This window comes from Xenopus tropicalis, chromosome 2, assembly GCF_000004195.4.
Source record: "Xenopus tropicalis strain Nigerian chromosome 2, UCB_Xtro_10.0, whole genome shotgun sequence".
Taxonomy (NCBI): Eukaryota; Metazoa; Chordata; class Amphibia; order Anura; family Pipidae; genus Xenopus; species Xenopus tropicalis.
In genome coordinates, this window is record NC_030678.2 from 155053144 (window position 1) to 155114091 (window position 60948).

General features: G+C 38.2%; 2 protein-coding genes across 2 annotated transcripts in view; both read left to right on the plus strand.

Annotated features, from left to right (window-relative positions):
* The window catches only part of urad (ureidoimidazoline (2-oxo-4-hydroxy-4-carboxy-5-) decarboxylase), a 15747-nt gene extending 8496 nt beyond the window's left edge, over positions 1-7251 (plus strand). The window contains exon 2 of the mRNA XM_012957933.2: positions 5027-7251. Within this exon, the coding sequence (XP_012813387.1) occupies positions 5027-5379 (353 nt within the window). The 3' untranslated portion in view covers positions 5380-7251. The remainder of the gene's footprint in view (positions 1-5026) is intronic.
* A 29663-nt stretch (positions 7252-36914) lies between these two features.
* cdx2 (caudal type homeobox 2) lies at positions 36915-44438 on the plus strand. The gene is made up of 3 exons (NM_203878.1): positions 36915-37497; positions 41482-41630; positions 42530-44438. The coding sequence occupies exons 1-3, from the start codon at positions 37071-37073 to the stop codon at positions 42710-42712; spliced, it is 759 nt and encodes a 252-aa protein (NP_989209.1). The 5' UTR covers positions 36915-37070; the 3' UTR covers positions 42713-44438.
* The last annotated feature ends 16510 nt before the right edge of the window (positions 44439-60948 follow it).

Sequence of the window (60948 nt, forward strand, 5' to 3'; positions counted from 1 at the left end):
CCATAACATGGGAAGAAATATTCAGTAATTATTTGAATACAGGAATTTTTTGCCTAGTACTGAGGAGCTCAATAGCAAGTGGAATCCGTCCTTCGGCCAGAGTCTGCCCCGTGTCATTTCTGCATTTCAAAGCATAGTCTTCAGTATCTCAGACTGCTCGCAGCAATTTGTAGCTACATACATCCTGCTTATCTTGATCGCCCTGCAGTGAGTGCAGCCCTGAGCATGTCAATGAGCCAGATAATAACATAGAAGCCGTCATTTCCATTTCCTCCTTATACGGCCCCTTTCAGGCTTTTACATAGTTTTACCAAATACTTTGTTTAACAGACATTCCAATTAATTCTGTATGCACATGCACTTATATGTAAATAATTTCATGCTATAAGTATAGATATGATGGTCATGTATATATGGTGGGGTTTGCTATACCAGGAAGTGATAAAGGAAGAACATTCTAGGAGGCCACAAACTTGTGATCTATATGGTACTTTGGGCTATTATTATTACTATTATTTATATATTGCCATAGGAACCCACTGTAGGGTTTATCAGGAATGGTTACAATGAGTTCAATCTGTTAAATCTCAGTTGCCCTTATTGCTGTTGTTTCAGGCTGGAGGGTCCAGGGCTCACTGGGCCAGCACCTCAAATGCCTACCCTGGTGGCAAACTCCCCCATCACTATCTTCTCCCTACGCCTCACTGCATACCTTCCATCTCACTTAAAACCTACTCCTTCCAGCTCTCTTGCAGCCTAGGCAAAGTAAATACTGGGGCCTCAGATCCCAGACAGCGGCACTGGATAGGAGCAGCCCATGAGAGCCAGGGCCCACCAAGTTTTCTCCCAGTGCTCCACAGGCCCAGCCTGACCCTGGTGAGGACCCCAACAAGGTGGCAGCTATATGAAGACATTGTTGTATAGTCTGTCATAGATCAAGAAATACATAAAGCAACCAAAAGACATTTTCCACCTATCTACCCCAAGTGACCTTTGGTTTGCATTCAAAATATTTGGATAATCACCATACCTCTAGATTTAGGAAGGCCTGTAGATATAAAGTGTAATTCTTGAAAACTCTTACTTTTCAGGGTTTTTTTTACCCTTTACCTATATTTTTTTGCATTTATTTTTGCAGTGGCTGAATTCCCCTTTTCCTTTGAATGGTTTCAGCATTGTATTGTATGCAAGGGAGTAGTAAAGCAAGGTCTGCGAAGGGTGATTTACCATAGCGACAGGAACAGTAATAAAAAACAGGTCAATCAAGAATGCAATTGGGTAAAGGAAAAGGATCTAAAGCAGTAATGACTAACCTGCTGTGCTGAACTTGCTGCTGATCTATGAATGGGCTGTCTGAGGCTTCCTTCATCTATGAGAACCCTTTGGTTCGGGCCATTTGGTCTACTTCAGGGGTTTGATGCGGTGCTGGGTAGGGAATCATGTCCCTGAAGCAAGCAGACCCCCATTTAATTATGTCACTAAGTAAAGGCTTCCATCAGAAGGTCGCCTAGATGAAACTCACCTGCTGCTGATCAACTTAAGCTGGCCATACACAGATCCAGTTGTTTTGCAAGGTCTCCAAACGAGTGGATCTTTCCACCAATATGCCTACCATTGGCTAGATATTGGTCTGGTGGGCCCATGTGAGGGACCCATACTCAGGCCGATAATCTGCTAAATCAGACTGTTGGCACCTTTTATTGCACCATGTATGACCACCCTTAAACTCAACAGATGCCACTTTTCTACTACCAATAAAGGAGATATACTGTATGCTGGGGGACCTGGAGGTTCATGTCAATGAGAAGCTCCTCGAATAACACTAAATGTGTCAAACAGGGGTGTTAAAAACAGATTAGAGGATGCAGACCCTGAGCCTGCAGGGGGCCCAGGAGATATAGGGGTTCAGTTCAACACTAGTTTATAAGCAAAGTCATGAAAAATGTCTTATTACTAAAGAGGGGCCCAAAAATGATTTTCCTGTGAGACCCAGTAACTTCTGGTTACACCACTACGGGTGAATATCTTATAATGTTCTCACCAAGAATGAATATTCTGAGCATACAGTAGCCTGCGCACCTATACTAACTATACTGGGTAATAGCCAGCCTACACTGCTGGATCCAAGAAACTCTATAGAAATAAATATATCCTATAATAGCACACAGCTCAGCCAGGGTCAAGAAAATGCCATGCTGGCTTGTATTATTATCTTCTATTAATTCTGAAGTGACATTATATACATGAAATACTTTATACACGATACACTGGTTAGTAAATTATTCGCCAGTTGTGAAATGAAATATTTAACCATTTAAGTCTGTGTTTAAAGGAACATAAACTATAATGATAACTTCCTTTTGGTGACAGCTCCTGCTGAGCTGTGAAAGTGCAAATCCCGACCGTTTCCTTTAACAGATATATTTCACTGTCCCACAATAGCTACATTTCCAGGGCCCACACCGGAGTAGCATTGAGCGGCTCTGTAGGTTGGAACACATCAAAGCCTCGGACTGCTCAGCTTGAAAAGCTTGGAGATATCCTAAACATCTTATCTTGTCACTGCTTGGGGGAAGCCATAAATTCCACAAACCTATTACATTATTCTCCTGGATACCCAACCTAGCCACCAAATGATTTTATTACCGTGTCATCACATTCTCCCTGACAAAGGCCTATAAACCTGGCTTAGGAGACAACACTCCATGGACTGCAAGGTTTCTTTCTTGCTATTCTTTTTTTTTCAGTTGTTGTAGTTAAAAGTTTCTGGCACACAGAGCTTGCAAAATCTCCAGAAATAAGGGCAACTCATTAAATGTAGATACCGACACTCAGGGTGGGCAGCAGTCTGAACTATGTGCTTACTATTTCTATTAAAGCATATACCCCCAGACTGAATACTTATTCAATAGATGTATATCATATTAAGTGAACTATTAAAAAATCTTAACAAACTGGAACATGTATATCAGTAAATATGGCCCTTTTACATATTTTCCCTTGAGCCACCATTTTGTGATGGTCAGCATGCTCCCTTACAGATCACATGACCAGAAATAATGCAGCTCTGACTGTAACAGGAAGTAGTTTGGGATATTGCCCCCTAAAACTACCACTTTGTTGCTGCCAATGAGAATTGCAATTTGGGGCAGTCAGAACACAAACTATGTGCATGTCAGAGCCCTCTATACCAATATAGTATATATATATATATATATATATATATATATATATATATATATATATATATATATATATATATATATATATATATATATATCAAGTATCATATATATAGTGACTCTATACCAATATAGAACTGTAGCAATTGTATTTAAATCATTGAATCAATCTGTCTGTGTAAATTACCACAGATAAATTATCCAAATTGCACAATAGTGTGAAAATACGTTGTGATTTGAACAAAACAGGTTGTTGTAATCACTGCAATTGACACTGCCCACAGTTGCAGGCTATTTTAGTCAAAATAACCCCTGTCTTTGCTGAGGAACAAATCATTTTGCTGCTATTGTCCAACTGTATCTTCTTTTATTTTCCAACATAAAGAAATTAAGTTGAAAATAGATCATCTTTAAGGCAACATTGCTTACCTGGACTGTTTAAACAAAAAACAATAAAAAAATAACAATAACAACAAATTTCCTGCTCATTGACGAAAATGGATGCTATTTTGATGTAATTTTTGTTCCAATATTGACAACTTCTTTAATTTGATAAAACACTCAGCAGAAACTTTATTTGCCCAACATGCAGTGCATTCTCTGTTGGAAAGTTTGGTTTTATTTACCAGTTTTCTAATAAGGTCCATAGTTATTATTATTAGTACATATCTATAAATGCATGCTTTGCTGTACAATAGATGGGTGTATACATCGAGCATACTCATTACAAATAAGTGATAACTGGTATCAGAGGTAAAAAGGCCCTGCCCATTAGAGCTTTATTTAAGTAATGAATATGTTGGGATATGTGATTTATGAGAGTTTTAATAAACCTCTTTATTGTGTTGCTTTATGGCAGAAAATACAGAATAATGGCAATATTGTTTCTAAAGTTGTATGCAAAAGGGGTTGCAAGGGAGCATATATGGCTCTGCAGTATCTTGTGTACCCCAGTGTCCCCTAAACTGCACATCTGAATAACACACATGCTAGGGGGGTTTCCAGGGGACATACGTGTGCCCCCAACCACAGGCAGCACAGTATTCAGATAGATTCAGTGCATGGTGCTCTCATTGTAGGAGCACAAAAAACTGAGCCAAGGCGTGAGGCAACAGTGCATAAATCAGGGTGCAACAAGTAAGAATCATGGAGAATTTATTACTGCGAGTACAGAATTTGAAATCTTTGTCTTGTGTCTCTTGTTTATTTAGCACTTAGGAGCAGATTTATTAAAGTGTGAAACAACTATTCGTTCCTATGGGATTTTGTCTTGATAAATACTCTTTGAAAAAACCTATAGGAATGAATAGAAAGTGGGTCATTTTTTTTTCTTTTGGTTTCACATTTTAATAAATGTGCCCCTTAATCTTGCCATGTGTTCTATCAACATTAGTGATGAGCGAATCTGTCCCCGATTTGCAAATCTTTTCAAAGATTCGTGAAATGGCGAAAAATGTGCAAAATGCCGAAAAAAAATTGTCCACATGTAAAAGAAATCACACGCCGAAAAAAGTTGCATTCATCATTTCTTTGACGCATCATCGATGCACGTGACTTTTTTTAAGCGTAGACAATTTTTCTTTATGCGAGCGACAATTTTTGATGCAGGCAAAATTTTTTCACCTGTTCTGTGAAAAAAATCTGCCAGTGACAAAACACAGAAATTCACCACAAATCCATGTCTGGCAAAGTATTTCGCCCGTCACTAATCAACATATTTAAGTAGTAGTATGTAAAAAAATTCTACACACATACAATTTACAGTAAAATATGTCAAATGTGATTTGTTTCTTCTTTACCTATAATGTCCAACAACTTAAAAATGTATCATTTGATTGCAACAGGAAAAGAAGGAATATTAAGATGCCACCCTGACTTAGCTGGGAGAGACCTTATGAGAGGAACACTCACTGACGAGTCTCAGACTGAGCAAGCTCAAGCAGGACTTACAGCGCTGACTCCCAAAGAGAGAGAAACATTAAACCTTCTCAATTCACAATACAAGGCAAAATTTGGATTCCCCTTTGTCATATGTGCCAAAATGTCCGACAAAAACAAAATAATGCGGGAATTGGCTTCTCGTCTTCAGAACGAGCAGTCGCAGGAGCTACAAATAGGCATCGCCGAAGTCAAAAAGATTTGTCATCTGAGAGTAAATGATTTGTTCCTTAATGTAAAATTACCCACCAAACTATAAATACTGAAACAGTATTAGACTTGTAGAAATTAGATTTGCAGCCAAATCTTGGTTTATTAAAAAATAAATACACTGTTTGAATTTTTTTTGAAAATATTGACATTTCTTTAATGTTTCATTGCAACCAAGAGATGTTAACATATTTTTTTATGTCTAGTGGTTTATCTTTCAATCGTTGTTTTATTACTTAATGGAAATGACATAGATAATAATAATTTACGGACGGTAAAGAACACATCAGAGATAGTCTTAAAATTTGTGTTAACAAAATTAAAGTTGAATCCTCTTTTTAAATGGATTAAATTCAATTTTCACGATTAAATAAGAGCAAAACATGTAACTAAAATTTCAATTTAAACTTTTGAGATTAATTCAAAGATTGGCAGACTTTTTCTTTACGTTTTTGACTATTTTCAAATTAGAAAATATCTCAAAACCAACTTATCACAAAATGATGTTACATTAATGTTTATAATAAATTGAAACCAAAATATAAGGAAAAATACATTTAGAAAATGGCTAAATGATTAGAATTACATGGAAGAAACATAAGGAAGATTGTTTTCAGCAGTGATGAGTGAATCTGTCGCGCAGCATAAAAAACCGACACGCGCGTCAAAAAAATGATGTGGCTTGTATCTGATTATAAAAAACACAGAAAGGAAATAAAAGAATAAAAATTGATTTAAAAGTGGTTTGGATAATCTATTTTATTACCAGTAGAGGAAAGCTGTCAAATATTTATCTAATTTATCTAATTGTATCTAATAAAAGTGACATGTTAGTGGTAATCCAAATTACCCATGTGATTGTTACAGAAAACTCTGTATTTTTCTGTATACAGGTATGGGACCTATTATCCAGAATGCTCGAGAACTGGGGTTTTCTGGATAAATTATCTTTCTGTAATTCAGATCTCCATGCCTTAAGTCTACTAAACATTAAATAAACCCAATAGGACTGTTCTGCCTCCAATTAGGATTAACAATATCTTAGTTGGGATCATGTATAAAGTACTGATTTATTATTACAGAGAAAAAGGAAATCATTTTTAAAAATTAGAATTATTTACTTATAATGGAGTCTATGGGAGATGACCTTTCCGTAATTCGGAGCTTGCAGGATAATGGGTTTCCAGATAACAGATCCCATACCTATACTGGGTATCAAAAAATAATGTAGTTTATAAGATATTTCAAAACAAGTTCATAACCAAAATAATATGTAATAATGAGAAAATGAATATTTGAAATAGAATTGTGCTGTTCTGTCACAATAATATAATATCTGTGTGTATATGTTTCTGTGTATATGTGTGTTCATGTTGTAAAAATATGAGGCTATCATTGATTTAAATTGTACAAACAGAAACGCGTTTAGTCCACGAATATCATTTTATTTTAATTGTAAATTCACATATATCCATTAAAAGTTGTTTCTTATATTTTTTTTCCTAGAAGCCTATACATTGACTTTTACCCTATAATTAAAACTAAAAAAAATATATGTGTGTGTATAGATATTAGATGTTTAGATGTTGTTTGGTGTCTGTATTATTTGACTTTTTTTTTTTTAAACATTGTTTATAGATTGTATTTTTTTTTAAATAAAATCAAGTAATACAGACAGACACACACAATATAAAAAACAAAAACACTCCATGTTTGTGTCCAATATAGAAATATCTTTGGAAAGGGAACTAACAAAATAATCCCAAAAGTCCAATTCCACCCGTTGCATTTTTTGTATAGGGTATTAGAGGATATTTCATTGTAAGAAACAGAATTAAATTTAATGTGCAAATTTAAACAATGTAACCCAGACTGGAATCCAGCAATAACTGGAATTTAAAATAAATATTAGTCAAACCTTGGGGATTATGTCTCTTTCTGCAGTCGAGGCCCGGCATGAAGTTGCATTGTGTAAAACTGCTGGTGGTCTCCGTTAAGTTGGGCAGCAAATGCGGTCCCAGCCACATATATAGCCCATAATGGCTGGAAGCAAGGGGAAATATACAATGGAGAGGTGCCGATGCTTCACACTGGTGCTTGTTTTCTTTTTGGCTCCCTGATTACAATATTTGCTGTGTTCGAGTGAGCACAATTGTTGAAATGAGCCGTGTTGGGTTTCCAATGTGCTTTTTATGGCACCATGATGTTTATCCACCTCAAGTTATTTATTTGTTTTTATTGCTGTCCTTTAGTTGCAAACACACATACACTGAGATTAACCAGCCCTAAATAACGCCTGTTTAACTCATTTCTCCAAAATATTGGGAGGAAACGTGATCATTTGATGAACATAATTGTATAAACTTTGCTTAGTGATGCATAGCTGAGACCATACAAAAGATGTATAGGAGAAGAAGAATTAAAATTATTATATCTATAATGTATTATAGCACCGAGAGGGTTATTTATCAAAATTCGTACATTTTATTTTTAATTTGAAATGTTACCAACATGGAAAGTTTGCTTGTTTATTAAAAAATTGGAACCAAAAAAACTCAATAGAATAAGATTGTGGGAAAAAAAACTTGAATACATCAAATTCATATTTTACTTATCATTTTGGATCAGTCTACAAACTCTTATAAAATTTAGAAAAATTAAAAAAAAAATTTTTGCTTAGGACAGGCCCCATTGACTTCTACATGAACTTCTATTCATGAAATTCTAGTTTTGGAAGCCCTAATTTGAATTCATACGTTTTAATGCAACAACATTTCAAATCAAGGCAAAAATTCTAATTTGAACGTTGGAGAATGAGCCCCTAATATATTGTCTTATAGACTATTGTTGCTAAAGCTATCTCTTAGGACCTTAAGAATATTTTTTCCTCTTTTTCATTGTCTTTGTTCTGGATTCCCCCCATCCAATGCTAATTTATATTCAACATTGTTGATTGTCAGCGGTTGCCTAGGGCTCCTGGCTGGCTTGGCCCGGCACTGATAATGGTTACTGAATTAGTACAAGGCTTAATGCAGCCAAAACCAATGCCATTTCACTGACCTATGCTTGAAGAGGGGTTAAACACCAAGCCGTAGTTATGTCCTTCTGTTTTTCCAACCCCCGGCCCCACTCCAGCCAATCCAGCCACTCCTCCTCACAGTTTTCCCCTTCATGCCAATTCAAGTCCACTTCAACATGCTGTGACTGCAGATCATTCACCCAGTCCAAAGCTTACTTTCCTCTCTGTTTTCCAGTTTTCCCATTCTAAAAACCATTACATGTATTGTCTAATCTCCCCACTCCTCCACTTCTAGGTCACCTGTTTGACACTTTTTTCACTTATTTATAAAATATAGGCAGGCAACAGGATGACTCCTTTTAGCCATAAATTGCTCCCTAGCATCATAATTCTAAAACTACCAACAACCACCAAACATTCTGATCCTATTTCAAGTATAATTTCAGTAAATGAAAGGGTTCTGTACACTATACTGTCACCTTAATGGAATCTGTGTGCTTATTAACATAGTTGATATAAGAAAGCAACTACAACCATGGGGCTGTACCATAGGGCCCACATAGCTTAGAATATAATAGATAAGCTGTGCAGAATACAGTAGGTTTAGTGCTTACGTAGTGATAAACAGACATCAAAGGTCATTTTTGGTTCAATACACACCTAAAGCATGAAAAATGCTCTTGTACAACATAGGATTGTTGTTACCAATACATATTTCTCTGCAGATGCCAGGCACATTCAACATCTGCATTTTCCAAAGAAATCCTGTAAAATCAGTAAGGCCGTTACCAATACGAAATAATACAGCATTATATACTCATAAGACCAGAGCTGTCTAAGATTTCCCATGCAGTGAGCCATTTATAAAACTATGATATCATACAAAATAGTGTATAGAGGTCGTGTGCATGCTGAATTCTTAAAAGCTCCAGCCCTGTCATATACCATATCTACATTTTTACTACAAACTTCTACCTGGTTTGGCCATCACCACTCATTCCCTCTACAATACTGATAGTAGCTTAGTGATAGGAAAAGTGATAGGCACAAATACACAGTAAGAAATAGTTCATAAATGTACATTTACAACAGCCAATAAACATGCTCTGACGACGAAAGGCAGCAATGGCGCAGGGGAAAAGTTTTGCGATAAGGTGAAAATTCAGAGGTTATGTTCATTGGACCTACTGGCAATATTTTGCTTTGACTGTGTGAGGTTAACTATTTCTGCAATAATCACACGAGTAATCAGATGATGAGATGTAATACCCCCAATAGCTTCTTTATAGTGCCTCACTATCAGTTAGCAATGGTGTCATAAAAACATACACCGCAATTAAGATTCATTTAACTGTAAAAAAAGGTCAATAATTCAAACGAGCTGATTATTATTGAACTCCTTCTATTATATATTTATATTTGTTTATTGAAGCTGATAATTGCACTTTCACTTTAAGGAAGCTTTTGCATATGAATATGGTGGATAATAAAGATGTGACCGTGCTTGTAGTGCTGGCATTATAAACACTCATGTACAGTATATGTAGCATGTAGCAGTACTGTCACTAGCGTGCCCTACTTGCGCATGTTGCCCGACTAGAACGCCTTGTCCCTTTACACTACCTACAGATGCTGCCTTTTAGGGCCAAGGTCAGTCACCCCTCTGTGAGCTACCTGAAGTTTCTGGGAGAGACTATAAACATGAGCATGCCCTAGGCACCCATAGTTACAGTGACTGAAAACCATTTAAAGTCCTGTGGAAGAGGAACACATCACTGGTCCAATGCAGTCCTTGCCTGATGGAATTTTTAAAGTTGCCTTGGACAGATTTTGGTCAGACAGGCTGTCTTTGTGGCCCCATAAACAGAAAACAAATATCAGGTTGTGTGTGGATTGTCTATATCAGTGATGTCCAACTTATTACATGTAGTGGCCTGATTATTTTCTCATATAGTATGGCCAAGGGCCAGATTAAATTAAAATATCATATAGTGAAGTCTACAGAGCCCTCAAGCAGACTGGTGCCATAAAAATCCTTTGGAGAGCCTCATCCATCCTGCAGGCCTCTAGTTGAACAACTCTTGTCTATATTATCCGGATTGCTAAAACGGCCTACTGACTAATTAATCAACACTGCAACTTTTAACTCTAAAGGCCATCTATTGCTCAGCTGCTATGTCTATCATTTAGGGTGAAGACACACAGAGCTACTAGTAGCAGCTACTTGTTCACGGCTACTAAACTCCAGAAAATACCCTGCCATAGACAATACTGAGAACTGCCTCTGCTAAAACACACATAGAGACAATTATCAGTAAATGATCAGCATTGTCTATTTTAGTAGATGTGACAAGTAGCTGCTACTAGTAGCTCCATGTGTCTTCACCCTTATAGCCATTCACATATTTTCTCTTGGCTCCCAGTTATCTACCTTACACTCTTATTCTTGAACAAGTTGTTTTGGGGGCGAGTGCCCAACTGAGCATTATGTTTATGAACCCAAAGAAATGCTCCATAATATTGTGTAGAGCAGTGATTGGAGAAGAAGCATTGACAATAAACTGTGGAGAGCTAGAATGACACCTAAAATCACATCTGTTTGATCTCTGCTGTGCAATAAGAGGTCCCATTGTCCTGTGAAGTTGTTACCAAGGTGCAAGTGACTGAACAGAGTGATGGATTGGCCGAATTGAGTATGCCAAAGCTAACAGTATTGTTTTCCTTACAGCAGACCTTCCAGCTTCCTGTCTCCTATACAATGCCACATTATGTTGGCCGAAGGGCTGCAGTTTGGTTGCTTGTCTTGGTTGCCAACATGCCCTATCACCTAAGCACATGTATGATACCAACTTATTTATATTCCCCTATGGAAATATAACATGAAAGACATGAACCTAAAGTCTGCCTGTTTTCATAGAAAGGAACTGAAGAGATGTTTACATAGGTAGGAATATCCATAGCAAACTGAAAGTACAGAAGAAAACAAGAACTGTAAGTTTTTGTTCCTTGTGCGCCTCCAGGCTCAATGGGCAGGACTAGAGCACAAAAAGACATGCAGGTTTCTGCATGTTGTGTTCTTTTCCTAAATGGTCCCCAGGGCAACAGGCCAGATGCACAGGCCATGGGACACTATGAGCTGAAATGGCTTGTTCTGAACTGGAAGGTTTTGCATAAGCACTAAGAGTCAAAGGGAGGGGGTCATTAAGGGCTGGGTGCAAAGTGCAAAAAGAGGCACACTCTACCATTTTTTTTTTCTTTGGTCCTTGCCCTGCACTTAGATGAATTGTCAAAGCCCTCAATGTTCCAAGATAAAGCACAGATACCTGCATCCCCCCATTAGTACCCCCCAATTATTACCTGTAGTCATAAGGCCCAGGAGAGTGATCATAAGTATCCCCCCTGCGGCACCCCACCTATGCCCAAACTTGCATGCCGTGCAGACACACAACATAGGGATTGCTAAAAAGCTCAGACCACACTGAAGCCTGTGATATGGTACTAAGTGCAGACCGCAGCCAGACTCTGGCACAAGTTCTCTTTAAATGAGAATGACAAATGACTTAGCTAATTTTTCCCCTTGCAGATTTGGGACCCAGTCTGGCTATGTTATGCATACCCTCTCTTTTCTAGTACTCCTACCCTATTCTTAAAGAACACAGACAAAAGTATTCAGAAGCAACAAAATAAAAGTTGCCATGTGTCTCACAAAAAAATGATGCCTTGTAACTTCCACACTACATTATTTGTTCTCCTCACTTCCATTATCCTCTTTCACACCTGTACTCTCTATTTATAGACATTTCTCCTCTTTCACACTAAAGTCCTCCTTCCCCTTTCTTACACTTTATTCTCTCGGCTCCTCTTGAATTGCATGTTTTCTCCTCCTCCCATGTCAACTGTCTATTCCCTCCCCCACTTTTTCTCACCCTCTCTCTAGTCTTCCCTCCATGGCCAAAATAAAGTTCCAAAGGTCTCCATAAAGGTCCCAAAGGTCTCTATTAAAAAACTGTGCTGTTTCTTATACTTTGAGGGTGGTCCTCTGTTGGTTTGCGAGATCCCAGGCAGAAGGTGATGTGTTTGTATGGGAAGACTAATTAAAGACATTTTCTACACGGATTTCTTACATTCCATCCCAGTGCCAGTGCTAAAGTAGGTTAAATACAGTTATATAAAATACCTCCTAGAACACCTTGCAGGATAAATGTCAGTATAAATCCCAGAATGCATGGCAAGATAAATATAGTGGCAATTCTTTATATATATATATATATATATAATGCCCCCAGAACAAGCCATAAACCATAAAAATATAGTGGCAGCATAACTGCAGTGCCAATTTCATATAACATACCCATAAATACAATGCTGAAGAAATAGATTGCCAATTTTTATACATCCCAGTACACATGAAAAGTCTCTTTTTGTCCTCCCCAAAAAGAGAACACAGGGCTTATTTGCTTGATGGGAGACATTTAGCCATTTTTTCCATTATGGAGCACAGAGACCTGTGGCTTTCACAACGAATACAGTGCTGCCTGCCTAGGGCAGCACTTTATTCATAAGGAGCGGAAGGGTGAAACACCTGCTCTATAGTCTGGCCTGTGCTTCCTTATCCTGTGCTCTGCACCTTGCACTGGATTTTTTTCCTGGTGTGAAGTGCAGAGTCAGACTGGTCTTGGCCCCTCATGTGTCAAATGTTATTATGGCTATAATCACTCTAATGAAAAACTATGTTGGTGGGCTCTCCAAACAAAAATGTCATCTTCCTGCTCTATTTGTTGGATAACAGAATCAAATTCCTGTGTTTATCCCGACAAGGTTACAAACTCTGATGCTCTGGTGGGTGACAGAATGACATAGAAGTGAATAAATTCCCTATAATTTAGGAACCACGTCTTGGAGAATCAGATATTCCCAATAGGTCACAGGATCTCATATTTTGTTAGACAACAAACCACACAAAGGAAGTGTTTGTAACTAGAGAGTGGGAACCCACATAAACTACAACCTGAATAGTCAGTTCCTAGAAAACATATGTGTGCAACTCTTTATATACCGCTATAAACAAATAAAGGTGATATATAGCATTACTAAAATGTCTTTGGTGGATTATTATGGAATTCTGCTGTAATAGTAAATGTCAGAGTTTAATCATTCGCAAAATACTCCAGCAGTGTAAGTCCATTTGTTTTACTTATAGATATATATTGCTTACACTTCCTTCTAAGCAGATTATATACCTTATTATATACCGATATTAATTCAAGAACCAATTCTTGTCTCATTGGGATATAACATTTAGTGATATGATCTTTGCTCTGAAAAGATGTTCCCTTGGTTTCACTGGAAAAATATCTTGTCTTCTCTTGTATAACTAGCTTCATTCCCACCCATTATTCACTGGCCACTATGCATTCTGGCTTATGACTGGCATACCCAGACAGTCTTATGTAAAGCTGTAAATGATCTCCAGATTGCCAAGGCCATAGAAGCCTTCTATATTTTCAACCTCTTTGGCATTTGATACTGTTGACCGCTCTCTTCTAATGTAAATTCTTCACTCCACAATCCTCAGTCAAGCTGAATTTTGGTTGGCTTCTCTTTCTGTTGTACCAACAAATTCTCTACATCAGTTCCTGTCATTGTCCTGTCAAGGTTCTGTGTTCAGACCTCCGCAGATTGCCCAGACTGGCATGCCAGAAAGGCTGCTGTAAGATGCCATAGACAATTACTGTTTATTAGGCTGGTGAATGGCTGTTTGGACCTCTGTGTATTTAAAATGCCAGGGCCTATTCTGGATCCCAGTTCAGGCCTGGAACTTATCTGTACTCTTTCTGCGGGAGATCTCATGAATTAATTTGTCTTGACAAGGGATATATGGATATACTACAACCCCCCTTACTAATACCTGAACTCTAGACCTGGTTCTCTAACTGCCCCTTAATCACCTCCTCCTAAATGAATCAATGCCTCAGTGCCACCTTTTCAAACCAAATCAGGTTCTGCTACAAATTTTTATGATTACAATGGATAGTGTGCTTTAACTGGGGTATTATTTTACTCTTACCTTTCCTTCTCTAATCATATTTCTATCCCATTTAGCCAACTAAATTCTAGGCCAAGGTTTGGATCATAATGGGTGCCTATGCAGGCCCATTGGGAAAAAGTTGTATCAAGACATCAATGCACCAATGTGTTCCGAGCCAAATGTATTTTCAAACCTGCCTGATTGATATCTGCCTGATTTCCCCCCCAAAACTTTTTTCATGCTTGTGTTGCTCCCCAGTTTTTTTTTATATTTAAATGTCGCTCACAAGTAAAAAAGGTTGGGTCCCCTGCTTTAGACTCTAGGGGTCTAAAAAGTTAGCAGTCAAGTTATGTAAGCTCTAACAAGCAGAGCCTTCCATATCCCCTGGTATTAATGCCTTTCATATATGCACCCTTCCATTGTTCAGAGCTGGAAAATATGCTGATGATTTATAAATATGTGTTAGTTTGTAAAATATAATAGAACTTATTTTTTACAAATAAACAAATGTTTATAAATCCTGCGGGTGATTTCTTAATACAGCATCAAAATTGTGCAGGCCACCTAGGATATCATGTGGACATGCTGATCCCCTAAGGACCATAGAAGGGCAATATTAACTGTTGTTCCCTTCACACTGTCAGTATAAAGGTAAGGGCACATGGGGCGATTCCATGCACCTGCTGACCCGAGCATTTTACAGCTTGTTGGGATGGTGGCAAAACACTTGTAATCAGCCTCCAGAAATATCAGTTGAATTTACCTGCACCCATGGGCGCATTGTTGGGTTAGGTGTTTATCCCTTGAAGTGCACCCATGGGTGTCAGAACCATAAGAATAAAAGAGGGCAGATTAGTGCATTTTGCCACCTGCTTACCAAAATGGAAAACACCTGGTCAACAAACCAAGGGGATATCACCCCAAGTTGTGCTGCCCTAAATCATCCTGGTGACAGTAACATATTTTCTAACGATTTAACATTTAGGTTGGACATAAAGATGGGGTAGTATACAAAATATGCAATGTACACAATTTGCACATATTCAGGCCAAACCCACCTGTCACTGACGGTGCCAGGAAGTTTCCATTCACCTAAATGACAGCACAGAGGGGAATGGAGTGTTTCTCCACCGGTGACGTGTGCTGTTGGCCTTGGATTATCTTGTTTGCCTTATTCTTGGGGGGAGTGTGCGAGTCAGGTGCCTTGGGCATAGTATGCTAATTTGGCTTTGATCTCAACAACAAAAGAGGACGAAACTATCAAAACAATAAATAAAAGGTCCTTGCCCAGCACAATGCATGTATGGGCTAAAGCAACACCAAAGCCTTGTAAGTAATGTTTGTGAAAGTGTTGGAATACAGGGTTGTTTTACATGGTCGCAGTTACGGTGCCTTTGGCTGTAGCCCTGCAGGCCACCTTCACTGGGCATATACTTACTGCTATGATGCCACCACTGGGGAAGAAGAAATAAGATGCGGGGAAAGGCATATGGTATGGCATCTGTTATCTGGAAACCCATTCTCTAGAAAGCTCCAAATTATGGGAAGGCCATTTCCCATAGTCTTCATTTTAATCAAATAAATCAGAATTTAAAAGATACTTCCTTTTTCTCTGTAATAATAAAACAGTACCTGTACTTGATCCCAACTAAGATATAATTACCCCTTATTGGGGCAGAACAGTCCTATTGGGTTTATTTAATGGTTAAATGATTCCCTTTTCTCTGTAATAATAAAACAGTACCTGCACTTGATCCCAACTAAGATATAATTACCCCTTATTGGGGGCAGAACAGTCCTATTGGGTTTATTTAATGGTTAAATGATTCCCTTTTCTCTGTAATAATAAAACAGTACCTGTACTTGATCCCAACTAAGATATAATTACCCCTTATTGGGGGCAGAACAGCCCTATTGGGTTTATTTCATGGTTAAATGATTCCCTTTTCTCTGTAATAATAAAACAGTACCTGTACTTGATCCCAACTAAGATATAATTACCCCTTATTGGGGGCAGAACAGCCCTATTGGGTTTATTTAATGGTTAAATGATTCCCTTTTCTCTGTAATAATAAAACAGTACCTGTACTTGATCCCAACTAAGATATAATTACCCCTTATTGGGGGCAGAACAGCCCTATTGGGTTTATTTAATGGTTAAATGATTCCCTTTTCTCTGTAATAATAAAACAGTACCTGTACTTGTCCCAACTAAGATATAATTACCCCTTATTGGGGGCAGAACAGCCCTATTGGGTTTATTTAATGGTTAAATGATTCCCTTTTCTCTGTAATAATAAAACAGTACCTGTACTTGATCCCAACTAAGATATAATTACCCCTTATTGGGGAAGAACAGCCCTATTGGGTTTATTTCATGGTTAAATGATTCCCTTTTCTCTGTAATAATAAAACAGTACCTGTACTTGATCTTAATTAAGATATAATGAATCCTTATTGCAGGCAAAATTAGTCTATTGGATAACAGGTCCCATACTGTATATCAGTCATCCCCAACCAGTGGCTCAGGGGCAACATGTTACTCACCAACCCCTTGGATGTAGCTCCCAGGGGCCTCAAAACAGGTGCTAATTTTTGAATTCCTGGCATAAAGTCAAGCTTTAGCTGCATAAAAAACATGTGCACTGCCAAACAGAGCCTCCTGTAGGCTGCCAGTCCATGCAGGTACTACCAATAGCCAATCACAGCCTATAATTGGCAACCCCAGGAAATGTTTGCATGTTTGTGTTGCTCCCCAATTTTTTTCTGACATTTGAAAGTGGCTCACGGATTAAAAAGGTTGGGGACCCCTGCTGTATATCTTTACCTGCAGCTGTGTTAAACAGTCCTAGAATTACATGCAGCACTTGTTACAGGACAAAGGGCTATGGCAGGTGGCAGGGGTCATGGTCTGGTACAACTGGTACATACCACTCATTTACCTAAAAGATTAAACATTTTTCCTGCTGTTTGAAAAAGGGATGTTGAACAGTCCCCCCGTCACTGGTTGGCCCACAACTAAAATCTCTCCACAGCTGCTCTATCATCAGAATTATATTTATAATGAGTTGCTCCTTGTAGCATAATCCCAGAAGGCCAGAATCTATGAACTGAGGCCAGGATTCTATAAGTAGAAATATATTGGGTATATATGAAATTTTCCTATGCTAGACCGTGGCTTTGTTGATAAATATATGCCCCAATGTGTGAATTCTGTCAGTAGTAGCATTTGCCCACAATAGATGTTGGCATTGAGGATATTATACAGCGGCACAAACATGACAGATGTGCCATTAGGTCTGAGGAAGTTGCCACACGTACAGTACAGTTAGCATAATGGGAAAGCAGTTGAGCCCTTTTGTCTGCCGGGTAGGGAGGAAGAGGAACGCTGTTTGCATGAAGCAGTTTCCTACAATACACCCTGCAGCAATAATGTATGCATCTGTTTGGTGGGAGGATTACAGCTGCTACATTCTGAGGGATAGTCGGACAAAATATTAATTAGAAAGAGGTAAACAACAGATATAGAAATATGCACAAAACACTAACATTTTTTGAAAAGAAGCTCAACATTCAGAGCTAGGCAACCAGATATTAGTTCCACTGCCAAGTGAGCTGAATAAATGTAGAAAAGGAATGAGCACTACACATGCTTGGGTGGGAGGTGTTCTGGACCCATTTAGGAGGCCCAATGAAGAAGTAGAAGTGCTTTTTGGCATTCGCTCCCCCTTTTCCCTTAACCCACCCCTCCTTTACATCTCTTGAACTCTCCATCACTTAAAGACTGGAATTACTGTTTTAATTTCTGTTTTAAAAAGGAAATTCTAGTCTGAAAGTTATCATGGGTGGCTTTTTGCTTCTCTGGTTCTGGTTATCAGATTTTTAACAGTGGAGCACAATTTGGACCATATTGGTGGGGCCCTCGTAGACTGGGTCTTGCTGGCTAGCAGGCAATGGGAGTTCTTGGGCTGAGTGGGCAAATAGAGTCTGCCTCTCCTCTCTTCTGCTGACTGCTGTTGGCTGCTTCTGTAATGCTATCTTCTTCTGCTGGCCCCCAGTATTTCATGGCACAATATAGCCCCCAAGCCTTCTATGACACACTATGGCCCCCATGCTTTTTATGGTGCATTTCATGACAGACACAGTGACATCACTCAATATCAAGCTGCACAAAGACGTCAGAGATGCCCACATCAGCATATTTCCCAGCTCTGACTGGAGAATGGGTACCCATTGGCCTGTGGCCTACATACTGCTGGAGTGCTAGTATGCACTATACGAAGCCAATTAACCATTGACAATGTTTCAGATTATAATGTCTTTAATCAGTCCCAACATATTTAACACAGTATTTCACACATTTGGTTCAAGTAAAGCTGCCTTGTTGATGCATCTCTATACCTGCTACTTTATCTGCTCATTGGACAATATTATAGCCAGTAGCACAGCAGGTAACTGAAAGAGAATTCACACCAAGCAACACATTCAAAGGAATTCACAGCCTTATTTTATTGAGAACGAAAAAAAATAAACACAGGAAAAACAATATAACTCACCTGCTATGTTTCTCCCATAACATGGGTTCTTTCAAGTGTGGAACGTGTTAAGCAAGCTAGGTTGCCTCGCATGATCTCCAGCTTGTTGCCTTACCCAAATATCTCTCGGCTGGACATTTTGTAAGTGATTTCATGTGGCATGTTCACACTGGTCACTCTGTTGCAGTCAGAGAGTAGTAGTGCCACTTGGCAATGCCATGAACATTGGGCCCCCAGTCTGAGGTTGGAAATGTTATATAGATTATTAACAGTAGATATACACAATACAGAAAGTCCCTGGCACTTGTATATACATTTTCAATACCAAAGGGACATTGACTTTTTTTTTGCCCTTTCTGATATTCTGTTATTTGTATTGATATACTGTAGTTAGAGACCTACACATGATATATAAGGGCTTATTTATGTGTCAGGATCCATTAGATCCCCAACCTATTATTCCCATGATCCACATTCAAATAGAAAAAGTGTTAGGGAGCAACAGAAGCATGAAAAAAGTTACTGAGGTACCAAATAATAGTTATGATTGGTTATTTAGTAGCCCCTATGTGGACTGGCAGCCTACAGAAAAATCTGTTTGGTGTTACACTGGGTTTTAATGCAACCAAAACTTGCCTCCAATCAGGAATTCAAAAATAAGCACCTGCTTTGAGGCCACAGGGAGCAACATCCAAGGGGTTGGGGAGCAACATGTTGCCCCTGAGCCACTGGTTGGGGATCATTGGATTAGATTATCTATTCTACGTGGTCCTTCTTCTTCAGAATATTTTACCTGTACAGTAGGTATGTGGATAAAATATTGGCCAACCAGACCACTGGGAGGAAACCATACAGGTGCCAATAAGCTTTTAACTTGGTCTCAAACAAACGTGGAATTAATAGTGGCAGATTTATGATTTATGATCTGGTAATTGTGTTTTACCCTATTGCTATCTACACATATTTTTTTAAATCCATGTAATTATGTTAAGTAGATCCAAATATTTGCCTCTAGGTATGTTTTACCAGTGTGCAACTCACATGTCCACCTTTAATCCTGTAGCCCCATGCAAGTGACCAGAAATAGTCTGATATAATATTCCAACATACATTATTGGCACTACCAGCTCTAGAAACTTCAGCAATGTGACGATGTTCCCACTGACAAGATATGTCAGGCCACATGGATAGTTCAGTAAATGTTGTTCTACCCCAGACAAAGCTGCCTGCCAGTGAGTACAAATACACTGTGCTTATAGGTCCTTAGAAGCACAAATATGACTAAAATACACTTGTCCTGATAATGGAAAACCAGAGCTACAGGACTAAACACAGAGAAATGGATCATCATGCACCAGTCATTACAGTGACAAATAGTGACAAACAGCATTCCAGAAATGGTAACCAGCAATGATCAATGGATGGTAGACTTCAGAATTCCTGGTTAGCAACATGCTTTGCCAAGGAGCATTAAAAGCGCAAAGTGCCCCATCACACATATTTATCATACAGATATTTACACTCCACACAATCACACACACTAGGGTCAGTTTCCTCAGATAACCTACTGGCATGTTTTTGGTCTGTGGCTGAAAACTGGACGGGCAGCTCTTCTGAAAGCAAAGGTAGTACAGCTCCATGTCAGTGGATAAATTATTTGGTGGTTCCATAATTTTGTCAGACCCTTTTATTTTTAATGGATAGAGAAAGGCCTGGAATATCCCGTACTCTTTCAATTTAGGGGTGGTATATAAATGACATTGTCCACTATGTAGCCACCTTCTTCTTTCAAGACCAATATAGGCGGTATGGGCTTTTGTACCAGCCCAAGGCAACTACAGCCCTTTAGCAGGGAAGATCTGTGCCCCCAAAGATGCCCCAGTAGCCCCCCATCTTCTTTTCTGCTTTTTCACTTCACATCCCCTGGGCTGCTATCACTTACCTGAGCTTAGGGACCCACTCACAATATACTGTAAATATAGAATATAAATGGCACAATATACTGTATATATAGAATAGAAATGGCACACTATACTGTATATATAGAATAGAAATGGCACAATATACTGTATATATAGAATAGAAATGGCACAATATACTGTATATATAGAATAGAAATGGCACAATATACTGTATATATAGAATAGAAATGGCACACTATACTGTATATATAGAATAGAAATGGCACACTATACTGTATATATAGAATATAAATGGCACACTATACTGTATATATAGAATATAAATGGCACAATATAAGGCTGATTAGTAAATACTACAGATTATTAGTACATGGCAGCTCTAAAACCAGTGCAATTAGCATGACAAAAGCACAGTATATACTGGGTGTAAATGCTTACAATATAAAGTCTTCTGTGCTCAGCACAAGTGAAAGCATCGCAGCTTGGACATGCCCAAATGCAAGGTCCCAAAACGGCGAATGGAGGGTGCAAAGTGAAGGCAAGTTAGAGCGAGGTTGGGGGTCAGTGCTTGTTTGCTGTACAGTTATGGGATCCGTAATCCAGAAACCCATTATCCAGGAAGTTTTATATTACAGGAAGCCATCTCCAATAGACTCAATTTAGCAACTAATTCTAATTTTTTTTAAAAACAATTTGGGGGTTGGAAAAAAACAGTACCTTGTACCTGATCCCAGCTAAAATATAATGAATCCTTATTGGAGCCAAAACAATCCTATTGGGTTTAACTAATACATAAGTGTTTTTTTAGTATAAGGTGTGGAAATCTTCTTCTTCTTTCAAGACCAATATAGGCGGTATCCCATAATATATCCATAATGCAGAACTGAAGCCTAGAAAGATTGTTTATTATACGCGATGAGCCAAATGTATTTTTAGTATAGTGTCAGTATTTTTACTACATATTGTTTCACTCTGAGCGAATTATTTGCCCATGAACATAGGAGATGGCCGTCCAATAATTTGGAGCTTTCTGGATAATGGGTTTCTGGATAACAGATCCCATACCTGTACCATGTGCACAGTGTTTCATACATGTATTGGTCAAAGGTCGGTAGTGCATCAGACACGGAACAAACATTACTATACAAAAGGGGTAATAAGTTCATGAGACTCAAAGCAAATATTTGGAAACGAGTTGCTTCCCTAGAGATCTCATACCTAATCCTCATTAAATTTTAAAACCAGACAGCTAGTAATTATTTGCATAGGCTTCTCTCCTAAAGCCAAATGAGTTGAGTTGTCCGGCAGTCATCCTGCAAACTCTACCAGTCGCTATTCCAAGCGCGAGAAGGACATTCCCAGGTGTATTGCTGTCTCTCTATGTGGAAAAGCCTGGATTTAGATTGTTAAAGGTAAGATTATACATTCTGTGAGATTGTAATGTCCATGTCAAATTCATTGAATTCATATGTAGTCTATTTGCTGCTCATTGTAATTGCCGATGGAATTCCTGATACCTGAGTCCTTACTGTATCATCAGGTATGGTCATTAACAAAGGAGCTGGTTATATGGTGGTGTTATAATAGGGTATATTAAATGTATACCTTGATGCTTTTTCTAGTGTTGGTTAATGTTTATGTCCTAGACATAGTAATCCTCTTTTTGAGTACAGGTTTGCTAATACTGCCATTGGCTACATGGTCTAGCTCTGTTAAAATGCTAATACTTTGTGTGGCTACAGGTTGGCCTAGCTCTATACACCCCCAGGAATATTGTGGAGTTTAAAAGAGAACTAAAACAGAACTAAAGAAATGGTCTAGCAATGCTGCACATTATGTTTTGGGCTTTTGTACCAGCCCAAGGCAACCACAGCCCTTTAGCAGGGAAGATCTGTGCCCACAAAGATGCCCCAGTAGCCCCCCATCTTCTTTTCTGCTTTTTCACTGAACATACTCTGTGCTGCTGTCACTTACCTGAGCTTAGGGACCCACTCACACTATACTGTATATATAGAATATAAATGGCACAATATACTGTATATATAGAATATAAATGGCACAATATACTGTATATATAGAATATAAATGGCACACTATACTGTATATATAGAATATAAATGTCACACTATACTGTATATATAGAATAGAAATGGCACACTATACTGTATATATAGAATATAAATGGCACACTATACTGTATATATAGAATATAAATGTCACACTATACTGTATATATAGAATATAAATGGCATACTATACTGTATATACAGTATAGAATGTAAATGGCACACTATACTGTATATATAGAATATAAATGGCACACTATACTGTATATATAGAATATAAATGGCACAATATACTGTATATATAGAATATAAATGGCACACTATACTGTATATATAGAATATAAATGGCACACTATACTGTATATATAGAATATAAATGGCACGCTATACTGTATATATAGAATATAAATGGCACGCTATACTGTATATATAGAATATAAATGGCACAATATACTGTATATATAGAATATAAATGGCATACTATACTGTATATACAGTATAGAATATAAATGGCACACTATACTGTATATATAGAATATAAATGGCACACTATACTGTATATATAGAATATAAATGGCACACTATACTGTATATATAGAATATAAATGGCACGCTATACTGTATATATAGAATATAAATGGCACGCTATACTGTATATATAGAATATAAATGGCACGCTATACTGTATATATAGAATATAAATGGCACACTATACTGTATATATAGAATATAAATGGCACACTATACTGTATATATAGAATATAAATGGCACGCTATACTGTATATATAGAATATAAATGGCACAATATACTGTATATATAGAATATAAATGGCACACTATACTGTATATATAGAATATAAATGGCACGCTATACTGTATATATAGAATATAAATGGCACGCTATACTGTATATATAGAATATAAATGGCACACTATACTGTATATATAGAATATAAATGGCACACTATACTGTATATATAGAATATAAATGGCACAATATACTGTATATATAGAATATAAATGGCACACTATACTGTATATATAGAATATAAATGGCACACTATACTGTATATATAGAATATAAATGGCACAATATACTGTATATAGAATATAAATGTCACACTATCCTGTATATATAGAATATAAATGGCACACTATACTGTATATATAGAATATAAATGGCACAATATACTGTATATAGAATATAAATGTCACACTATCCTGTATATATAGAATATAAATGGCACACTATACTGTATATATAGAATATAAATGGCACACTATACTGTATACATAGAATATAAATGGCACAATATACTGTATATAGAATATAAATGTCACACTATCCTGTATATATAGAATATAAATGGCACGCTATACTGTATATATAGAATATAAATGGCACACTATACTGTATATATAGAATATAAATGGCACACTATACTGTATATATAGAATATAAATGGCACGCTATACTGTATATATAGAATATAAATGGCACAATATACTGTATATATAGAATATAAATGGCACACTATACTGTATATATAGAATATAAATGGCACGCTATACTGTATATATAGAATATAAATGGCACGCTATACTGTATATATAGAATATAAATGGCACACTATACTGTATATATAGAATATAAATGGCACACTATACTGTATATATAGAATATAAATGGCACAATATACTGTATATATAGAATATAAATGGCACACTATACTGTATATATAGAATATAAATGGCACACTATACTGTATATATAGAATATAAATGGCACAATATACTGTATATAGAATATAAATGTCACACTATCCTGTATATATAGAATATAAATGGCACACTATACTGTATATATAGAATATAAATGGCACAATATACTGTATATAGAATATAAATGTCACACTATCCTGTATATATAGAATATAAATGGCACACTATACTGTATATATAGAATATAAATGGCACACTATACTGTATACATAGAATATAAATGGCACAATATACTGTATATAGAATATAAATGTCACACTATCCTGTATATATAGAATATAAATGGCACAATATACTGTATATATAGAATATAAATGGCACACTATACTGTATATATAGAATATAAATGGCACGCTATACTGTATATATAGAATATAAATGGCACACTATACTGTATATATAGAATATAAATGGCACAATATACTGTATATATAGAATAGAAATGGCACACTATACTGTATATATAGAATATAAATGGCACAATATACTGTATATATAGAATATAAATGGCACACTATACTGTATATATAGAATATAAATGGCACACTATGCTGTATATATAGAATATAAATGGCACACTATACTGTATATATAGAATATAAATGGCACAATATACTGTATATATAGAATATAAATGGCACACTATACTGTATATATAGAATATAAATGGCACAATATAAGGCTGATTAGTAAATAATACAGATTATTAGTACATGGCAGCTCTAAAACCAGTGCAATTAGCATGACAAAAGCACAGTATATACTGGGTGTAAATGCTTACAATATAAAGTCTTCTGTGCTCAGCACAAGTGAAAGCATCGCAGCTTGGACATGCCCAAATGCAAGATCCCAAAACAGCGGATGGAGGGTGCAAAGTGAAGGCAAGTTAGAGCGAGGTTGGGGGTCTGTGCTTGTTTGCTGTACAGTTATGGGATCTGTAATCCAGAAACCCGTTATCCAAGTTTTATATTACAGAAAGCCATCTCCAACAGACTCAATTTAGCAAATAATTCTAATTTTTTTTAAAACAATTTGGGGGTTGGAAAAAAACAGTACCTTGTACCTGATCCCAGCTAAAATATAATGAATCCTTATTGGAGCCAAAACAATCCTATTGGGTTTAACTAATACATAAATGTTTTTTTAGTATAAGGTGTGGAGATCCAAATTACAGAAAGATCCTTTATCCAGAAAACCCCAGGTCTTGAGCATTCTGTATTACAGGTCTCATACCTGTACTTGACATTCTTGGACAACCAGGTTGGACGCCATGTAGACTTGGTAGACATGGAACCACCAGCTAGAGGTGCCCGAACAGTCCCCAAGGTAGACAACCTGGTATATGAGTTATCTCTTACTGATGGAGAACTGTCAGCTTTCATGTTGGCCATACTGTAATTGACCTACTTGCTAATATACTAATAAACAGGCAGATCGTCATGCAAATGGAGGTGCTAATGTGCTTGAGCTCTGCTGATGCTAAATTCCACTTTGTCTTTTTATAGCTTTTCTTGAGACCCCAGCTGACAATCAAAGCATAGGAATGTAATAAACTTTACAGCAAGCACAGACACTATCATGTGCTCACACCTCATTTTCAACATTGTGTTAATTTTGTGTTACTTTCTCTGACATCATAATGGTTTCAGATATAGGGCCTACTAATATGGCACAATACAGGGAATGAGCACTATACAGACAGCGCAATGTTATTATTATTATATAGAGTGATACAGTTACAGGACAGAACTCCAGAAGAAAAAAAAAAGAAGCCCAGTTATGCCCAATACTAGGGCATCTGTCACTGCAAACATTGGATGTATTTCAGCCAAAAATTGCATGCTTGAATGTTTCAGGTTAAATCTGCCCTATGTGCACAGTGACAGCTCAAAACTATTGAAGTTAGCACTACTGAAACACTTTTGAAGTATTGAAACATTATTGAACACTATTAAAACACTATTGAAACACTACTGACGTTAGCAATTGCCTATGGTACAGGTGGTATTGCCAGGGGTGGAACTACCAGGGTTGCAGGTGATTGCACCCAGGACCACCACACACTGGCGCCCATTTGAATTAGCCACAAAAAATGCATCCGTAGGGGGAGTGAGGGCCTAGCTGCACAACCTGCACCCAGAATTTTTGCACCAGAAGAAAAAAATCCTTACATGACATTAGCCTAAACCTGGCCATATGTTATAAGATCTGCTCATTTGGAAACGAGTGGATCTTTCCCCGATATGCCCACCTGAGTTGGTCCTAGGGATCACAATAATGGGGACACAGGTTGTCAGGGTGAGGACCACATAAATAAGCCAATGGGGTCCTTGATTAAATGGAAATCAAACCAGTCGGTTGGGTAGGCCCATTGTAGGGCCACATACACATGCTGCTAATCAGTCTGAAGGGGAGATCAGCCTATGTATGGCCACCTTAAGGTGCGCAGTCCCACAATGCCCCTACATTTGAGCTCTGGGAGTAATAACACAATCATTTCAGCCTGTTCTGCAAGCACCACACTGTCATTTCTCTGTATACAACCAGGATTGTGGCCATCACAAACAGTCTGACTGCATTCCAGGAGATCATTGAGAACATGTGTAGCAACCAAAAACTTCCTTTTGAGATGAATAATGTCTGGGAAGTCAGAAGAGTAGTTAGTGAGTCAAAAGCCTCTCACAGCACAGAAATGCATGCAGTACAATCATGTCTCCTAGATTCTTGGGGGAGGGGTATTCACAAGGCTACACAATGCAGCCCCGGGCCAATTGCTTGGTCTGCTTCTTTTTGAAGTACACTAGCAAGCTTTACATAACAAATGACAGTATTCCTTTCATGTGTGCCTTGTTTACAGATTAGCCATCAGGCACATGTCCAGTGGCCACTGGGTTCTGCAGGACCCACCCAATATGTAAGCTAGACACTGAGCTCCTACTCACTACCTGTAGGAGGTATGCAGGAATAGGGACTAACAAGCAGGTGGAAGCCCCCCCACCGCCACTATACAAAAATCCAGCACAAGGTGCAGATACCAACTGGCTCTGCCATAGAATAAGTATATTTAAACAATGTGCAAGTTAGTCAAACAATATGCATAATCCTAAAGTTAAGAGTGTTTGTTGACCATATCTATTTGTTTTTAATAACATGCTTTAATCGTTATGTGAGGTTGTGGGGCAATTTCCATGGAAAAAAGAAATTTGAAAATATAGTAATTTTCATGTCAGTGCTGGAAAATTTACAACCTAAGACACTTAAAGGGTAATGTGTTCAGTGTTGTTGGAGATCATGAAGCACCATTTTTGGCTGAAAACATATAGCCCTTATGTAAGCCCCCATTTCCAACTGCAGCAATAAGGCTCTTTTGTCCCCCCTTTGCCCCCATACCAGGGCTTCTCATTGCTGATTGCTGACCAGGAACATTGCAAGCCAGTACTGGATTGTTTTCCAGTGAACATGTGAACTTATTTACTGCACCAGATATTCTGGATATTATAGAAAAGTCACTGGAACAATGGTATTGTTATCTGTAAGCTGATTTTGAGCTAACAGGGGCCCAGCCAAATTTTGTTTCAAAAGGGGTTGCCTGAACCACAAGCACTTAGGGTGAAGACACACGGAGCTACTAGTAGCAACTACTTCTTCACAGCTACACATTTATCTGCCATAGAGCATTTATCTGCAATAGAGTATTTAAGCTTAACAGGCCTTTCAAGGCTGTGCTCTTTTGCTAAGTTCTAAACTTTTGTTATATGTTATATGGGTCTAGGCAACTGTCTGCAAGGTCAGACTTGGCTGGCGGGATACTGGGAAAAACCCAGTGGGCCCTGGACCCTCATGGGCCCCGCTGACCCAGACCCGATCCTCACCTCCCACTGTCCCCCTTCCTCAATTGTATAATGTATGCATTTGGGAAGAGGCTGGCATTAGGTAAGCATGTAGTCTGAGGCCCCTGAGGGGGTGTGGGGGCCCCGGGGTAGCAGCCCCAGTGAGCTTCACACACCCCAGTCCGACCCTGACTCTTGGTTTCTGTCTGTATGCACTGCCTATTTACTGCACTGCTTCAGTATAGACATGATAGTTGTGTTTAATTAGTCAGTCTAGGGCAGCAACTGCAACAGTTACTGGATGTTGTAGGTGGCTGCACCTTTCCAGAAAAGCAGTTAATTGCTGCAATTTGTCCCCCTGCAGCTGGGCTTAGGCATGTATAGGCTGGAAGCTGAAAGTGCCATAAAGTGACAACATATCCCGTCATTTAAGCAATAGCATTTCCTTTCATTGGGTCCCAGTGATAGTAGAGGCCCAGGGCAAACGCCCTTGTAAGTGAGCCTAAAAATGTAATACAGCTATAGGAGAGCAGGCAGGCATCAACTGGCCACCAGGGTACCTCCTGGGCATCTAACTGGTTGGCCACTGCTTATTCTTTACCCATGTATTAGGCATTGGCAGTAACTGGGGCCTTCCCTTCTTATCATTCCCATACAGATCAGTTCATTCAAACATGGAAATATCTGACTAATAAGAGAGCAGGCTATATATTAATAGCCTTGGTCTTTAGCCACCCCTCCCCCATTATAGATTTCACATAAATCTCTTTTTGTAAATGTGTGGCTTACTCATTTACCACTGTTTTATAAAGGGGAAGTTTTCCACCTTTCTCCTGGGAGGCTATACCCCCCCCCAGTATCATGGTGGCCCTCACTGCTGTATAATGCATACTGGCATTGTCAAATATTATAATTATTATTAACATTTATTTATAAAGCGCCAACATATTCCGCAGCGCTGTACATTAAGTGGGTTTCAAACATTGGACATACAGAGTAACATATAAAGCAATCAATAACCGATATAAGAGGTGAAGAGGGCCCTGCCCAAAAGAGCTTACAATCTACAAGGAGAAAGGGTTGAGACACAAGGTGTGGGATACAGCTGAAATGCCCATGCTATCAACCAATCCAATCACTCTTGATCAACTGGTGGCCAAAGAGCACATAGAGCCAAGTTTATTAAAAGCAGCAAACAAAACGTTTTTTCCTTATGGCAAACTAATGGTAGGGTGAAGGGTCAAAAGCTGCCATGGGCCTAAGTGGGCTCATCCCATTGGTCCCAGTAAAGACCCACAGGGACATGGCCTAACCAGCAGATGTTGTATTATGTATGTATTATCCATTACACTTTTAGATCCATTTTTATCAGTTGTTTCTATAAAATATATTGATACTTATTGATGTATAATACAGAATTACTTAACAGTAAGGACCAGAAGGAAGTTCTGAATGGAACCTCCCACACTTGTTCCGTTGCAGTAAATACTGGTACATGAAGGCCAAGCCACAATCATCTCACTGTCTGGAATCCGGCACAAACAGCCCCATTTGTTTTACCCTGACAAATATTGGAAAGCAATTTAACAGTCCATGAGCAGGCGTGTTTGCTAACAGCTCTGCTGCCATTTAGGGGGTCAATACCGACCATTATGTACATTTCCTTAAATACTGATATGTTTAAAATAAATGTGTATTTTTGGATCAATACCGATTCTAGCAATCTATGGATTATTCTCTCTAAACACAGACAAAGAAATTAGATTTTTGTTTGGTCTTTTTTTTTTATCTAAATTCCATTTTTTTTTAATCATATATGTATATAGACATGTAGGTACTACTATGTATGTAGGCATGTAGGTACTACTATGTATATAGGCATGTAGGTACTACTATGTATGTAGGCATGTAGGTACTACTATGTATATAGGCATGTAGGTACTACTATGTATGTAGGCATGTAGGTACTACTATGTATGTAGGCATGTAGGTACTACTATGTATGTAGGCATGTAGGTACTACTATGTATGTAGGCATGTAGGTACTACTATGTATGTAGGCATGTAGGTACTACTATGTATGTAGGCATGTAGGTACTACTATGTATGTAGGCATGTAGGTACTACTATGTATGTAGGCATGTAGGTACTACTATGTATGTAGGCATGTAGGTACTACTATGTATGTAGGCATGTAGGTACTACTATGTATGTAGGCATGTAGGTACTACTATGTATATAGGCATGTAGGTACTACTATGTATGATAGGCATGTAGGTACTACTATGTATGAAGGCATGTAGGTACTACTATGTATGTAGGCATGTAGGTACTACTATGTATGTAGGCATGTAGGTACTACTATGTATGTAGGCATGTAGGTACTACTATGTATGTAGGCATGTAGGTACTACTATGTAGTAGGCATGTAGGTACTACTATGTATGTAGGCATGTAGGTACTACTATGTATGTAGGCATGTAGGTACTACTATGTATGTAGGCATGTAGGTACTACTATGTATGTAGGCATGTAGGTACTACTATGTATGTAGGCATGTAGGTACTACTATGTATGTAGGCATGTAGTACTACTATGTATGTAGGCATGTAGGTACTACTATGTATGTAGGCATGTAGGGTACTACTATATGTAGGCATGGACTACTATGTATAGGCATGTAGGTACTACTATGTATGTAGGCATGTAGGTACTACTATGTATGTAGGCATGTAGGTACTACTATGTATGTAGGCATGTAGGTACTACTATGTATGTAGGCATGTAGGTACTACTATGTATGTAGGCATGTAGGTACTACTATGTATGTAGGCATGTAGGTACTACTATGTATGTAGGCATGTAGGTACTACTATGTATGTAGGCATGTAGGTACTACTATGTATACAGGCATGTAGGTACTACTATGTATGTAGGCATGTAGGTACTACTATGTATGTAGGCATGTAGGTACTACTATGTATGTAGGCATGTAGGTACTACTATGTATGTAGGCATGTAGGTACTACTATGTATGTAGGCATGTAGGTACTACATATAACATACAGGACATTAGTTTAATAAAGGCCACAGGCAGAGTGGAACTTTGATTTGACATCATATATTTAATCTCTAATAATACACAAGCTCTAATGACTGGTACGGCATCAGTGACATCACAAAGCTCCTTTTATCATTGATGATGTCACTAAGCACCATTTGTAATAGAACAGTTTTCTCTGGGCATTCAAATTAAAATTTTCAGGTTAACTTTTAGTATGTTGTAGAATGGCCTATGCTTCGCAACCTTTTAAATGGTCATCATTTTTAATTTTTGTTTCGCTCTTGAATTATTTGCCTTGTTTTTCTTACTCCTTCCAGCTTTCAAATGTGGGTCACTGACCCCAGCAGCCAAATCACTATTGCTCTGTGAGGCTACAGTTTTATCATTATTGTTACTTTGTATTACTTATCTTTCTATTTTAGGCACTCCTTTATTCATATGATTCATATTCCTGGCTCTTTTTTTGAAGCCACTGCCTGGTTGTTATGCTAAATTGGACCCAAGCAACCAGATAACTGGACCTGGAGAGTTGCTGAGAAAAGCTAAATAATGAAAAAAATGAAAAAAAAATGCAAATAATAAAATTGGCTCGTTGATGCGGTGCTTGGTCCAACTGCCCATATACCCAACATTTTAATTTGATCATTTAGCCCTAGGGTCAAATATCCCCCACCTTGGGTGGGCATATCAGGAGAAGATCCATTAATTTGACAACCTCACCAAACAAACAGCTCTTACCTTGTATGGCCACCGTTAGTGTTTATTGCAGTAGGGCTGTAGAGGTCAGGCATTCAGAGGGCGCCATAATTTACCGTATTGTACGGAAAACAGCAGAGCAATCACTTCGTAATGGATTTAATATAGTTTCACTCTTGTACATCTAACCCAGCGTTATATGGTAACGTGAAATTGCAGTTCCGTATAAGTCACCAAAGAGAATCTGGGATTCTCAACGTTTATAATGATGCTAAATATAAGTACTAGGCTTTTCCTGCCATGTTGCAGAAAACAATGCATTTTGGCATTTTAGCCATTTTACATATATATTATATATATATAAATGAGTGTTAGACCAGAGGAGAAAAGGCTGATCTTTTCCTGTCCACCTTCCCCTTGTGTGTGCACTGACAGGCACAGGGCATTAGCCCATTAGCTCACAAACAGGACAAAAATGCATAGTTAACTATTTCTCCTCCAAAATCAGCTCTGTGTGAGCACTAAGGAACTGATGCCATGCCTGTCAATGTGTTGGGCCACACAGGAGCCACTGGCCCCAAAAGCTGCATCTCAAAGGCAATTTTTTCTTATAATGACTTTGCACCAAAAGGCTCATTTACAAACCCAAGGGCAAAGTGCCAGTCACTTTACCCACAATGTAGCAGCTCTCCCCACCCCCCAAAGTTGCAACATTATTGCAGGCTTCTGCAGAAAAGCATGCACTGCTCACAATTTACCAGTACAGACACAAATTTGTGTATGCAGATGCGATTTTCTGAAGAATTGCCCTTTTTTCAGTGTGTCCCATTTGTTGCTGTAATTTACTTAACGTTTTCTTTTAGTTTTATAAACTAAATATGTATTAGTGTGCTCCAACCCCCCTGCTGTTTGTATCTGTGTAAGTGCCAGAGAGAGTATATGAGTGTATTACCCTCCTGCCTGCACTTACACTGAAGGAACTTTGGAACCTGACAGAGACACAGCACTGTGCTGTCCCCACTTCCTTGCACTTCCAACCTGCTCTCTGTGCAAAGTATCACTGCAATTGGCACTAATGGTCTAAATCTCCACCGACCCTACAGCTGCCAGGACTTTCTATACAACTCCTGTTTCAGGGGGCTGAGGACACCTATGTAAAACCAGATTGTCCATTAACAATAACTGCTCCAGGCTCTCACAGCAGTTCAGCAGTTACTGACTATTGCCCCAGCGCTACTCTGTACATTTCGTTTTTGAATTTGCGTATAGGTGAAACTGTATGCAAACAGCACACATAGTATACACCGGGCAATATAGTTTTGGTACAAACGGACTAAGGAAAATGGTTCCATCCTTAAACCCTTCAATAATAGAGACAAAAATGGAAAACTATGTTTACAGTCTACGAGTTTATTAACGTATTTATGTCTAAAAATAACGGTGCCTTATTAATTGGCGCAACGAGATAGAATACAGTCAGTTACAATACCTTATAATCAATATAATTACACACAAAACGCTAGGATCAAATTAACTATATATATATTTATTTTATATTTTTTTCTGTGGATGTTAACATTTTCTAACTTCCATAAATTATTAGAATCTGCTGAATTTTACTGTATTGTCTGTTAGATATTAGAAATTTGGATTTCCCAAAGAAGGGTCCCCGCTTTCTCCGTATTCTTTCTCTTTTTCTGAAACTGTGAGACCTACAAAACATATTATTGGAGTGGCAGTTTAGGTCATTACCTGGCTGATTAATTGAGATCCGTAGCCAACTACCTATATATAATATGTTTTATGAAATATGTAAAAAATATGCAACAAATATTTAATCCGAACATTGGTTTAAAAAAAGGCAAAGGAGCCTTCCTCTGAATGGAAGCGATATTCTGATTAAATACTTATATAGACTTTCCTGGAAGATTCACTGTAACAAATAATTTGATTTTCAGTCCTTAATAACATCAAATTGAAAACAGAATTAACCAGTAACAACATGCAGGTTTATATTGTAAATAAATATTTATACAAGAACTGTTCTGTATGGCCTTTATTTTTACCTAATTTATTTTAAACATAGGAATTGTAACAGTTTGCAGATAATTTAAAAATATTGGTCACTTTTTATTTAATCATGTTGTGGCTTAAATATGTCGATTACTTTGTTTTAAATGCATTTGTATCGTTTCGGCTAGGTTCTTAAGAGCATAGAATTATGTTGGGCTTATAAAAAATAATTCAGAATAATGTTAATTTGTTACCAAAGGTCCTGTGTTCAAATGAGTGAATAGCAAATTGCATGAACCAAAAATGTTTAGTAAAGATCAGGATTCCGAACCTGGTGCTGGTACCAGACAGGAATGGACAGGGGGCTGGGGATGTTTTGTACTGAATGAACTGCAGGTTTGGGCATTAGGAGTCGGGAAAGCGATTATCAGAGTTATTACAGCGCATCTCTATTTCTACTTGCACTTACTGAGCAAGCTTAGACATGTGCAGTAATAAAAGAGTCATATATAGCCTTTATTTACAAAACAACCTTCTTGATAGCATTATAAATACAGCAACAACCTTATGACTCCCCTGCAATATCATATTCCCTAATTACTGAGACAGACACATACACATGTATCAATCACACATACAGGTGATTGGTTATATTTATATATGATAGAGACAGATTATAGAGGATAAACAAAAAGAGAGAGAATCAGTCCTTATTTACAAAACAACAAATACATGATAGATAGATAGATGGATAAGTGTAGATATAATCGAGACTATGATAGATTATAGATGATAGACATAAAGAGACATAGATAGATAGATAGATAGATAGATAGATAGATAGATAGATAGATAGATGATGATAGATAGATAGATAGATGATAGATAGATAGATAGATAGATAGATAGATAGATAGATAGATAGATAGATAGATAGATAATAGAGAGATAGACAGATAGATAGATAGATAGATAGATAGATAGATAGATAGATAGATATAGATAGATAGATATAGATAGATAGATGATAGATAGATAGATAATAGATAATAGACAGATAGACAGATAGACAGATATAGATAGATAGATAGATAGATAGATATAGATATAGATAGATAGATGATAGATAAATAGATAGATAGATAGATAAAAGACAGATAGACAGATAGACAGATTGATATATAGATGATAGATAGATAGATGATAGATAGATGATAGATAGATAGATAGATAGATAGATAGATAGATAGATAGATGATAGATGATAGATAGATAGATAGATAGATGATAGATAGATAGATAGATAGATAGATAGATAGATGATAGATAGATAGATGATAGATAGATATTTAAAATACATTTACTATGGAATTATAGATGTTATAATATATAGATAATTGATAGGTAGATGGTTGATTGATGTGAAATGATACAGAAATACTGTATGGATAGATAGATAGATAGATAGATAGATGATAGATAGATAGATAGATAGATGATAGATAGATGATAGATAGATATATAATAGATAATTATTTAAAATACATTTAACATGGAATTATACATGGTTATGATATATATATGATTAATAGGTAGATGGTTGATTGATGTAAGATGATACAGAAATACTGTATAGATAAATAGATGATATATAGATAGATAAATAGATAGATAATTATTTAAAATACATTTAACATGGACTTATAGATGGTTATAATATATAGATGACTGATAGGTACATGGTTGATTGATGTAAGATGATAGAGAAATACTGTATAGATAGATAGATAGATAGATAGATAGATAGATAGATAGATAGATAGATAGATGATAGATAGATAGATAGATAGATAAATGATAGATAGATAGATAGATAGATAGATAGATAGATGATAGATAGATAGATAGATAGATGATAGATGATAGATACGTAATTACAGATAGTGATAGACGGATATATAATAGGGACATGGTTGGCTGATAAAAATGATATAGAGATGAGATAGATAGATAGATAGATAGATAGATAGATAGATAGATAGACACACAGACAGACAGACAGATGGATAGATAGATAATAGATAGATAGATAGATAGATAGATAGATAGATAGATAGATAGATATAGATAGATAGACAAACAAATAAAGTCAGACAGATGACTGATGATAGATATAAATGATAAATAGATGATAGATAGATGTATAGAGAATGACAGGGAATATGTGCACCTATAAGGAGTACTGTTATGTTACAAGTGCTAGTATGCCTGTATTGGGTAGAACTCCAGGGGCAGATGACAATAGCACATTGGGGCAGTGAGAGTAGCCAGGGAGAATTAGAATCATATTAGCCCCTTGCCCCCTGTTTGTTGCCTGTAGAGCCAATTGACTGGCTGAGCTCTTTGAACCCCTGACTGAAGGTTAGAGTGCAGGGCTGGGTAACGGCAGGAGGAAGCTGTGAGACAATAAAGAGGTTGGAGTATTACTGTGGGATCAGCTCGCTGCCTCCTCTTATCTCCTTTACTTGCAAATAGTGCGGGGAAGGGGCGGGGCGAGTGACGCCACGGGCGGGGGGGGGGCGCCCATACTAATAGGGGCGGGTAGTACTCGGTGCGTTTGATGGGTGGCGGGCCAATGGGCGTGCGGCGCTGGGAGTGAGAGGAGCTTGTCGGGCAGCTCACAGGCTGGGGCCGGGAACTCACGCAAAGGGGCTGCTTGGGGCATCTCTGCTGGCAGCCAGAGGGGCACAGGATTATGCAGCTAGCTGGCACCCCCCTGCCGCCATGTACGTGAGTTACTTGTTGGAGAAGGACGCTGCCATGTACCCTGGATCTATGCGTGCCCACCCGGGGCTACAGAACTACCCTGCTGCCCCCCAGTACCCTGACTATGGGAGCTACCATGGCATGGGGCTAGATCATGGGGCACCTTCCTCTGGTTCCTCAGCTGGCTGGATCACCCCATATGGACCCCCTAGGGATGAATGGGGGGTCCATCCAACTTACTCCCCTGGGCACACTCACATTAACCCTTCTCCTGTGGGCAACATGGCCTTTAGCCCCGACTACTCCCCAGCGCAGGTGCAGGGGCAGCCTTGTGTTGGGGTATTACCGGCTGGGCCCCCCCCTCAGCTATCGCCGGGCTCGGAAGATGGGCACCGACGGCATCACTACGAATGGCTCAGGAAACCAGTCTCCCAGGCAAGCACAGGTAAGGCACTCACAGCCCCCATAACTGCCCCAACATGGGGCTCAGCTTCCAGCAAGGGTCGTGCATCTCTGTATAATGTGGGACTTGCAAGATCGCAGTCACATGTTCAGAATATATATATATTATATATATAACAATAAACAATAATTCTAAATACACTACAACTCCCAAGAGCTAGTTCTGCTTTTCTGTGCCCATTCCTCCGTCATGGGAGGGTGTTAAATTTTAACTTTATGGCAGGTAATTCTTAGGAAATGTTAGTCATGGGGCAGAAGTGCGCTCATTTGTCTTCCTTTGTGTGAAAATCTGAGGGTTACAAACCGGTTGCTTGGGTTTAAATTCAATTACAGTTTTTCGTCCGGAAAATGATTTTAATTCCTGCGCGTTAATGGGTGGATTTTGGCGCTGCTATCGCCCTATTAAACTGCAGTGTAAGTAGTTAAAAATATCTATATATGTAAAGGCCGGCACAATTTAGGAATTGCACAGAATATATATATATATATATATCAAAATTGTTACATAATAAATATAATTCTAACAAGATGCTAATGTCCTGAGTATAAAGCAAGATTGTTTTTCTCTTTTCTAATTTTTGGGAACATAAAACAGGCAAAATGACCCCCGACCCAGTAACACATGAAAACATTTTAATTCTCCTAGTTATGGCCACTTATATATCATTTATACCCTATTAGAATCCTATGAATTCTGCAGCCGCTTTCTGAGTCATTCATTAAGTAGATATCCCTCATTCATTTACTGTGATTAAGCAATATAGGGCTCATTAGAACCAATGCAGTTACTGAGCTCTGCCAATCTGCCTTCATGTTGTGGCTGCAAATGTGCTTATTGTATTATAATAAATAATAATATAATGAATATATGCCACTGCGCTGTACAATAAATGTATATAATACATGTATATATTTATATTGCTCTATACTGTGTGTAGATAGATAATTGTGTATTGCATATGTATTTGTGTGCATTCTGAATTTTATAGACTACAATATGTGTATATGAATTGCTTACAAATACATATACAATACATATATATATGTATATAAATAGTATATAGTATATACATGTGTATTGTATATCTATTTGTACGTAATCTGCATATAGGATTCCATTATACCTTGTATTATTGCAAAATGATTTGACTCCATTAGGGCATATTCTGATTATCTGACACATAGAATAAACAGCAAGTAGAAATGTATCTATTCCCTGTATTCGATCTGTTAGGTATATACCTGTCTTTTCTCTGTAGTACAAAATACAGCCATCACTTGGGCAATGTATAATTGGGCCTGCAGGGTTTGTGTGTGGGGGTGAGTGCACAAGAGACAGCTGGGGGGTAGGTTTGAGGGGTTAGAGAGTCAGGAGCAGGGTAACGTCCCTTTCACCTGGGTGGCGAGAAAGTCAGGCGCCCCTGTCCCCTTGTCATGTTAATGTTGCCTTTGAGCTGCTTGATCATAGGAAAGAGGGTGCTGCCTGCGCCAGTCGCACATCTGTCATGCGTCTTTGCTTTGATATCCACCTTGTAAACTATTGTTTCCCCCTGTGACCGGAAAACACGATTCAAATAGCAGTAAATAAAGATTTTTGACAAGACCCCCCCCCCCCCCCCTCTCTCCTAGCAGCAGAGTGGGAAACAATTGGGCGCGGAACTATGGGAACCCTAGTGGCCTTGCAGCCTGGCTTGGTATTGAACTGGTTAAAATGTCACGTCTCCAGTCCTGGGGTCACTAGTCATTTTCACAAGTGAAATTAAAGTTATATTTCTATAATATAATTGGAGATTAGTCTGGAGTTTGTTCCATCTCACATTAGATTGTCAGCTCATATTATGACGGACTCTCTCTAGTATCTAAATAGTTAACATAACTGCCACTTGTATTTGTAAAATCTACATTTACATTAAATGAAATATCATTCTGAAATCTGACTGCAGTGAGGGATATTAATATTATTATTATTATTATTATTATTATTGCAGGCCCAGTTGGAGGGAATCTGTATTAATGCGGGTTCTGGTGTCTAACTGATACAAGATTGAGTTAGTATTTAGCAGTGAAATTATTGTTTTATGCTTCAGGAATGTGATTGGTTGTACAGTTAGGAGTTAATAGGATCCTGATCCATTGGGTTCTGTTTGGCTCCAGTAAAGGCTGCTGGAGGCCTGTTTGGCCGTTTATGTTAATGTTAATGGGATGAAAGGTTTCGGCGGCGTTTGTTCAGTACTGGTAATTCCAACAAAATCCCCAATCTATAGGCCATCTCCCTGATAAGATCGCCTTGTAGCTCATTGTTAGGCTCCGTGTTCTCCATTCATTGACACTGCCCAATTCTCTCTGATCTCCCTTGTCCCCTCTCCAGGGGGTCTTTGTTCTTCCTTGTAGAGTTTAACCTGAACAAAGCCAGCCTGGCAGGCATTACACACCTACTACAAGATGCATCTGATAGTGCGACATCAAACGACTTTGTTGAGATATCAGTGCCTATACATCTGCCCCTGCACATATTTCTATCTCCGTGTACAAACACAATCAAATCACAATTCAATGCAATATTTCTGTATAGCACTTGTATTTAGCAAAGCCTATGTAGCGAAGCGCAGGAAGTTGTAGCTGGGGGGCCGCAGCTTGCCTTTATTTCTGGATATCTAAGCTATACTCCTCCAGCTGTCTAAATGTATAACTTGTCAATTTCAATTTGATTTATTTAAAATGGTGCCACTTGGCCCAGATAATTCATTTGGTTCTTTTCGCCTACAAACTAACATCCCCATTTCTTGTTGTCCAAAAATATGTTAGAGAAAGTAATAAAAAAGAGTTATAACATGAAATAAAACCTTGCTATCGCTGAGATTTCAGTAACCGATATTTGTTGGCTCTGAAATAAAAAAAAAATATATAAAATAATTATCTCCCAGTGTAATAGTAACAGTGACGTGAATTCTCACATCAGTTTTATTAGAGACTTCGGCCTGAATTGTAAATTGACGGTTACAAGGCGAATTGGGCGCTAATTGTACCTTTTTACAACACCTATCAAATTAAATATGATTAGTTGTAATATGGGTGTCATTTATATAGCAATTCCCTACACATCATCCAGGAAAAGGAACAGCGACCCATTCACTCCTACAATAATATTTGTTAAAGCGTTTAATTGACTTCATTTCGTTGTGATCAACAACAGCAAGTGACTCGCTAATTAGGTGGAATCAATTTGTAAAATGTATTTCGCCGAGAACAGTTAATTTTTAGGTACATTTACAATCTATAATTTGTTTTTACTTTTTAAGATTATCGTTCAAAAGTGAAAATGCGTAACTATTGGCAAGATTGAAATTATTTACACAAAATGATTTTATACATGTGAAAACGAGCGAATTTCTATTAGACGGCGGTTAGGGAAATATTTTGACGCTAATAATATTAATAATACGAATTGTTATTATGGTGCAGGAATTAAAGATCTCTAGCATTACACTTATTAGATTGCAGCCTGGCTATTCTATGTAAACTTGTTTTATTAAGTTATTCCAGTTAAAATGATTTAGACCAGTCTAATATACTCTTCTTTATCTGAGATATGTGGTGCATTCTAATATTAGAATTATTATTAACATATAAATCCGCATCACTAATATCTTACATTCTGAACACGTTAATTTTTGAATTGAAACATACGGCGCAATTACAAATTTAAATGTAATGGAATTATCTAGATTTCTCCGGGTGTTCTGTAATATCCGTAACAATAATATTACATATATAACAAAAACATTGCAATTTCTATTATATATATATATATATTTATATATATAAACGCGAAAACACATTTATTAACTAAACATCTCTCTCTATATATATACATATATGTGTGTGTCTTAAGTATATATAAATTTATATATAGCTGCAATGTAGTCTTTTGCGATTGCGACTCACAGCGCTTCTGTCTTCCCCTCAGGATCCAAGACAAGGACAAAGGACAAGTATCGGGTTGTATACACGGACCAGCAGCGGCTGGAGCTGGAGAAGGAGTTCCATTACAGCAGATATATTACTATAAGGAGGAAGGCAGAGCTGGCGGCCAATCTGGGGCTTTCGGAGAGACAGGTAAGGGCCAAGGAGCGAACAGATCGCATAGTAATAGCGCTGGGCCCATTGGTTCCCTATGTAGCTGCCCTGCCCCAGGGTGCCAGACCACAAACTTGCTGGTAGGGCAGTTATACCTGCAAAAAGCTTCAAAGCTGCTGATAAAGATTCCCCAGGTACAGGAGCTTAGTATGAACACCTCCCACTGCCCAAGAGGTTCTGCAGCAGCCACCATACTCCCATATTGCCATATTGCTATCATCTTTTGAATTCGATATTTGTTTAAAGGAGATGTAAAACTCAAAATTTTTCCTAATAAAAGCAGATGCAGTTCTAAGTAACCCCCCAATATACATGCATTGGATTATGTATTGGCCATTTTAAAATTGTCACTTTCTTTTCCTTGCTGTGTGTTTGCTCCTTGATACAATGTAGCAAATACTTCTTTACAGGCCTGTTATTCACCTGGCTTCTATTACATTGTTACATACAGGAATTTGCTTGAAAATCACAGAATATGAGTGATGAATATTTCATTTATTTTCCCTCATATTGTTATTGAAGTGACAAGGTTAAATTCCTCTGCAGCCAGAACATGACAGTTTATTTGCACTTATTCATGTGAGAGGGGCTGCTCTGCTCAGTACCTTGGCCAATGCATAGTATCAAGACAAAATGATACTATATTGTCATTTTTAGAATGAACTGTATCCTCATTGGTCCTTGCTTGGGGCCCTAATGAGCAATCTGACCAGTGATAGTTTTAGTTTTTTTCATATATATCTATATATTTGCATTTAAATAAGGCAGTTCCAATAATGCTTACTCCATCTAAAGTATTGTAATGCTGCTAAATAAGTCCCAATGGTTCTTAAAATGAACTTTGTCTTGATCAGTTGCTGCACTTGTTTCACCTCCAGGTAAAGATCTGGTTCCAAAACAGAAGAGCCAAAGAAAGAAAAATCACCAAGAAAAGGATCCAGCAGACTCAGACTGGCCAAAATGGACCAGACACTCTCAGCCCAGAACCTTCCATTACCCACCACATGATACCACATGCTACAAGTAATGTGGGGGGCTTGCCTAATACTGTCACACAGTGAAACCCCCTTAACGTTCGACCATGAGCAGCTCTCACAGACACTGACTGGCCCACTCTCTGGATCCCCAGCTGGTTGGAGATGGACCCAGATGGCGCTGTTTGTGTGTGGAAGTCACTTGGAATGAGATTTCTTAGTTGGTTGGACTGATGGGGAGCTAGCCCCTGGTTATATATGCCATTGGGGCTACTAACAGTACCACCTGCCTACCCAGGCTCTTCCTGGCACCCACCCTGTCTATACCACTAGGGTCTGCTAACAGTAGCATACACCTACCCGGGCTCAGACTGCTATTCATTGGGTATGTACCTCTGGGGGTTACTGACAGCACCCTAGGACTCCTGCGTACTCATATAGACTTTTACATGAAATCACTTTTCTATGAGATTGAAGGGTTAGGCCCCAGGCTTTAAAATATGCAGTTAATTTTAATATATTTGTACATAAAATTGTAACAAAAATGATATTTTTATGTGATATTGTATGTCTCAGGGATTATTTGTTTACTTCCATATGACTGTGCAGGATGGGTTCTTACAGAGGTATAGGCTGGCTGTCTATATGTAATGGCAACTTTGCCAGTTAATGGGAATAGATGCAAGGGGGGAGAAATATTCTGTTAAACATTAACCATCTTTAAAGCAGATGATAATATGTAATGCGCCCAGCAGCCTTTCCCCTATCCAATGGAAAGAGACCCTATCCTGTAAGCCAGGGCTGTCCAACTGGAGGCCCGCAGGCTGGATATGGTTCTGTGAAGGATTTTTATGGTCTCTCTAGTCTGCTCAAACGCTAACATTTCCTGTGGCTTGAAGATTAGAGGCCTCATTCACTAAGGGTTCTTACACACAGGCATTTATAAGTGTATTCCCTTCCTGCAACACTGGTGTGTGTTTCACCCAGGGCCCTATCTACCATATAGATACCCAATGGCCTGTTCCTAGGGTGGCAGATTTAGGGGTGCCTAAATAGGAACAATCATTGTGCAGAAAAAAAATTCCCCTCAAGCAGACGCACCAGACCTACATACAGCCCTGGTTCCACCCTACAGCAACGCAGGAGTTAACTGACCCCATTCTTCTCTATAGGGACTGTACCACATGTAAACATGTAAGTGGAAATAAAAACTGTGCCAGTGTCCAATTTTATCTGCACTCCTGTGGGCACAGCCCTCATAGGGAAATCTGACCTGCACTTACACCTGTGGGTAAGAGCCCTTACATACACTCTTTCTTGGCACAAAAACACAGACATTGCACAAATTAAAATGCCAAATACAGAGAGGTTGCGCTTCTCTAATGCTGCTTCTTCAAGTGAATGAGGTTCTAGGTGCAAGGAACAGGGGAGCCAGGGAACCCTACTGTTATTATTAGGCTTTCATTTCAGCTTTTTATTAAGCAGTTAGATGGGTCAGGCAAATGGCACTGCAGCTTTCAGCATTCCAGCTACTGGGAGTTGTAGTTATGTCCCCAGTTAACACAACAGCTTGTCTCTCTCCTGCGCACTATAGTAAAGCAATCATGTTAAGAGAAGTTTACACCAGAACTCAGGGCATTTGCACCTCTCCCTGCTGGCATTTGGCTGTGCACATTGTTCGGGTCGGCAATGAAGATTAATGGAGAATCAATACCCGGGAATCCTGCAGCAAGGAACTGTGAATTAATGTGCTATGTGTGTTTTTTTTACCCTCTCTGTATTTGCAAAGAAACTAAAGAAAGTTTGAAAAACACATTAGATATATTTAAGTTATTGCAAAGGAATGCTAGTGCCACAGGGTGGCACCAAGGGGGCACTGAGGGGGCAGGATGGGCTGTCAGCTTCTTGCAGATCATTGCAGTTTTTGGAATGGGAGGAAGTGGTGAGCAATGGAAAATAAAGATGAAATTTGGTGGCAAATCAGACATAGTGGCTGGTTATTTAGCAATGTTATTGGGATTTATTTATTCTGCCTCTCCAAACAGTGCAGCAGAGGTCTGTTCCCTCCGGGTCTGTTAATCACTGGCTTTTGCTACATCAAGAGTCAAGGCCAACAGTGCAGAGAATATAAACAGCCAGACAGATTCTGCTTTTAGTAGCAACTACATTTTAAAAATAAGGGTAGTGGCACACAGTGTGTTTACTCCGCTGTCGTAAATACGCAGAGGAAACGCCATCTGCTGCCTTTCTACGGAGGAAGATGCATACGTTTGTGTTTTTGTGCAAAAATCCACCCCTTGTGTATGCTGAGAGGTCAGTGCTGTGCCTGTCTGTGCATTTGCAGGCATGGGGCAGTAGGCAGCGAATGGCATTTGCTCTGCAGGTGTAAATACCACCATCAATTGCACTATAGGTCTAAACTGTGTAATGACTGTGTAATAAAGCGGCATAGAATAATATTTTCATTTCCTATGCAACCCAAAAAATTTGGGGTGGATTTCTGATTTAAGGCTGAGCCCAGTAGTATAAACCCATCCCCGCCCCCTGCTGCTGACCGGTGTCCCGGTGGCCCAGTCCGACCCTGCCTGGCGAGGCAGGAGAGTGACTGGGGAGGGCAAATTTTCTTAACTAGAGAACACATATGTCAAACACAAGGCCCAGGGGCCAAATCTGGCCTACCTGGCCGTTTTATGTGGCCCTTGGTGAGTGTGTCTGACCGTCCAGTGTGATCAATTTCCATTTTCCTCACATAGTATCTTAATAAAAAATGTGGCCCGCGACTTACCTGTGTTTAAATTTCGGCCCCTTTATGTGATTGAGTTTGACACCCCTGCTATAGAAGAAGTGGACCATCCTGCATTTTATTAGGGCCCCATAACCATTACTGGAAAAACAGAGAACAGCAATGCAATGTGGGTTTTGTTATTGTCTGGAACCTGCAGTTAACCCAATGCTGGTTACACAGCACTTTACATTAATTTATAACAAACAAATAATTTTTGAGGTTCTAGGTGCAAGGGACTGGGACTAAGGAACCCTACTGTCAATATCAGGCTTCCATAAATCTCCCTGTCAGCAGTATGAGGGTATGGCTTATTCTCAGTGCTTTAACTATACCCAGAGCAACTATATCCAGAGCAACTATACCCAGAGCCAGGGCAAGATGAATGCATGCTGAATGTTGTGTATTGAGGAACCTACAATATAGAGATAGTTGGGTTATGATGAAATACAAAGGGACCCCTGCAGGCCTTTCAGGACACAATCCAAGTTTGGACTGGGCCAGCAAGGCACCAGATAAAAACCTGGTGGGCCCCACCAGGTTTATATTTATATTACATTATAAAACCACGTGCCCTGAATGAGTCCAGTTATTATCATGTGTGCGTTTGTGCATACAGCCTGGAGAGGAATGATCCATGGTTGGACACAGAGTGGCCCCTTCTCCTTAGTAAGAGCCAAGTACATATCATTGCTGGTTACGGACACAAATACGCAAGCAAACACTCCTAGTGAGCGTCTCCACTCCCCTGTATTTGCATGGATCATTTCACCTTTGGACTTCAGTCAGATATAGAATTAACTATGAGCATTTCCTGTTGCACACTGTGTGCGTGCATGTTATTGGGAGTGCAATGAGTGCAAGCTATGTGGCAGCCCCAACACATATTGGAAAGACTTGACTGCAGATCTCATCATTTGTTGCTTGGGCTAAATGTGTCTCCATGTGTGTCCCACATTCTCTGTGTGAATTCTCCCTGGAGGATATAGGGCAATTTATCGCATATTAACTTCACTCCCCACTATGCAACCTTTGGGTCTCTATTCAAACACTGCTAAGTTTGCCTAAAGGCAGACATGAATTACCTATAGTTAGGGTATCTGCTTGTTCTTGCTGACAGCATAGTACATGGATATTGGTTAGGACCAATGGGCTGCCATACATGCCAATGTACTAATATCTGTGTAAAGTTTTAATATTGCTCTGTGGATGGCCAGACTGAGAGCAATGGCTACCTACACATATTGTATTATATACACGGGTTATAGGATCAAGGGATCACAGTGTCATTAGGCTTTTTTGTTACAACCCTGTAATTATGCAATATGGCACCCCAGGGCCCAGGGCAATATTAATGTCTGACCCCCTTAGCACCAGGCCTCAGCCCCCCATCTTTGCTGACTAGTACATTTGCAGGGCTGTATATGCTGCTTTTATACCCCATGGCTGGGGCAATAATAGGCCTTTTCCCCCTCTGCCCTAGCCCTAAATGTCATACTGGCATATATACCAGAGATGACCAAGAAAGGACTTTAAGTAGTGAGAAAAGTAAGTATAGAACTATATTGAATGCATTACCTTGTGAATCATCAGATTCTTATTTCTAGATCACCTTAAATGTAAATAGAAATTGTGTGAGCCAAGGTTTGAATATATGAATGTGAAACTTTAATACGTATATGTGATATCAGTGCTCCTTCTCACGTCAGCACATTTTCCTGCTCAGTCGATGAGCTCAGCCAGGAACTCAGTACAGGGAATGCTACAAAATGTGAATGCCGGAATACTGTGCAAAGTCTATTTATGTCGCCGCCTGGTGGCCAAGCCACAATACTTCACCAAGAGAACAGACCGCAAACAATTCATGAGTATATGAGGCACAAGAGCTTTAAGAAGATTGTATATGAAGAGAGGGGCAGAGCAAGCAGTGAGGGGTGCACAGAATATTGGGGGAGAAATGAGAGATAAGCAAGGGAAGAAGAGAAGGGGAAGAGGATAGAAATGCATAGCAGCAGTAAAGTGCTGTCTTGCATAAAAAGGACATTAACCAGTGGCTCTGGGGCAACATGTTGCTCCCCAACCCCTTGGATGTTGCTCTCAGTGCCCCAAACCAGGGAGTTATTCCTGACTTGGGGCAAGTTTTGGTCGAAAAAAAACAATATTTGCTACCAAATAAAGCCCCCTGTAAGCTGATAGAGTGCATAGAGGCTGCCTTATAGCCAATCACAGCCCTTATTTGGCACCTCCATGAACTTTTATGATGCTTGTGTTGCTCTCCAAGTCTTTTTCCTTTGACTGTGGCTCACGAGTAAGAAAGGTTGGGGACCCCTGACTTAAGGGATGAAAACAAAATTTTGCCTCTTTATAGGTCTCTGGTAAGACCTCACATTGAGTATGCAGTGCAGTTTTTCCTTTTTCCCATAAAAACGCTCAGCGCACCTGAGGCCCCCGTTTAGATTAGAGGAACAGAACTTCCATTTGAAGCAGCGTAGGGGGTTTCTCACGGTGAGGGCAGTGAGATTGGGGAATGTCCTTCCTAGTGATGTTGGAATGGCAGATTCTGTTATTGCCTATAAGAGGGGCCTGGATGAGTTCTTGAACAAACATAATATCCAAGGCTATTGTGATACTAATATCTACAGTTAGTACTGATGTTGGTATATATGGTTTATTTATGAGAGTGTATAGACAGGTTGGCATGGGTTTGTGTGTACATTGGGGTTTATTTGGAAGGGTTGAGCTTGATGGACTTTGGTCTTTTTTCAACCCTAACTGTGAAGTAAAGGGAAGGAGCAAATATATTGAGAATGGGGGGTGGGGGAAATGTGGGCCAATAGTTACAGGGCCCACCCGCAAGAAGGACAGCTGACATGAATGAGTCCCCAATTTTGAAAATGGGCTCGCCTGTAAAGCATGTGCTACCACAACCCTTATGCACCCAACCATATTCCTCTTACATCCACACAATCTGCCATTTGGGCCATTTTAATGCCATGGGGCACCAGATAGGACTCCACCTGCCCCCCCCCCCCATGTATCTCTCCAGTAATATAAGCAGGCAACTGACAGGTAGGTCCTTTTCCATACACCATGTATGAATGTAACCGTAGCAAAGTAGCCTTTATTAATGATGTTGTGAGTGTGTGGGATTATTTGTATTTAGAGAATAATTTAGTTCTCTCACAGGTCTACTTCTACTTCTATTTTCTGCCTTACCCCATTAATGTAAATATCAATTACCCAGGCAAGGAGTGAGCTGTGGGTTATGTATGTGCAATATGCACTGGGTTTAAAGTAGGGCAGAAAGGGCATTTGCCCATATCGCCCTGCACCCAGAGAGGGCCCTTGTGCTAAAAGTACAAAGGGCAAATTTAATATATGCCTAAAGCCCCTTAGATGGACACTCAGGCTCCCTATATTTTTAGGGGTCCCCTCTTTTCTAACTCTGGTCATGATGCAGCTATCACATAATTACCCCCTTTTGTTAGAATACTATTTCTGATTTACACAGGCGGCAACTCTTTCCCTGCCCACAATTTTATATAAAATGTTTCCAGTTCTATATTAAACTTAGGAACAATAATGCCGTGACACATCAGGGAAACGGTTAAAAATGTTTTAATATTATTTGTCACATTGGAGATTTAGATTTAATTTATATATATGGTTTGTAAGGTCAATGGGTCCTTTAACTTTGCCTCAGCTATTAAGCCCCCTTATCACTTTCACTCTAATTGTTAAATGAGCCCTTGGCATCTCCAGGCAGCGGTGCAGTAAATATTAGTGAGCCATTCAGATAAAGAGTAATTGCTTTGTCCTGTGGGACAACTGCTCTGAGCCCGACAGGGTATCTTTGACAAATTATGGGCAAGTCCTATAATCTCCCTGAATCAAACAGAAATCCTGCGAGGGCCCCTTATGGGGCTGCGCTCTCTCAGCACAAGTAATCATTGCTGGCAGTAGGAAGAAGAATAATGACATATTTAATGACCTAACGCCTCGTGCTTATGCACATTCTCATTGATATGTGGAGTCCTTGCATGTCTGCACTGCACTCTTTAATATTCAGAGTGTCCGGCCCCAGGCTCTACCCTGGAAATACCGTATTACTTACCATGTTGGAATGCAGTTTGCTCTTTTCCAGTTCATATTGTTGCTTCTGTACTATCCCACTAATGAATTTGTTCATTAATATAGTTTTTAGTCACTGATTAACATGGTGTTGGGTTGGGATTTCTGTGTATAGACGAGGTGGGTGACAAGGCTACCCAAGGGCTGTGTATACTGATATATATCAATGTATGGCCATGCAGCCCTGAACAAGACCTGCCCGAAGTGGTAGTTTATTAGATGAAATAGGTTGGTCCTCACTGCTGAGTATTTGAGGAAATGTGCACCTGATCCATAGAGAATGCTAAATAAATCTAAAGAGCATAATAAAATTAGCCCATGGGCAAGTGATTATAAAGTGGATTGCCAGTGAAATGTTCAGAGACACAGCATAGACCACAGAGCAATAGGATCCTTGGCTAACTCAACTAAATGGTAAGTACAGGGGCCTGTTTGAGTGTTTGACCACATTAACTGGTTATACAGTGTTAGATCCTTTTGGCAAGTCCAAACTGGGATGATCTGATCATTTGGCCTCTGGGTCAATGATTTGATTAGTGGGTTTTCTAACCTGCCCAATAGACATCTGGCTGATTTACAACCAGATTTTAGTCAGGCAGGCCAATGGCAGGTCTCCATTCACTGAGCAAAAAGCTACCAACTTAGTCATAATGGGCCCAGCAATGTAACTATATTTCCACATGGCTGGGTGCTAATATTGCTGGGTGATGGCCCATAAATGCTACACTATTGTAACAGTCAGTAAGGGAACCAACTCTCGTCTCTTTAGCAAGTGTTTTTCTATGGGGACAGAAGTCTAGACTTGCAATACCATGTGACATATACCCAGTGGTTAGGACATAAGGTGGCCATACAGGAGCCAAAAATGCCTACAGACTGTGTCAGTGTGTCTGGGGGCCCTCCGATGTGCAACCCCAACCAAAATCTGGCTGAAATGGCCTGCTTGTACTGTATTGTGATCTAATTATCTGGCCCTTGGGCCAAGCAATAAGATCAGCCTATAGCCCACCTCAAGGGCATATCAGTTAAAAGAGCCACTTGGCTGTTGGGGAAATTATAAGAAAATGACGTTATCAAAAATTGTACTCTGGGGTTCATAAAAGATCTCTTTGAAGGCCCAATTGGACCTATGGACCTCCAATTGGACAGCCCGGGGGGGGGGGGGGCACAATGAAAATAATGGACTGAGGCTGTAATAATGAGAAACTGAGCACTGAAAGGAGAGCTTGCTAAAGCTTGCTAAACTTTGTCACCTCTACACTGCTCATTTTCAGTGGCTCGTTGTAGTCCCTGGCTAGAAGCCGTGGCTGCTGTTGCCATACATGGCTGTGTAACTAACAATAAAGTGGATGGTGGGGGTGCAGAGCACAAGGTTTGTTTGCAGAGTGTCGAAAGGTTTCAAAAGTCAGCATTGTCTTCCAGCTACTGATTAGACGTCCAGCTGCCTCAGCAAGAATAAGGTTCGTAAGTGCCAGGTACTTCTGCTGCTACTGTTATATCACAGGTGTGGCATCTGTAATGCGCAATGCTTGGTGCCTGTTTCTTTTGCCCCCACCCCAAGCTCATAGCTAGGAAAGAAGTAAATAAAATACCCATAATAGTCACCCAGATGCACCATGAGAGTAGCCAGAAGAGAATCCCCCAAATGTGACCCTAGTGCTGCAAAATCAGCAGCTATAATTGTATATAACATGACGTTCTTGTGGCCCAAACTGTCAAGCAGGACTGATTTTCGAATAGTTAAAAAAAGGTCCCCACTTTGATCCTACTGCATCAAACAGGAGAGGTGCAGGTGGGTAGGAAAGGAGGATGAAGTTGTAGGTTTATCTGTTGCTGCTGTTCTTTCCCCACAAAAGCCCCCCTGTTGTGCGAAAGTGAAAAGCGAGAGTACTATTTGCACAGGGCACAGACTCCCAACACAAGGAACACGGGGCCCCCTGCAATGCGGCCTTTCAGTGCGTCCCCCCCACACAAGCACAGGGGAAGTGACCAGTACAGGAATCACTGACACACTCCCATATGCAAACCCCATTCACTTGCTCTCAGGTGAGGATATCCTGCAGCACGGCCCAGCTGGGGCCCTATTCACAAAGTCTGTTTGATCTCCCCAGCTGGGAGGGACATGCAATGGGTTATAAAATGGAATAAATGTGGCAGTGCAGGGCAGACCTTGGGAAAGGGGACCCTGAAAAAGCAGGAAACCTGGGCCCCCATATGAGGGGTTAAAAGAAAATGACATAAATTAGGAATGAACAATCTGCAGGCCTCCAGGTTCTTTATAAACTCCCAGCATCTGTGCTACATTAGAATTCTTACAGTTGCAGTTCAACAATAGCTAGAAATCCCTGAGAGAATGCTATATATCTACCACTTTTTTACACAACATATGTACCTTGTGCTTTTACCCCTTCAAATGGCCCCTACGATGCTGGGTCAGTGTCAGACCAGGCCTCTCAGGACCCACCAGAGTACCTGACTCCCTAGCCCACTCAATAGGGAACTGAATTTAAAGTGGGCAGACCTGTTAACCCTCCCGGATTTTATGAATGTAAAGCTGCCCATATTGCCAACTCGGCCCCTCCAGACTGATCAAGCAGCTGATTGGCCCATGTACACGTACCTTAACAGGTTCTGCCCACGGGCGCTCCTGCCATAATGCAAGGCCACAGGTGGCAGTGCCCTGGCTGTTACGAGGGGTGGCAAAAGAGCTGCTTCTGGTAACTTTAATAGCAGAATTTCTGGTTTAAGACATACATACATAAACCCACACTGACCTATCTATCCACTCACATACAGACCCATACTGACCTATCTATCCACTCACATACAGACTCATACTGACCTATCTATCCACTCACATACAGACCCATACTGACCTATCTATCCACTCACATACAGACCCATACTGACCTATCTATCCACTCACATACAGACCCACACTGACCTATCTATCCACTCACATACAGACCCACACTGACCTATCTATCCACTCACATACAGACCCATACTGACCTATCTATCCACTCACATACAGACCCATACTGACCTATCTATACACTCACATACAGACCCATACTGACCTATCTATACACTCACATACAGACCCATACTGACCTATCTATCCACTCACATACAGACCCATACTGACCTATCTATACACTCACATACAGACCCATACTGACCTATCTATCCACTCACATACAGACCCACACTGACCTATCTATCCACTCACATACAGACCCATACTGACCTATCTATCCACTCACATACAGACCCACACTGACCTATCTATCCATTCACATACAGACCCACACTGACCTATCTATCCACTCACATACAGACCCATACTGACCTATCTATCCACTCACATACAGACCCATACTGACCTATCTATCCACTCACATACAGACCCATACTGACCTATCTATACACTCACATACAGACCCATACTGACCTATCTATCCACTCACATACAGACCCATACTGACCTATCTATACACTCACATACAGACCCACACTGACCTATCTATCCACTCACATACAGACCCATACTGACCTATCTATACACTCACATACAGACCCACACTGACCTATCTATCCACTCACATACAGACCCATACTGACCTATCTATACACTCACATACAGACCCATACTGACCTATCTATCCACTCACATACAGACCCATACTGACCTATCTATCCACTCACATACAGACCCATACTGACCTATCTATCCACTCACATACAGACCCACACTGACCTATCTATCCACTCACATACAGACCCACACTGACCTATCTATCCACTCACATACAGACCCACACTGACCTATCTATACACTCACATACAGACCCACACTGACCTATCTATCCACTCACATACAGAACCCTACTGACCTATCTATCCACTCACATACAGACCCATACTGACCTATCTATCCACTCACATACAGACCCATACTGACCTATCTATATACTCACATACAGACCCATACTGACCTATCTATACACTCACATACAGACCCACACTGACCTATCTATCCACTCACATACAGAACCCTACTGACCTATCTATCCACTCACATACAGACCCACACTGACCTATCTATCCACTCACATACAGACCCATACTGACCTATCTATCCACTCACATACAGACCCACACTGACCTATCTATCCACTCACATACAGACCCATACTGACCTATCTATCCACTCACATACAGACCCATACTGACCTATCTATCCACTCACATACAGACCCATACTGACCTATCTATCCACTCACATACAGACCCACACTGACCTATCTATACACTCACATACAGACCCACACTGACCTATCTATCCACTCACATACAGACCCATACTGACCTATCTATACACTCACATACAGACCCATACTGACCTATCTATCCACTCACATACAGACCCATACTGACCTATCTATCCACTCACATACAGACCCACACTGACCTATCTATCCACTCACATACAGACCCACACTGACCTATCTATACACTCACATACAGACCCACACTGACCTATCTATCCACTCACATACAGACCCATACTGACCTATCTATCCACTCACATACAGACCCATACTGACCTATCTATCCACTCACATACAGACCCACACTGACCTATCTATACACTCACATACAGACCCATACTGACCTATCTATATACTCACATACAGACCCATACTGACCTATCCATCCACTCACATACAGACCCATACTGACCTATCTATCCACTCACATACAGACCCATACTGACCTATCTATCCACTCACATACAGACCCATACTGACCTATCTATCCACTCACATACAGACCCATACTGACCTATCTATACACTCACATACAGACCCATACTGACCTATCTATCCACTCACATACAGACCCATACTGACCTATCTATCCACTCACATACAGACCCACACTGACCTATCTATCCACTCACATACAGACCCATACTGACCTATCTATACACTCACATACAGACCCATACTGACCTATCTATCCACTCACATACAGACCCACACTGACCTATCTATACACTCACATACAGACCCATACTGACCTATCTATCCACTCACATACAGACCCATACTGACCTATCTATACACTCACATACAGACCCATACTGACCTATCTATACACTCACATACAGACCCATACTGACCTATCTATACACTCACATACAGACCCATACTGACCTATCTATACACTCACATACAGACCCATACTGACCTATCTATCCACTCACATACAGACCCACACCGACCTATCTATCCACTCACATACAGACCCACACTGACCTATCTATACACTCACATACAGACCCATACTGACCTATCTATCCACTCACATACAGACCCATACTGACCTATCTATACACTCACATACAGACCCACACTGACCTATCTATCCACTCACATACAGACCCATACTGACCTATCTATACATATATATATCTCACATGCATAAACCATATACTGGTATTACTGGTATTTCTCTGTAATAATAAAAAAGTACCTTGTACTTGATCCCATTGGGTTTATTTTATGTTTAAATTATTTTTAGCAGGTTTAAGGAGTGTGATCCAAATTACAGGAAGATCCTTTATCTGAAAAACCCCAAGTTCAGAACATTCTGGATAACAGGTTCCACACCTGCATTTATTTATATGTCCCTTTTAACTGCTATTATTTCAATTAGTTGTGGGATTATATATAGTTCTGTATCTCTCTGACAGTGAGTTCTTTGGCCCAAGTAGCTGAGCCGCACAGCCAATGTGGCAGAAGGATTAGCACGGAGGAGGCTGGATGTTAGAATAGCAAATACAGCTGTCTTGTCAGCCCACAAGGATGCCCTTGTTTCTAGTATTTTTTCATTTCTGTGACCTGTGCTATATGTAACTTGTATCCATTGCTGTACTATCTAGAGCAGCACTGCCCAACTTCTACATGTCATAGGCCCATTATGTCTCATAAAGCGTATCTGAGGGCCAGATTATATTAAAATGATAATGTCATACAATCAAGTCTATGTAACCGCAAGGCAGACCGAGGGCCATAAAAATCCTTTGGAGGGCCACATGTGGCCCATGGTTCTTCAGTTGAACAGGCCCGGTCTAGAGCTATGGTCTACACAAAAACATTTAGACATTATTCTCTTTATTAGATTATACATTATGCCTGCACACCCACCAGCCTATCAGGCAGGGCCAGATTTGTGGCAAATTAAGGGGCGGCATGACACCCAGCCACACGTGATGTAGCTTACACCCAGAGTAATGCAGATCCAGCACGTCCCTGTGCCCCCGGTGTAAGCCAAACAATGCACACGTGCACAATGTATACAATGGTCTTCATAAGGCCTTGGGGAAGCGGGGTTATGAGGTTCTGTAGGTCTGTAGGTTCCTTATGCCTAATAAAGACTAATATGTCACAATGGATGACTAACCCGTGCCATACATGTCCATCTATTGGCTGCTGTGGGACAGACTGTATCAACTCATGATATACAATTCTGGAAGCCAATACTATTATTATATCATTATACAGCACCAACATAGTCCATAGCACATTACAGAAATCAGTTAAAGTTCACTTAAAAGTATTAACCATATCATACACAAAGGAAGGTAACTGTCACCTTGGAGTTAAAGGGGTGGTTCACATTTAAAGGAGAACTAAAAAAGTAATGCAGAAATGCTATACATTATGTTTGGGGTTTCTGTACCAGCCCAAGGCAACCCCAGGCCTTTAGCAGGGAAGATCTGTGCCCCAAAAGATGCCCCAGTAGCCCCCCATCTTCTTTTCTGCTGATTCCCTGCCCATACTCTGTGCTGCTGTCACTTACCTGAGCTTAGGGACCCACTCACACTATACTGTATATATAGAATATAAATGTCACACAATACTGTATATATAGAATATAAATGTCACACTATACTGTATATATAGAATATAAATGGCACACTATCCTGTATATATAGAATATAAATGGCACACTATACTGTATATATAGAATATAAATGGCACACTATACTGTATATATAGAATATAAATGTCACACTATACTGTATATATAGAATATAAATGGCACAATATACTGTATATATAGAATATAAATGGCACACTATACTGTATATATAGAATATAAATGGCACACTATACTGTATATATAGAATATAAATGTCACACTATACTGTATATATAGAATATAAATGGCACAATATACTGTATATATAGAATATAAATGGCACACTATACTGTATATATAGAATATAAATGGCACAATATACTGTATATATAGAATATAAATGGCACAATATACTGTATATATAGAATATAAATGGCACACTATACTGTATATATAGAATATAAATGGCACACTATACTGTATATATAGAATATAAATGGCACACTATACTGTATATATAGAATATAAATGGCACACTATACTGTATATATAGAATATAAATGGCACACTATACTGTATATATAGAATATAAATGGCACACTATACTGTATATATAGAATATAAATGGCACAATATACTGTAAATATAGAATATAAATGGCACAATATACTGTATATATAGAATATAAATGGCACACTATACTGTATATATAGAATATAAATGGCACAATATACTGTAAATATAGAATATAAATGGCACAATATACTGTATATATAGAATATAAATGGCACACTATACTGTATATATAGAATATAAATGTCACACTATGCTGTATATACAGAATATAAATGTCACACTATACTGTATATACAGAATATAAATGGCACAATATACTGTATATATAGAATATAAATGGCACACTATACTGTATATATAGAATATAAATGGCACAATATACTGTAAATATAGAATATAAATGGCACAATATACTGTATATATAGAATATAAATGGCACACTATACTGTATATATAGAATATAAATGGCACAATATACTGTAAATATAGAATATAAATGGCACACTATACTGTATATATAGAATATAAATGGCACACTATTCTGTATATATAGAATATAAATGGCACACTATACTGTATATATAGAATATAAATGTCACAATATACTGTATATATAGAATATAAATGGCACACTATACTGTATATATAGAATATAAATGGCACACTATACTGTATATATAGAATATAAATGTCACAATATACTGTATATATAGAATATAAATGGCACACTATACTGTATATATAGAATATAAATGTCACACTATACTGTATATATAGAATATAAATGTCACACTATACTGTATATATAGAATATAAATGTCACACTATACTGTATATATAGAATATAAATGGCACAATATACTGTATATATAGAATATAAATGGCACATTATACTGTATATGTAGAATATAAATGGCACAATATACTGTATATATAGAATATAAATGGCACACTATACTGTATATATAGAATAGAAATGGCACACTATACTGTATATATAGAATATAAATGGCACACTATACTGTATATATAGAATATAAATGGCACACTATACTGTATATATAGAATATAAATGGCACACTATACTGTATATATAGAATATAAATGGCACACTATACTGTATATATAGAATATAAATGGCACAATATACTGTAAATATAGAATATAAATGGCACAATATACTGTATATATAGAATATAAATGGCACACTATACTGTATATATAGAATATAAATGGCACAATATACTGTAAATATAGAATATAAATGGCACAATATACTGTATATATAGAATATAAATGGCACACTATACTGTATATATAGAATATAAATGTCACACTATGCTGTATATACAGAATATAAATGTCACACTATACTGTATATACAGAATATAAATGGCACAATATACTGTATATATAGAATATAAATGGCACACTATACTGTATATATAGAATATAAATGTCACACTATGCTGTATATATAGAATATAAATGTCACACTATACTGTATATACAGAATATAAATGGCACAATATACTGTATATATAGAATATAAATGTCACACTATGCTGTATATACAGAATATAAATGGCACACTATACTGTATATATAGAATATAAATGGCACACTATACTGTATATATAGAATATAAATGTCACACTATGCTGTATATACAGAATATAAATGTCACACTATACTGTATATATAGAATATAAATGGCACACTATACTGTATATATAGAATATAAATGTCACACTATACTGTATATATAGAATATAAATGGCACAATATACTGTAAATATAGAATATAAATGGCACAATATACTGTATATATAGAATATAAATGGCACACTATACTGTATATATAGAATATAAATGGCACAATATACTGTAAATATAGAATATAAATGGCACACTATACTGTATATATAGAATATAAATGGCACACTATTCTGTATATATAGAATATAAATGGCACACTATACTGTATATATAGAATATAAATGTCACAATATACTGTATATATAGAATATAAATGGCACACTATACTGTATATATAGAATATAAATGTCACAATATACTGTATATATAGAATATAAATGGCACACTATACTGTATATATAGAATATAAATGTCACACTATACTGTATATATAGAATATAAATGGCACACTATACTGTATATATAGAATATAAATGTCACACTATACTGTATATATAGAATATAAATGGCACAATATACTGTATATATAGAATATAAATGGCACACTATACTGTATATATAGAATATAAATGGCACAATATACTGTATATATATAATATAAATGGCACAATATACTGTATATATAGAATATAAATGTCACACTATACTGTATATATAGAATATAAATGGCACAATATACTGTATATATAGAATATAAATGGCACACTATACTGTATATATAGAATATAAATGGCACAATATACTGTATATATATAATATAAATGGCACAATATACTGTATATATAGAATATAAATGGCACACTATACTGTATATATAGAATATAAATGGCACACTATACTGTATATATAGAATATAAATGGTACACTATACTGTATATATAGAATATAAATGGCACAATATACTGTAAATATAGAATATAAATGGCACAATATACTGTATATATAGAATATAAATGGAACACTATACTGTATATATAGAATATAAATGGCACAATATACTGTAAATATAGAATATAAATGGCACAATATACTGTATATATAGAATATAAATGGCACACTATACTGTATATATAGAATATAAATGTCACACTATGCTGTATATACAGAATATAAATGTCACACTATACTGTATATACAGAATATAAATGGCACAATATACTGTATATATAGAATATAAATGGCACACTATACTGTATATATAGAATATAAATGGCACAATATACTGTAAATATAGAATATAAATGGCACAATATACTGTATATATAGAATATAAATGGCACACTATACTGTATATATAGAATATAAATGGCACACTATACTGTATATATAGAATATAAATGTCACAATATACTGTATATATAGAATATAAATGGCACACTATACTGTATATATAGAATATAAATGTCACAATATACTGTATATATAGAATATAAATGGCACACTATACTGTATATATAGAATATAAATGTCACAATATACTGTATATATAGAATATAAATGGCACACTATACTGTATATATAGAATATAAATGTCACAATATACTGTATATATAGAATATAAATGGCACACTATACTGTATATATAGAATAGAAATGGCACAATATACTGTATATATAGAATAGAAATGTCACACTATACTGTATATATAGAATATAAATGTCACACTATACTGTATATATAGAATATAAATGGCACACTATACTGTATATATAGAATATAAATGGCACACTATACTGTATATATAGAATATAAATGGCACACTATACAGTATATGTAGAATATAAATGGCACACTATACTGTATATATAGAATAGAAATGTCACACTATACTGTATATATAGAATATAAATGTCACACTATACTGTATATATAGAATATAAATGGCACACTATACTGTATATATAGAATATAAATGGCACAATATACTGTATATATAGAATATAAATGGCACACTATACTGTATATATAGAATATAAATGGCACACTATACTGTATATATAGAATATAAATGGCACACTATACAGTATATGTAGAATATAAATGGCACACTATACTGTATATATAGAATATAAATGGCACACTATACTGTATATATAGAATATAAATGGCACACTATACTGTATATATAGAATATAAATGGTACACTATACTGTATATATAGAATATAAATGGCACAATATA

Excerpts from the sequence above, each read along its gene's own strand:
- cdx2 (NM_203878.1), top strand. The coding sequence starts at position 37,071 with ATGTACGTGAGTTACTTGTTGGAGAAGGACGCTGCCATGTACCCTGGA. Across the intron at positions 37,498-41,481 it reads AGTCTCCCAGGCAAGCACAG|GATCCAAGACAAGGACAAAG; the intron begins GTAAGGCACTCA and ends TCTTCCCCTCAG. Across the intron at positions 41,631-42,529 it reads TGGGGCTTTCGGAGAGACAG|GTAAAGATCTGGTTCCAAAA; the intron begins GTAAGGGCCAAG and ends TTTCACCTCCAG.